Consider the following 71,603-nt stretch of genomic DNA (forward strand, 5'->3'; position numbering starts at 1 on the left):
GGGCAAGTAAAGGGTTGTCTCCAGTGCTTCACACAGAGTCTATGGGGTAGTCTACACAGGAGTATTTTCTCACCAAAAATAACCATGTCCTTAGGAAATTTGAGTCAATTAAGACAATTTCCCATAACCAAGAAGGAATTTCTGTGGATTTTTTTTGTTTGTTTGTTCGTTTTGTTTTTTTTGCCTACTTCATGGGTGGAATTACAACTTTAAACCTTGCAGTCACAGAAATGCAGGAGCTTGGAAAAGTACCTTGTAAATTGTGTTTCTCTCTGAGGTGAAACTTTCATTTAAAAGATAAGAACAAAACCTGGAAATTGTCTTTTCTGACCAGCCTTATTTACAGTTGGTTTTTTTTTTAATCTTCCTACTTTTTCAGGGTTGGCTTGCAAGCTAAAAATGTTGAGGATGCTTTGCTGAGTAACGCATACTAATGCAACTATTGATTTATTTAACCTTGTTTGAAAGACTCAGTGCCATTCATTGTGTCTAGGAGACCCACCCATTAGCCACTCCTTGAAATTTTTCTTCTTTTTAAATACCCATGATCTTGATAACCTTCTCCTAGTTTTCTCCAGTCTCTACTTGCTAAATGTTTTGGATCAAATTCTGTTGATAAAACCAAGAACACTGAACTAGCTACAAACCAACTTTAACAGGTGAATTATCCTTCTAAATACCGTTCTGCACCTAGATGGTCTCTTTCAGCAGGCAGTTCAAAATACTTTATAAGAGTGTATTGAGTGATTGATAAATTAAGCCTAATAACACCCCTGGGAGGTAGTACAGTTAGATAAACAGAAACACAGAAAGGTTAATTGTCCAAGGTCACTTAGCAAGCGATTTGCAGAACCAGGGCAAGCACCTAAGGAGTCCTAACTACACTTCCTGCAATTTGCTCTCTGAAATATGTCAAGCCTGATTTGCAATTGTCTTCATCTTTGTGTAATTATTTACTGCAGTGCAAGACAAGTGTAAAATGGGAGTGAAATCAGTGCCAAATCAAAACAGCACAGGTATGAAAGGATGAACAAGGGAGAAGGCAATGCAGAATCCCTTTACTTCTTGTCCATCATGACCAGCTTGTCTCTGGTTCATTAACTCTCTTGTTTACCTAGCAACTTAAATGATAAATTTAATAGTGCTCTGTTGACAAAAAGGTTGGTTAGTTATCATTTTGCTGATGGATGACTGCAACGAATAAAATCATTAGATGTGTACTCTATGTGTACACTTTTTTCTTCTGCTTTCTCAGCAATGGCATGTAGGTAGAGTTAGAAATCCATTTTTTTAGTCACATCTGGTGGCTAAATTCTAGCTTTTACATTTCATAGAATCACATGGGTTGGGAGGGATCTTAAAGCCCATCCAGTTCCAACCCCCCTGCCATGGGCAGGGACACCTCCCACCAGACCAGGTTGCCCAAAGCCCCATCCAGCCTGGCCTTGAGCAGCTCCAGGGATGGGGCATCCACAGCTGCTCTAGGCAACCTATGCCAGGGCCTCACCACCCTCATCAATTTAACAGAATTCTCTTAAAAATAGAAATATATCACATATGTACGTGAATGTGAGCTCTCGTGTGTTGTTGTACATGCCTAACTGGGTAGTTGTATCATGCAGATTTGTGTTAAACCCAACTTAACTTGAACAAACTATAAAAAGAGTAAGGTAACATACATGTATTAAAATACTTCTCACTTAAATACAAAGTTAATGACTTACCAAAATGCTGTTCACAGCATTATCCTTCCCTTTTACCAGATAGCTAACACTTTAGAACATGCTTCATTTCTGTAGCAAATAAAAAATACTCTAGGGTACAGGAGGAGTTAAGAGGCAACGATGACACCCACTATATTTTGGGTTAATACTTTGTGGAATTGGACCAGAAACTATACACTGGAAAGATCTTCCAGCAGATAATATCTACCACATAATAAAATACTGGTGGTAGGGTGAGGGGAGGGTGATATTGATTTTTCTCTTTACTAACCATTAAAACTTTTAGAAGTATGTCATTTTAGGTAGTCCCATTAAAATGTAAATAAGTTATTTTGACAACAAATGCTTATGTTTCAAAGCACTTTGTTTGGATTACCCTGTAACAGTGCATTTCCCTGGTGTGAACTGTATAGCTCAATGCTCTTCCATTGCTTGGGTCAGTTTTCCTGAAGAGACTCATCTCCCCTATGACAAAACAGTCTATTTTCAATAGACTACAAAATTTGGAAAAACTGCTATTCAGAAAACATTGTTTATGGCCATTTTATCATTTCCCTATCTGAATTTATTTAAAAAAAAAAAAAAAAAAAAAAAAAAAAAAAAAAAAAAGGACAAACTATTCTTGGTAAGGCACCAAGCTAAGCGTTTTTACAAAGATATTTTGACTAAAATGTTTTTCATAGCACTGTCCCTCCGAAGAGCTCTCAGCAATTTAGCAGCACTGATGCACCAACTCCCATGGCACTGATGCACACGCTGCTGTTTGTGAGCAGGTATGGAAGCTGAGTCACAGAAAATGAAGTCTCTCACAGGAGGCCTTACAGGAGGCCAAAGCTGTCTCGGTGTTGGCTGTGCAACCAGCCGAGCAGGCATCTCCTCCGTGTTTAGGATGCCCAGTTCAAACTCCTCAACTGTGCCTTCAGTAACGTGGGTCCCATACATCTCCTTGTCATCTCTGTGACAAGGACTTTTTCTGCAGCCCCCACCAACAACTTAACAACCCTAATTTCTCTCAATAGGGGAAGCCTGGCTACACTTTTGAAAAGGTTCTTGACTGAGGATTAATGGTGCTTACTCAAAAGTCACCTTCAGCCACTGACCCAGCTCAGGACATCTGCTTGTCTGTGTCCCTGCATCTGGTGCCTCTTCCCAAGCTCTCGTGTTCTGCTCCACACACTTCTTTACATTCAGTTCACTCCCAGAGCATCTCCCTTGCCTCACTCCAGTTCCCTCACAAGTTGTCTGGAGAGGGGACGGCAGGGTAAAGACAGGGAGGAGGACAGCTGCAATTAAATGGACCCTGCGATACGTACATGCTACAGTGGGAAATGGTGTCATCCCTGCTTTCCCCACCTCCTTTTCTCTGCTCCCTCGCATCTATTTGCCTGCTTATGATCTTTATTTCCCTCACAGAGCTTAAACAACACTTTGCCAGGGCCAGAAGAGGGACCCTACCTGGCAGGCATGCATGGCACAGTGCCCTGCAGCCCTCAGAAGCTCTCTGCCACTGTGCCCTTTGGCAGCCTCTTCCCAGCCCCAGGCAGTGTCTGCTCATACCCTGATCTCCTGTGCAGGGGCTGCCCCTTTGCTCCTGTACATCAGGTGCCCTCTTTGCTTAGGAGCATGTGGGAAAATGCAAAATAAAGAGGAGGCGAGACCTTCAGCTTGTCCAAGACAGTATTGCTATGACAGAAGCTTACAAGCCTCAAATGTTATTTTAAATGTTTAACCTTTTAAACTGGCATCAGCACTGCACCACAATTAGGTTTTAATCTATCTCTGCATAAATCTGTGCATCTTTCTCCCAGGTGTTATATTTGCTATAGAAAATGTCTTATGATCCCCTGCTACTTACAGCATTACACAGCCGAAATACACTCCAGGACACAACCACCTAACACCATAAAACAGCAGCTTGCCATCAGCTGTGTGCGTACACAAGCTGAGGAGTACGCACGCCTCTTCTGAGGTGACACCGGTTTGCATAAGTCACCATTAGGCAACGATCACAGTGAATAATGAGCAGAGTTCACAGCACAGCACATTAGTCTCAGGGGAGGTGAGAGTGACCAGGCAGAAGGGTCAAGAAACCTTGGCTGGTGCTGGCAGCAAAAAGCCAGATGAGGAATACGATTAACTCAAAAAATTTGAGCGATAACACTATAGTTGGTTGTTGCAAGCAATGTACATACAGCGAGCCTCTGCTGGAAATGTGTTTGGAGCATGCAGGGGAAGGGGGAGACGGAGGGCCATGGCAGCATGAAAGCTCCCAAGGCTTTCCAAAGGCAGCTAGAAGTGTTGAGAATGAGAACAGCAGAAATAAACATGGAGCAAAACAATGGTTCTTCCTTCTTTATTGAAAATATAATAAAATAAAATACATTTAAAGCAAAGAACAAGGCAGGAATCCTCCTCAAGGCTTCCTAGCAGGGTGGCGGGAGCTCCTCTTCTCCTGCTCAGTTCAGCGAAGCCATGCGGGAAAGGGAGGTGATAATCCCCTGGCGACATTTCACTTAACACTTCTCTGGTAGGCAATAATTTCTGTGTGCCACAGGAACCAGCATAATGGAAGCAGGCTCCGTCTCCAAGAAGTGTGTTAATGTATTTGCAGCACATGACGGCCATTATTATGAGCTTAACCCAAGTTTTGATGAAAGCACCATAAAGCTCTTACACAGCCTTTGCTACATTAGACGCTTTTACTTTGGAGCTGGTGTTGTTTGGCAAGCTAAATGCTGCAAGACTCCAAATAAGAGGAAGCCCAAGCCTGACCCAGGCACTAAATGTGCAGAAGGGCTTACACACGCTGCAGGTGACCACATCCTCCCTCACCTTCGTGCCAGGTGGGAACGTCAGCTGTGTCTTGAGTAAATACACAAATGTAAGCACATGAACACAAACCCTGAAGTTATAAATGCTCACACTGGGGCCTCCCTAAATGAGGGAAGTATAAAGGGTTTCAGTTGTTAATTCACAACAGTGGGCTTGGAGCAGAAAAGTTGGGGAATAATGCCCCATCACCTCCTTCTTTGAGCATGTTCTTCCTTCTCCAGTCATCCCTGGGTATTTTATGTGCTCATTCACCTTACAGGCATAGGCTTGGTTGTGCTTCTCTATAGAGTTTACACTAAGTTTTCTTGCAAGCTGTTTTCTCTTCACATAATAGTGTTTACTGCAGCCCAACATGCTAACATATTCTTACACACATTTTTGAGGGCTGCTGTGGACTAAGATGTGCATCGTACAAAGACAGAAAAGCAGAAAGAGTGGGAAAATGGAGTTAACTGAAGTAAAAAAGAGTTAAAAACTGGAGCTAAAAGAGCTGCAATATCTATAAGAAACTGTATCTGTAAATGCTGGCCTTTGCTATTTTTAGCTATCATTACAGAAACAACAGCAATGATGGATACCACCTTTGTACCTCAACTCCTTCCTGGCAGCTACATCCCTTGTCCTCGTGGCTTTACCACAACAGATTGACCCAGGCAGACTACCCAGTAAGGTGGCTGCAGAGCTGCGGCTCATTTGGCTACGTGTTGCTGTACCGAAGCTAATTGGCCCCACTGAGACTCAGGCTTCATCTTGACACCATCTTGGCCAGCACAGGGCCGCAGGTCCTGGAACCAGGCACCTGCACGTAGGGGTGCTGCGTGCCCTGGGTCTGCTCCTGATGCAGTGTGCCACCCCAGTTCCCCCAGTACAGTGGCCAGGTGGGGAAAGTGGGGGCATGATTTACTCTGCTACCCACTTCTTCCCCGCTGCTCCTTACCTGCAAGCACAGAAGGCATCGACCAGCTCAGCAATGTTCTACCCTATAGCTGCTCCTCACCATGTGACTAACAATATACACCCCAACTACAGTAGCTGTGCTAGCTCAAGTTTGGGTCTAAGCAGAGGCTTACACACGGTCTGTCACTGCATATGAGGATTTAAGATACTTCATGATGGGCTGTGCTTTGAGGCACCTTGCGTGGAGCCTGTCTCTCCATACACGGCTGCTCACCACGGCTGCTCAAGCTTGCTTCAAGGCTCATAGGCCTTTTCTGAAGCAAACGTGAAAGTGACTGCACAGTGTGTATGCACATGGAGATCAGCCGGGACGGTGGCCATAGGATCCTACTTGGCCTACAAAGGGGAAAAAGAAAGTAATACCAGTAAGATGAGGAGAAGAAACTGAGGGAGACAATTTGGTCAGGACCACACAGAAGCCGTGGGTCAGATGGAGGAATTAAGGCTGTCCTGAGTCCTTGCTTAGCTCGTCCCTAAAAAGCCCTAGCTTCCTGCTATGTACAGCACTTTGGTTATTACTAAAAATATGAAATCATGCTGTGCGTCATCTTTAATACAAATAGTTATTTTTGCTCTTAATAGTCTCTTAACAGGACATGGTTCAGATATAGTTCCCAGAGCATTGGAATGGGTTTCCTAAGCTTTTCGGTTGCACTTCACGAGGTCGTTTTGCCTGCTGAGGGATTCCTGAAGCCTGTTGCTTTTCTGTACTGAAACAACGATGCAGTTCAGGACTTTGCCACAAAATCCTCTCCCCAGCACCTGAAGCCTACGGGTCTGCTCGTGGTCTGCCTTCTCCAGCCATCCCTGGTTTCGAGTGAGCACATCTCTGCAGTTGTCTCTAATAGGCACACACTGTCTCTATGGCAATGAGAGACGGGAAGCGCCTGAGAAAGATGCTGCAGGAAACAGTGTGTCTGGCACCAGGAGGAGACAGCAGAATGTGCAGAAGCCTGGAGGGAAATGTTCCCTGCAGGCTTAAGAAAGTGGTGTGGCCATAGGATGACATAAGTGACCCAGAGGAGAGTAAGCAATATGTTTCTGTTTTCTTCAAGTCAAGCTTTTCTTCCAACTAATGTTTTCATTACCTTTTATTCATAATGGATTATTTTTTAACTATGCAGTACTATAAAAAGTGTTTATTACATTATCACTCAGTTTTATCTTCATCAGTCTCCAGTAAAGTAGGAAATGCATCCTTTCAAGCTCTCTAGTGCAGAATTGCACAGTGTGTTATGTACTTTGTTGTAGTGCAGGAACGGGTGTTATGAAATAACAAGTACTGCATAAGAGTACTTTCAGGTGCTCTCTGTATTTGTGTCAGGCTTTTCCCACTCTAGAAGAACTGCAATTAGAAGTCATAGCATTAGCATAAAAACATATTTACCTAAAAACATACCTACTTTTCTGTTTTATGACAGATGATTCAGTACAGGAAAACAAAGAATGTAAAACCTTCCAATTCACTCTTCATTGTTTGTTTCCATTTTAATACCTCATTCAGACAAGAACAATGAAATGGCCTTGTCAGGCGCAGCCTCTGTTTATGACTACCTGTCAGTTCTCAGGTACTAGTACAATCCTGCCTCATACACGGGAACAAGTATGTTTAAAAATGTACATTTTAATTTGGGGAGATTTATTGTCTCTCTAGAGAAAGTGCAATAAAAGTCTCCAAGCTTATGCTTCTGCTATAGACTAAACTACTCATTGTGATCAAGACAATATGACAGGGATTATTAGACATATTCTTACAATTCATATTCACAAATTAATTTTAATCCTGGATGTACCTATCTGCTTTCAAAAAACTACCAAGAACACGAAGGCCACATTTATATTTAAATCCCTAAAAGGAAGCTATCTACAAAAGCCATTGTGGTTCACCTCTACAATTTCGGGGGGCAAAGCAACAGTTCACATTTTTACCTGCACCACATAAAGTGGGAAGTAATGCAGCATGTATTTGCAAGCTTATTCGCCTGTGCTGTATTCCCACTGCATGCTGTTTCACAGCCACCTATTCCCTACAAATGGGGAAGAGTAAGGGGGAAAGTGGAATGGATGAAATACTGTGAAGAGAAAGAAGTATATAATCGTGAAGTCAGTGGAGAAATCAATTTATAGGTAATATATTCAAGTTCCATATGTGTGTATAAACAAAAGATCAGGACTTAGATATAAATCTGCATATGGTACACGGAACTTTTTCTGGAACGACTCCCTGAGAACATATACTGCTGCCCTACTGCTGAGGTTTTCAAAACCCACATCTTTTTCCAAAAGGGAAAATGTCTGCACCTAACACATTCTAACTTTGTGTGGGTGTTTAACTGACTTGGTTACCAAAGAAACTAGTTCATTTTCTACACCAGTTAAAACTAATATTGCTATTAGAATAAATAATTTGAAGGAGAGGAGCTAAAAAAAAAAAAAAAAAAAAAAAAAAATTTAAAAAAAAAACACCATGACTGCACTGCAGATTTGTAACAACCAATTAATGGTCAGAGCGAGAAATGCCATAGCCTCTGTCACAAAATTTTCAGTCTCCCTACACCGACCAAACAAGCCTTTGCTCTTGATGCAAAAATCTCGAAACCAAGCCTCCACTGCTGCGTTCACGCACCACTGCACTGCCTACATGACGTGTTTTCTGCAGAAGTGAAGGAAAGTTGCAGACATCTTGTACTGTTGCCAAGACACTCTGACACTTGCTCAGAGACACTCGTCTGCTGCTGCTGCTGCTGCTGTTCAGAAATGCTTCCACTTCCTACACCTCGGTGCTGCACCAGAGCCATCCCCATGCTGCTTCAGCCTTCTGCCCTGCTTTCCCGTGGCTCGGGATTTGCCTTCCTGCTCTGCAACTGCACCCGCCTCTACACCTGCGAGGTGTGTGGGGGGAAATACATAAATAAATAAATCCAGCCCGGCCATTTCTCTCGGGCAAAAACACTTCGATACGCTGGCTGGGTAACACCCCCGCGCCTGAGGCAGCCGAACTCAGCACCTCCAGCCGCTTTTCCAACTCGGGAGCTGAAGTGGCCGACCCACACGGCTTTCCACCCCTTCTCCCACAGGGACACCCGAGACACCGTGCCGTCTGCCCCCCTCAGCGGGCACACAGGGGGGACCCCGGGCTGGGACGGGCCCGGCCGGGGTCGCCACCCAGCCCCTCGGCCGCGAAATGGCGGCGCGGCCCCTCCGCGGGGCCCGGCCCTGGCCCCTCATGGCCCCGGCCCCGGAGCGCTGCACAACACCGCCGCCCCGTGGCCGCCTCTGCCCGGCCGCCCCCGCGGGCCCGGGGCTGCCCCCGGCCTCCTTTCCTTCCTTCCTTCCTTCCTTCCTTCCCCGAGACCTTTGTGTTTTGTTTTATTTGGGGCTTGTCGCCTGTATCTCCCCGCCCTGCGTGGCTCTGGGTGGTGGTGTGAGCCACAGGGAGGGCTGCAGGGGGAGGGAGCAGAGGGAAACTGAGGCCGGAATGAAGGAGAAGGAGGAAGGGGAGGAAACGCGTGATTTGATAAGAGCTTTACGGCAAAATTGGGATGCAGTAACGTTTTGTGTGTCGGTGTCGGACTTCGACGGCTGGCAAGAGCCATGCGTAAGTGGGGATGCCACTCAGGAGTGGCTGCAGTCATGGTTCCTGCACCAGTGATTTTCTCTGCGGGTTTTTTTCCAGGAACTTCAGGTGAGGGAAATCCACAACATTGCCGGCAGTGTAAATGGCAGGCCCTGTTTTCTTTACAAGAATTAATCGACTTTTTTTTCCAGGTAATCCTCTGTGTTTACAGCCTTCGGCTGCTGATGCATTGACGGGCTGGTGGCATCCCCAATGACTGCTAAAAGCAGCAGAGCTTCAGCAGTGGTAAATGAGAAGAAATGATGAAGCTTTACCATGAGACAGTGAAGTTAAGCAATCTCCCTTGACCCCAAATTCCACCTTGCTGAAGGCTTCCCTTTCTAATTACCTTTTTCCTCACATCTGTAAGCTTGATTGTGCCAAACCCTGGCTACTCTTCACATCCTGCCCCCGTTCTTCCCCCCTCACGCTTCAGCCGGTTTCACCTTTGTCCAGGCCATTCTGAGCCTCCTGGACCTCTGACTACAGATCAGCGACCCAGGGATTAGCATTACTTATCTTCATTTTCTCTTTCACTTAGAGGCTCTCCCTGCCCTGACAAGATGACAGCTAACAAATTTCAAGAGCCAAGGCTGAGTTCACCCACTCTACTTCAGCTCTTCCCCAGTCAAGCACTTTCCTCCTGTATTTTCACCCAGACAAAATTGTGCTTCCCAGCTCTCAAGTGTCAGAGTCCCCAGGCAGTCAGACATCGCAGGAAAAGGCAAGGACAAAATCTAATTTGCGAGAGGATAGACAGCTACGTAACTCACGAATCCCTCCTCTTCTTTTTCTGATAGCTTCTGCTTTGCTCAGTCACAGCTTCCTTCCATCATCTACAGCAAATGACACGGGGTCTAGCCTCAAGGGAACAGACTCATTCCACATGCAACTCTTTCTGTGACTTCCATTGATCCTGGACACCTGATATGGAAGGGGTCAATCCTAAAAAGAAGCAAATGTGTAACCATGCAAGTACAATGTGTGTGCACACTAAGGCCAAATTAAGGTCGTATCGACATCTCCAATTAGGTGTTTCTGAACGCTTCAGTGCTTGACTCTGCAACCTGAATGTTTTTAAACATACATCTGTATATAAATACTGGAAGGGAGTGGTGTTAAAGCAGATGGCTTCCCATTCCCCATGTGAATTCCCATGTACAGTATTGTCTCAGAGGGACCATTGGCAGATCTGAACTCCTAATATATGGACTTTGCTAGCTAAGAGGGAAACTCCAAGGGAGGATGAAATACTCCCTTTGCTGTGATTGTTGCTACTCTTCTCTGGCAGCAGAGGAGACCCAGAAATGCAAGACGGGAGAAGGGGAAAGCCTGTTGGTGGTTACAGACACATCTCTCTGTTCATTTTCCTGTTAGCAATGTGCTCCCCAAGCCTGGGATTCACTCTCTTACTGATATATCCCACCTGCTGGTCCCAGTTCCCCTCTGCACCATTATTCCCCATCAGCTCCCTAAAATTTCTATATTTCCATGCACCCCTGTTCCTCTCCATTCCAGCCAGACTAATTCACCTTCCATATCATCGGAGGATGCATAAAAATATATGTGGGAAAACAATCTCCCTGAACTTAGCAGAATTGCCAGGGACCAGAGCAGCCCCTGGCTTCCAAAAAAAGCAATTGCAAAGCCCCAAACTGAGCATGCTAAATGCAGCATGGTTTTAGCAGCCATCTCCTAGGAACCATCTGCTAAGCATGTGCAAATAGTGACTTTTGAGATTATTATGATTTAGTGAATTTGGAAGAACTTTACAGGAACAGCAAGAGGAGGCTCTAAGTACTACGATGACACAAATATTACAGAATAATGAAATACTGTTTTTAGTATTAGGAATAACATTCATCTCCCATGAACCAAAATGCATGCTTGCAGCAGCCTTGAAAGAAAAATAATAATAATAATAATCTTAATAATTTCCTCAAAACTTACAGTAAATTCCATTGAAATATAAAGCAGTCTTTCCTCATATGATATTCCCATGCAGTCAAAATAAAGTGTGTGCTTTCAGGTGCAAAGCCAAACTCAATTAGTATTATACACAAACCAGAACATACCCTGAATTCTGATCAGAGGCAAGCTGATGATTCATACTGCCATGGTCTGCACGTTCGTATTTGCTAGGAAAGCCAGTGTACGGATTGATAAGGGTTTTTTGATCTAAAAATAGGCACATGTGCCATTTTAAACATATGCCTTAGAAAATTACATTTTGACACTGTGTTTTAATTGTGTCATCCAGTGCTGATGGGCACTTAACCGGGTAGACCACCAACTCCTTGATTAAAATGTGAAATAGCACGTTACATTCACAGTAATAATATAATTTCGTATTCATGGGTGGAAAGTGCTGTTTGGAATGCAGCTTTCATAGAAAGCACAACCAAAACCCCGGTAAAGATCAAATGTATGTCTTACAGTCGGAGAACTCCCTGCTTCTGTTTTTATCTCAGGAACATCAGGAACAATCAGAAAATCAAGCCACTCCTCTGAGAGCATGTAAGAGAAATAGGAAGCTGTTTCCTTTACTTTGCATACCCGCCTGCTTAAATGTCTAAGGCTTCTGCACTGAAAATGTGCTCCATAACAGTAAGTGCTCTCCGTCAAATGCTCCGTGCATTTCACCTGTTCACGAGATGTACACCTGTGACTTACTGCAATGGGTTTCTTTCAGTACTGTGCATTCCTTTTTTTGTCAAGGGAGCTCGTTATTGCTTAAAAAGAAAGCCAGACAGACTGTTGTCTTACCCTAACGCAGTGCCCAGAAATCTTCAGCTACTGCCCTGCATGCTGTCCACACGGCAACACAGAGTAAGCAAGTAATGACATTTTTAAGCACTGTTTAAGGGCTGTGATACATTTTTAGTGATCACATTTAATATAAGAGCTGTGTGAATGGCACTCCCCTGCTTTAAAACAATGAGGCTATTTTGTTTTGCTTGTTTGCTTTGCTCCTTAAAAACCCTAATTGCTTTTCCTCTATGTTCTCCTGGCTGTAGGCAGTCCCTGACTTCATTCACAAGCACTTAGAGCAGTGCAAGGGAACGACATCTTTGTGACAGACAGAAAGGACAGTAGCAGCTCAAGGCACATCAGAGAAACAGCACGGAGGCACATCCAAACTCTTATAACCATGTACCTGGTACAATTGCCTGGCATACGTTGAGAAAGAAGAGCTGGGGCAGGGCTGTGACAGCGGTCATAAGAGATCCATGTTTTCATGGGAAGCTGGAAATGGGCTGAGGACAGAGTAATTAAAACTCACTTCTTTATTTTCATTGTATTACTTGGCTCATTTTAGCACTTAATAACAATTGATAAAGCATAACAAAGGGAACATTAAGAATGATTTTATGAATAAGGCTTCTCTGGTCTGAATGAATACAACTCAACATTGCTGTATCACGTTGTATTTCCTAGATGCTCTTAAATCACTAATTACGCTCACTCCACTCCCTGTGAGAGGCAGCTTTTCTCATCCTGATTTGAAAGAAACCAAGGCATGGGGAGATTGACAGTGAGAAGTGGTAGAACCTGATTCCTGGAGCTTTCAGTCCTTGGTCCATACTTCCACCAACAGTCGCTGCTGCTCCTGTAAATGATGCAAAAACTCTGTGATAGTCTAAAATCTAGTCAACCTGATACCAGTTCATACACACACTCTGAAAGGCTGGGGAAAAATATAAGAGATGTTTTTAAATGTCCTTTACTGAAGGTCTCTTACTTTAGAGCCAGCAACACTGTCAATATGACTCAATATGCAATCTAAATGCAGGTGGAAGAACGTGACAGAGCAGTATGAAGAAAATTCTGAGTCAGAGTGTGCTGTCCCAAAGCTGTACATCTGTAATTTATATTTAGATAATTCTCTTTACTAACAGCTTTAGAGACACAAAGCCTAGCCAAAGGCTATAAAGGGGATAGATGTCAGAATGCGAAGCAGTAAGGAGGAGGAGAAATTGGGTGACCAGCCCTGCCTTTACAGCTTGGCTGCTGTGCCAGGGACTACCAACAAGCCCATGTTTTCTGTTGCTGTAGGTGAGCTACAGAGCTGTCCTCCATCTTGGTAATAAGTGTTTCTGCATCCACAAATCACAGACCATTTTTCTTACATTATACTTCATCAAAGGTGTGTGAGACATCCAACCCACTCTTCAGCTATATCCCGGAGTCACAGAAAATAGTGCTGGCTGACAGACACATCACAAGCACACCTATTCCATTCTTCTACCCCAAGGTGGGATTAGCAATGCTTATGTTCCACCTTACAACTTTATCCAGCTTGCCTTTAAAATCCTGCAATGGAAAAGTCTACACCCTTCTTAGGTGACCCTAGTACTCTGCATTGCTATTAGAAAGACACTGCTGTTAAAAAGCTTGGCTAGCGTATGACTTAAATGTCCCTTGCTTTCACTTCAGCCAGTGTGTAAATATATATACATTTGTATTTAAATATACATAGTATAACAAGTAAACAAGCACCTACATATATGCCATATATATATGGTGTATATGCACGTTTGCATACATGTATATATACATGTGTGTACATGTATACATTTATTCCTGAATTTGAAATCAAATACTATCCTATTTCAATAGCTCCATGTGTTTTCTTTTGCTTTCACTTGCAACCTACTTGTTTTGCCCAGTTTTATGTGAAGACACATAAACAGAAAAGAAACATTCACACTACTCTAGGAGATACACTCTGCCAAAATTGCAGTGTCTCCAGACATATTTACTAAACTCCTAGCTAATGTTTTGTTTTACACTAAAACTTGTCTCTTAAAGCAGTGCTTTTACTGTTAAAGCAAAGAAGCCGTAATTTTACACACTTAACTGTGATGATTAAATTTTAAATTCCTACTTTCCTGGAAATTTTATTCATAAATGATACTTCTTCTTTTTTTCTTTTTTTTTTTTTTGTCAGTCCCTTGAATCCGGCATAATATAATTGGTTTTCTGGTATCATCAGGGTTATTCTAATATGAACTTTGTATTTCATATGCAGGATAGTACATAAACATCTATGCTCTTTCATTGGTTCACAGACTTTTATCCTAACTGATATCTTGTTTAAGTCTGTCCTGTACTTCCTTGGACAAATTTATACTCTTGACAAAATAGGTGCATTCCCTATTTTTAGGAAACTGCGTCATCCAGTTATCTGATACAACTGCGTTCAATTAACATCAACCAGGCTAGGACACTAGGCAGATTTATTGTGCTGTCTTGTCTGCTTCTTTTGTTTCTTAAAATGTAGTATGAAAGCTGTAAATTGACTCGTCTGCTTATATTAGCTGTTACATTGCAGTACATCAGGACCATTTAGACTGCATTTGAAAATAAGAACTTAATCCACCTCACTGCAATGAAGGACTTTTTTTCCAGGCCATTATTGTTTACAGAGAAGCAAAGACCGTTCCTTAAGGCCAAAGGCAATGCTGAGAGAGGCGTCAGCAGTCACTGTTTTAAAATAAACAGGTGAGAGGCCACGATTAACAATCTGGTCATTCACAAAAATCAGAGAGCCTGGCCGAAAATATAGCCAGAGAATGACAATCCAAAGGCTTCAGCTTAAGAAGTGAGTCTAGATCTAACAGAATATGGGAGAATCCTAACAAAAGCAGAGCTGTGTTTTTGTGCAGCCTGCGCCAACGTGCGAGGGAACAGAATCATCCTTCCCCTCTACTGAGTTTTTGTACAAGCAAAGAAAAAGCACAGGCTCCCTGTGACATTCCCGTTTGTGCTTTTCAGTCCGTTCATGCTAATGGTACAACCGGGAATCTCCAATTTTTGCGTCATCACTGCCAGCAGCAGGCTAATGGAGCATCTCAGAGACAGACCACAGAACTGCAGTTCCAGCCACACAGGGCACTTCCCTCTTTTATTGCTGTCTATAAAAGATAAGTCACACACGCTTTCTCTTAGCAGTCTTCATGAATCAGCAAAGAGCTGCCGAAGAGTGACCATCAGGGCACTCGGGAAAGAATCAGGTGCCAGCTGTCAAAGTATTTCTTGGTGATTTACATTCTTTTTATATGTCTCCGTGTCTAGTAGGAGGAACAGGCCAGCAAAGAGCATTTACCTATTTGCATTCTACAGGACAGGCTGCAAAAAGGAGATGTTGTCATGCAGCACCAGGAGGGTGGATCTCTTTCCTTTTAGCTGATGCAAAAAGATCTCCCAGTTCCTGTGACTTCTCTCCCAGGATCTGCATTAGCAAGCCCAGTTAGCACAGGTACGCCCTGTCACGGGTGGCAGAACATCAGGGCACTGGGGAGTGCAATGCAAAGGGCATGTACAGCCATAGCTGTACTTCATCTTCACCTTTTTCCCTTCCGTTTGGCGAACACTAGGGGCTCACGAACGCAAAAGGAAGAATTTCAGCAGGGCTGATTTTGGCAGTAGCCTGTTTCAGAAGGCAAGAGATCAGCCATCTTGAATCCTGGCAATGAAATCCGTGGGTGCAGGGGGCAAAATGCGTGGCCACCCCTTGGTTTTGTTGTTTGTACGTTGGGTTAACAAGGCAGCCATTGTCTGGATGGCCCCCTCGAACTTGTTCTGAGGGGGAACACGCATGCCAAAAATTCTGATGTGATCATTTTGTCTTTCTCTGGTTGCAGGGTTTAAAAATCACCTTGTCTCCCAGTCCAGGGCTCTCCCTTGCTGCCTCCTTGCAGCTGTAGGCAAGTCATGGTACAGGTTGATGTGATTAAATGTAAACTATTAATTGCACTAACACCAATTTATGATTTCCCATGGCTGCTTCTGTAATGCCCTGTTTGGTATAAGCAAATCACTATCTTTGCGGTAGAAGTGCATTTATCAGTGCAAAGATCGATTCTTTTGGATAATCCTCCTAATTGCAATGGGGCCCAGCTTGGAAACGAGGAGAGCTTCTGCTCCGCTCTTCTGTTCACTGCAAACTCAAGCTACCAGTTCTGAGGTTCTCTCACAAATCAGCACTGGGAGATTAACTTTATCATTAACCTTGTCTGTGCCCTCACCAACTTAATTGGCATTGGCCCAGGTCCCAGGCCTAAGGCCAAGCAATACAGAGCCGAGCACGGTTGGGTGATGCAATGACAACTACTGCTTTCCCCAGCCACATGTTACTTTGATCCCTCGGCACAAAGCAGACCGGCTTTGCACATCACCAGCCAGGCTTTCAGCAGGTACGAATGAACTTAACACAAAGAACTTCAGTGAAAAATGTTTTCATTCCTTAAGAATCTGGCCATAATTATTAAACTCTCCTTGGAAGTCTTTTTATAGTTCCTTTCCAAAAACAAAAAAAGTCTTTGCTACCCATCTCCTCACTGTGGGTAACCTCATTCTCTCCAAACTCCAGCTGGAACCTGCATCACAAGTTGCTCAGTGCTCTCTTGCAAAAATCATTCCCCGTTCACAGCACTAAAGCCCATGCAGACGCTCCTAAAATATCTTCTCTGGTTCCTCATGCCTAACTAAACAACGCAAAATCCTGATTTTCTGCATACCTCCCACAGCCATCCCAGATGCTCCTGCCACCTTTCCTTTCCCCTAGGCCCTCTTCACTCGTCTGAAGTCACTCACCAGAAACCCTCCCCCTCCCTCGCTTCTCAGCTTTTGCTTTTACAGGACCCCTTTTGGGGAGGTAGGAGGAAGGGGTTATTTTAAAGAAAGCCTTGCCAACTTCTTCCTCTTGTGTTCATTTTAAAAATTTGCTATTGTGACAAGATTGGAGCAGATGCTCGTTCCTGGCTGTTCAAAGCATCCTCCTGGTGCTTGCAAAGACCTAAAGCCCTGTGGCCTAGGCTGTGGGGAGCCTACCCAAGCCTTTCAGCCCCAGCAGTGAGAGCCTGGCCTCATGCTAAGCCAACGGGACCCGTCTGGCCTTCTCCTTTCCTGACAGCTCCCAGGCATGGGTCAAGGCTGTCTCTGCACAGGTCTGAGCGATAACAGGGCTTCACAGGGGACAGGTCTGCTCTTGAGAGCAGACTTGAACCCTGCACAGATGCCATCTCTCTGAGTCATGTCTTCACCATCTCCCTTTTACACTCTGTCCCCCAAAGTAGCTGCCCTGAGGCGTTCACTTTGAAAAGACGTAATCATATTGTCCTCCCCCTTATTATCCCTCTTCCCAGTATCTGCACCTCATCGTATGGCCATCTCTCCCCATCATTCTCGCCTTAATTCACTTTGGAAACACTCTGGAGCAATGAGACATCATTATCTGTTTTGCCAAGCGCCATTCAAGGCTGTAGCGGAGTAGCACACAAACATGATAGAAATCCTGCCCTCCCCTCCATTTCCTCCACGAGACACGCAGAGCTGGGTGTCACCCAGCAGGTGAATGCCGCTGCCCTGCAGGCTGCTGCCAGGAACTCCAGTTGCTGGGGATTTCCCCTCCGAGTGAGGGTGGCACTTTGCTCGGCCAGGCTTTGCTCGTCATGGAGTAGCACCTGAGGCCCCGCTGCTCCCCTCCTTGCAGCTCCCCCACCATAACGTGCTGAGAGCTGGGCCTAACGTCAGGTCCTCAGACCCGTTTCACTGAGGTACTCTGCAAGGCTCGCGAATCAGCCACTGGCTGGTTGCTGAAATAATTAATAGCCCCCTTCATTTTTAATAATGATAAAATAAAAATCGCTTAATGGAAAGAAAAAAAAATACCAGCACAAATGACACTGCCAGTAGCAATGACAAAAGCTCTTTGCTCGTTGCTGATGACAAAAGGCACCAGGCACATCCCGATGCTTCACCCTAACAGTAACACAAGCCAGCCTCTGCTCCATCTGCCTACAGCTCTGCAGGGAGACGAGAGACCTGGGCTCCGTGTCCTGGTCTGCTGCTGAACTTTGCAGAGACTTGAGACAAATCGTCTCCGCTGTCAGTGTCTCGGCTGCCGTTTCCATCTCTGACGCTTCCTTCTGATTTTATTCATACGAAATGTGTTCCTTAGGTTGATCTGGGCACGACAAACACCCGCATCCCCGGGCTCGGCGGGGAAGAGGAAGCCAGGCTGGCACTGCGGGCAGCCTCCCGACTGCGTGCTGGCCTTGGGCACGGCGAGCCAGCAGCATCGGGGGAAGCGGGGACACGGCTGGCCACAACTCGGCACTGCTCCACCGAGCGATCCGCGGTGAAACACGGGCAGAGTTTAGCACTCAGCCTGCGTGACCCAGCTGCGAGCGAGGAGCCGGGAACGATGTCAAGGAGGCGAAGCAGCGCCCGTGCCCAAACATCAGCTGGGGCCAGGCGCCCCCGAACCGCAAGGCTCTGTGCAGCCCACGCGGGGAGCCGCTGCCGCTCCGGGCAGCAACAGGTGAACGGGCTGCCGGGCTGAGAAACTTCCCGGCGCTTGTGAAACCCCCGCCTGGGCTCCGCACAAGCACAGGGACCGGCGGCAGCAGCCCTGCCCGACGCCCCCCGGCCTCTCTCACGGGCGTGTGCGGCGCCCCCCGCGGAGCCCTCCCGCACAGCCCGAGCCCGGTTCCCCCCGGGGCGATGTGCCGCTGCCGGTGCGGGCGGGGCCCCCGGAGCGCGGCCCCTCGGCGGAGGGCTGCGGGTGCCCGGCCCGCCTGCAGCGGCGGCGGTGGCGGCTTTGGCGGTGGCGGGGGGATTAGTCAGCAGTCTGCGGGCGGCCCCGCGCAAACTCCGCGGCGGGGGCGGGGAGCGGGGGAGCGGCAGAGCGGCGCCGGCCCCGGCCCCTTCGTCGCCGTCGCCTTCCCCCCGGAGGGCGGCGGCGGCGGCGGGGCGGGGCAGGGCGGGGCGGGGCGGGGCGGGGGCCCGCGGGCGCGCGCGCGCAGGAGGCAGGCGGGCGCGCCCCCGCGCCCCGCGCACGCCCCCGCGCCCCGCTCGCACGCACCCGCGGCGGCGGCGGCGGCGGCCCCCGGCCCCCCGCAGCCGCGGCCGGCGGGGAGGCGGCGCCCGGCGGGGCTGCCCCATGGTCTTGCGGGGGCCGTGGGGGAGCCGCGGGGGCCCCGGCGCGGCGCTCGCCCTCCTGCGCGCCCTCCGCACTAGGATGTTGCGGCAGGTCTTGCACAGGGGGCTGGGGACGTCCTTCTCCCGGCTCGGCCACTTCGTCGCCAGCCACCCGGTGTTCTTCGCCTCGGCGCCCGTGCTCATCTCCATCCTGCTGGGCGCCAGCTTCAGCCGCTACCAGGTGGAGGAGAGCGTGGAGCACCTCCTGGCCCCCACGCACAGCCTGGCCAAGATCGAGAGGAACCTGGTGGACAGCCTCTTCCCGGTGAACCGCTCCAAGCACCGGCTCTACTCCGACCTGCAGACGCCGGGGAGGTACGGCAGGGTGATCATCACCTCCTTCCGCAAGGCCAACATGCTGGACCAGCACCACACCGATCTCATCCTCAAGGTAACCGCGCCCCGGCCCCCGCCGTGCCCGCACCTCCCCGCCGCCCCCCGCAACAGTTGGGACGCCCGGCCCGGCTCCCAGCCCGGCGGAGCGGGGGCCGCCGCCTCTTGCCTGCTCCTGCCTCTCCTCGCCTCGCCCCGGCTGCTGCTGCCCACCAGCACCGCTGCCCCGCTCCAACTTGCCGAGCACTTGGGCGCCGGGGATGCTCTGGGGGTGCTGCATGCGGGCAGCCCCATCCCTTCCTTTCCCTTCGCTTCCTTTCCCTTCCCTTCTCTTCCCTTCCTATCCCTCCCCGTTCCCTTCTCAGCCCTTCCCAGCCCTTCCCAGCCCTCCTCATCCCCTTCCTATCCCTCCCCATCGCAGCGTGCCCCTGAGCAAAGCGCCCACAGCAGACACCCCACTGCCTCGCTCCCGGCCCCCCGTGGCGCTGCGGGTGGCTCGGGGAGGTGAGGAGCACCGCAGCCCCCCCAGTTCCCCCGGCAGTGTCCCCCCGTGGCACTTGGAGGGCTCCGGGCGTGCGAGTACCTGGCAGGACGGCTCTGCGCACCGTGTGCCATAACATGTCGGCAACCTGCGTGTGCCCGAGCTGGCACGCCAGCTTGCGCCGGAGTAGTTTTGGGAAGGGTTGGGAAGGAGAAGCGAGGAGGACGGATGCTAAAACCGGGTGTTAAGAGGGTCGGGTGCACGGAGGGAAAGGGCACCGAACACGCACAGGGAGCCAGAGGTGTGGCTGGCTCAGCCCGGCACGTTTTCCCTGTTGCTTTACGGAAACCCCAGAGGCTCGGCATGGCTTTCCCCCCCCCCCCTTTTTCCTTGAATGTCAGGCTGTCAGACCCTGCAAAAGCCAACGCTAATTCTTCTTAATAGCTTCAGGGAGTGCAGGGAGTGTCTCCTCTCAAATGACAAAAAAACAAAACAAAAAAAAAAAAAAGGTGCATATACCGGTTGTGAGAGACTTTGGGGAGATGTCACTCTACTAAACAAGGAAATAACTGTTAGAGTGGATTTATTTCTCATCTATTTCCACCGTAGCCACATGCAGGACTGTAGCACAGAGCCACTCGCTATTTTCCGCTTCTCTTTCCTTGCCGTTAACGTGTTACCCAGCGGTAATCAGCAGACAGATCTAACGAGCACAGGCTGGCTGAGCACAGGCACAGAAACGGTACCGGTGAACGAGAAAACTCCAGAGACAGACGGTTTTCATTCCTTCATTTTCCTGTACCGTGGACTGCATTCACATCCAGTGTATGCACATTTACTCAGTCACAGGACAATAATGATAATGGATTTTTTTTCGCTGTACTGCTTTCTCCAGAGATCTGTAGTTTTATCGATAGCGCAGCCACACACAAATAAACGTTGCCCTGAATCCCTCCACGAGCAAACTTCTGCATAAGATTTATCATATCGGCGGAAGAGCTATAACTTAGAAAGTTCTGTCAGTGTTTAACGCTGCTTCATTTTTAACAGACAGAATTTGCCAACAAGATGATTATTTTTCATTTAGTGAGATAATGAACAGCATTGCCATTTGACTGTTTACTCATACCGTTAATCTGACATTGTCAGGCGTATTTGATGCATTATTTCCAACTCTTTACTTATCTAATTAATTCCAGCTTGCCTTGTGCAGAACAGATTACGGCCTTTGTCCTGAATGTTTTTCTGTGTGCGGGCAGAGCCGGGCTGAGGCAGCTGCCCATCCAACCTCGTGGATGGCCCAATGGGGTCGAAACCCGGCGAAACAGGAGGGAGAGCCCCCAGCTCCCAGTATTGTTATGCTGGTGGTGATGCAGGGCTACATCATTCTGTGTCAGCAGGACTCACCGAGAGAAGGAGGAAGGGAAAAGGTGTCCATCAAGGTTTTCCTATGCGTATCCGGCTGCACGGAGGGCAGAGAGGAGCGAAGGCATCTGCAGCGTGCCCCCCAGCCCAAAGCCGGCCAGTGCTGCTCCTCGGATGGACCAGGGGTAATCCCACCTGCACGCCTCTGAATGCTGCCGTGGGGGTGCAGTCAGGGCAGAGAACCCCCCTGGCAGCATTTACCTACCTTTCCCCTTCAGGGGAAGGATGACCTCCCCAGGGAAGAGTTTTTGCTGTAGAAGAGGCCTCAGCTCCTCCCGTAGGGCTCTTGCTGCATCTCCACCGGCTCGCAGGTGGATGGGAGACCCAAGGTAGCCCCAGGCGGGCACCGGCTGCTCTTGCAGCACCCTCTCTAGGTTCCCTTGCTGGCCATATCCTACATCACCAGCCACGGAGAGGGGGGAATGAGCCTTCACTGTTACTGCTACCCTGGTCGCATGGTAGGGAAAGAGAAGGAGATTTTCTCTGGCTACGGCAGAGGAAGAAGTGAGCTTCCATTATTGTCCCCCTGGAAAAGGGTTATGCAGTTTTGGGGTCTGAGCAGTTGGAGCTTAGTGGCACTGTCAGAAGTTAATCGCTCTAGTATCCTAATTAATGAATTGGTTATTACAATAACTTCTGTGGTGGTTTCTCTAAAATACTCTGGTTGGCTCAGTGCAGTTCCTTATGGGCAGGCTGTCAGCCTGAGAAGCTGTCAGCTGCCACAGCTGTGCAGCACCCTGCTGGCTGGCCAGGTAGAGATTTAGGGAAGGGCCCAGATCCTGGGCAGGACTCCCCAAGTAAGAGCAGCCGTGGGGCACAGCATGCCTGTGCCAGCATGGCGTTGGCTGCCCACATGGCAGCAGCGCTTCTTGCTGGACACGCAAGCTGCTCCACGGAAGGTCTCTCCTGCTAATTAGCAGGGAGGCATGTGGCTGCCTGCTAGCACAGTTCTGGCTTGGAGGCGATGCTGCGTACCCGTTTTTGTTTGTATAAAAGTAAATCTCCATCCATAGTTCTCATAACTCCCTGTAAATAGGAACTATAAGCATAGAAACACTATGCTTATAGTGTTTCTGTGCCTGCCATCCGTTGTGTTTCCAACTGTCCTAGCCATCTGCAGAAGAGAGGAAGGGGAGAAACCTAAACATGACCTGGAATGGATGGTCCAACAGAAGCCTCTAGAGAGTCTCGGATATGGAGGAGATGCATCCTGGGGCTGGGATGTGCTGGAGGGCAGTGGTGGCTTCATGCTTGCTGCTCCACGTGCTCTACAGCTGAGCCCAGGGCTGTCCAAGTGCAGGACCTCTTTCTTCCCCAAGATTTCACTCTGCCAAGAGAAAGAGAGAGAGGAAGTATGAACACTCAGCTGAAGAAAGTGTGCTCTTACCCTTGTATTTCCAAGAAGTGCTTGGAGAAACAAAAATAATTTTGGATATTTGGTGTGGACCATTGCGCAAAAGTTCAAATGCTAGTGTAAATTCTGTACAGCTCATCTAAGCCTCGAATCCAGCCTAAAAATAGCGTAAGAGCAGCCCCCTGCCAGTTCATTGCGATATTTCCACTTGCAGCTAGAAACTTGGGAGGTTGAAGGCACACAGACTCACTGGAAACATGGACCTAGCCAGATGTTTTGAAGCCCTGAAAACATATCCTGAGTTAGCCAGGATTTGATACATTTTGAGCCTTTTAGTTCCTCTGTAATTAGAGCGATTTAACTGCATTGTACTGCAATAGACTTTTTTTTTTTTCTTAATGAAAGCTTTCTTTTTTTTGCAGAGTAGACTCTCTTATATTATTGTGTTTATAACATTAACACAGTGCTAATATTTTTTTTAGCAATAACTCTACTTATGATGCGGAGATGAAAAGGGAATGAAATGTGACATGCCTTACTAAAAGGGGTTTTATTCACAGTTTGCCTAGACAAAAATCTGTAGATGAAGGCTTATTTCTTTAAAAGAAACTGTCCTAACTACATGTTTTCAGACAGTGCTTATACATTGCCTCTCTCCTATGAACTGGCCATCAATGTATCTAGTTCACTGATTAAATGCCTGTTTGCACGTGCAAGCAAATACTAAAATATTCATGTATAAATACACATTTATTTAAGCAGTGCATAACTTCTGATTATTGCAAAGCAAGACGGTCAAACTTCAAATTTTTGCAGACCTCATACTTGTTTGGGTTTCTTTTCCTCTCTCTGCTCCCTAATTACTATGTCTGCCCATGTGTGTGCCTGCATGCTCTGTCCGCAGCCCTTCCAGATTTCCTCATTTATTTTCTACGTGTGAGGAAACTCGTGGAGGAACCAGCTATATTTATGTTCCTGTGTTTGTGGTCTTTCTAATTGCTTTGCTGTGGCAACATGGCACGCTGAAGCCATTGTTTTCGAAGCTGGTAGAAGTCAGTGCTGGCTGTAGCAGAGCTGAAGGCTGGGGCTGGTGCAGCTCTGACTGGCGTAAGGCACCCAGCCATGCATTTTAAAACTTCGGGTAGTTCAGAAGGCCTGGAGGCAGCCAGCCAGCTGTGGATCTAGCAATGTATGTAGTAGTCTTCACTTTCTCTGCATAGCTTCAGCACTAACAGTGCTTCTAGAGAAATTGTCAGCAAAACAAATAGTGCATTTTGCTAAAAAAAAAAAAAAAAAAAAAAAAAAAAGGATGAAGTCATGTCTTCAGAGCAAGGCTGTAAGACGAGGGGAAGAGTCCTAATACAAGAAAAACAAGGGTGTGAAAGCAGCAGAAGTGCAAGCCTGTTGTCATAGCAGCACAATGCTGCAGGGCTAAAACGTATCTTATGCGAAAACAGATGAGAATTAAGATACGCAGGTGAGAGCCGGGCACAGCCAGGGAAGAGGGATGGCCAGCGGCGTGCCGCGGAGAGGCGCGTGCGGCAGCCCCCAGACGCCTGGCTGTCGCTTCAGGCCCTGCCTCCCACAGCACAGCATGGGAGGGACAGGTTCCCTTGAGGGGTTATCTCTCCTCCAGAGGAGGGACCAGAGCTCAGGGGACACCATGCATCACGGCCACCAGGGTCCAGGCAGTGCTGCAGGGGTGCGGTCGGCTAGCGCAACCACGCTGAGGCTTCCCAAAAGCTGTGAGTTGAAAAAAAGCCCTGAAGTTGGGGAGTATCGGAGAACCCCCTCGCTCCTGCTGGGAGAGAAGACAAGGAGCTAAGTCACTGATGAACTTGATAGGCTGTGAACTTGTAGCTCTTGAGGTTTTCTGCAGTGAGGTAGGTGCCACCCATCACACAGCTGCCAGAGGAGCCCTTCATAAGAGCTCGCACCATGTCCCCGGTCCCCCCCGAGAGGCGCTGTGAGGACCAAAAGGTCTTCATGGAGAAGAGTAGCTCTGTGGAGAAGGACACTGGTGGATCTAATGTGACATCAGCAGCAAGAGTGAAGTCTTCCTCTCCATACCTATCATCAGAAATGGATCTCAGAGTCCTTGGCCGTGCTTCACGTACTGGACTTGTGCAGCCCACGCATCATGTCTCCTCTAGGAGCAGTCAGCCTGAAAAGTCACGCTCTGAACCAGTGTTCCTCTCGGTGAAACAAATCCAGATGGATTTGCCAGGGTGCTGGTCAAAATTAAAACCACATTGGTTAGGAAAGGTTCTTCACTTCAGATTAGAGAAGAAAAATCTCAGCTAGCAATTATCAGTAAGGTAGATGGAAAAGTAAATGCACACATAGCTGCCAGCATATATGTTTGAGCAGTAGTTGTTGTTCCTCAGTTGATGACTTGTGTTTTAAACAATTTTTACATTTTAATTACATGAAAATTATTTAGAGAAAATGCTATTCATCATGTTTTGGACAGCTGAAAAAATAGTTGTAAAAATACAGAGCTTCCATAACTAGTATTTTAGCATCTTTTCGGGAAATCTGGTTGTAGTACTGCTAGTAAAAGAGTCCGGCTGTAATATTTTCCAAGCTGTTAGGATCTGCTGGCTTCCTGACTTGTTAGTGCATGCAGCTGCCATCCTTCAGCCAGAACGGCTTGGGCAGGAGGCAGCTTCCCACCAGTACTGTCCTGAACCCAGGTACCTAGGCTGGCCTCAGGGCCTGGTCCTGCTCAGAGGCTCCCTTCTTGTCCTTCTCCACACCTTTTGGTTAAAATAAATTTCTATTGGTTTAATTCTGCCCATGTCTGTTGAGCCCACAGTGTTTTCTTTTGTGAATTAGGCTGGGAGATCTGTAAGTCTTTTTCTCTCCTATAACCCTTTTACTTTTTTCACTGAAGCAGGCTCTCAAAGTGAATAAAAAAGCACTCCACAAAGATAGAACATGACAAACATTACTGAGATCACAGAAAAAGTGGAGAAATTTACAGCAATCCAATAAAGGATTTTTCTTCTCTTCATTTTCTTTGGCACAAGTTACCTGTAAAAATTACCCAAAGAATAAACCAGCTTCACGTGAAAGTGAAGCCTGCATTCAAAATCATTGTCTTATGACTGAAAAACTAGAAAGCAATACAGAGCCTAAAGCAGTGTTGAGACTTGAAGCAGTGATACATAATGAGTTCACTCCTTGCTTTATTTTTGAGCCTTTCTGGGTTCTCCTCCATAACCGTGAGATCAGACTTTTCTTCATGTAATGAAAGCTGAGATTCTCAAAAAAAAAATCACACTGCTTCAGGGCTCAGAGAAACACCAGACTTAGTGAAAATGACAATAAAAAATAATAATAAGAGTGGCAACACTGACTAAAGGGAATCTCATCTTTAATTTGAACCATCAGACATCAACTGAAAGACTAAATTGAGTCAAATATTAGCAAAGGCAATGTAGTATGGTGTGGTGAAGATCTTACTGCCATGAGTGAAACACGTCTCTGTGTGCCAGCTCATTTGCGATAGGGGAAGACATACGTATGCCTAGCTAGTTTTATCTAGTTGGCCATTCATCGACTATATGTCAAGCAACAAAGTGTAGTCGGGTCCTTATGATGAGTAATGTCACCTATAAAACACCGCACATCACTGCTCCGCAGCAAAACCGAACACGTTTCCGCAGCCTGTATGGTAAGCACAAGCTAGCTGTGCACACCCTAAACATCAAAACCCATGGCTGACCCAGCTCCTGGGAGGTCGAGCTGTCTGTCTTTCCACAAATGAGAAATAGGAGCTTGGTAAAGCCGACGTGTCCCATACCTTCCCTGGCCAGGGGCTGTGTGGGACACCACTGGCCACTGCCATTCCCTCAGTTGTTGTCCTGCCAGGAGAGGAGTGGGACCCCGGCAGGCTCTGATCAGGGCAGCAGGTTGCATAACGTGGCCTTAGAGGATTTCTGGGATTGGAACGTTTTGCAAATGAATCAGCAGTTTCTGCCCCCTCCCTGCTGGGATGGGATCTGTTTGCCTCGCGGGAAGGCTGCAGGCTTCCTCATCACCTGATGGAGCCGACCAAACTCTGACAGCGGGTGCTCGCATTGGCGTTAAAGGACGGACTTCTGAACAAGACGGCGGAGCTAGAGGCATTCCTCTCCCCCTCCTGTGGCTCCCTGGATCCTCCTACACAGACTGAGGAGTAAAAGCAAGCTGTCTTTGTCAGACTGAGTGTCCGTCTCCCTGTACAGCTTCTCGCCTCCAGGCTCAGCTCTGCTGTCCCTGCTGCGGGACGTGCCAGGCCCCATGCTGGGTCAAGCCGTCCCGGGAGAGCGAAGTCGAGCCCAGCGGGCAGCTCTGTTCCTCGGCGCCTGCCCTCCTGCCCGTACGGCAGAGCCAGCAGGACCAGCAGCCAAAAACAGCTTGAGGAAACCTTTGCGGCCGCAGCACGCTGGGGCCGTGAAGCAAATGGTTTCTCCCAGTACAAATGGAAGGCCTTCACACCGGGCTTCCCGCACCCACAGGCAGCAGGAGAGGATTCGTCCCCGCGTGGAAGCCACCGTCACTGTCTGAAGTAAACAGATCAGCAAGCATGGGACTTAAAGAGCAGGGCTGAGGTGTTAAAGAGTGCAAACAGCTGAAGAGAAAACACTGTTCCAGAAATCTCTGCCATGCTGTGCGGCACACTGAAACGCCATTTTTGGAAGGGAAATGGGAATCACAAGGGATGGGCGCTGTTGAAACAAAAGTGGAGAGGCAGAGGTATAAGTTGTTGTTTCGTGACTGAGCCCTTTCAGCCAAAAACAGTGCCTGCCACTGTGAGCTTAGGCATGCCGTGCAGCTCTCATGCTGCAGTGCTCTGGCACTTGAGCCGTGAGCTGCCTCGTGGTTACTTGCACTGCTGGCTAACCCAAAAGGCTGCAAGCAAGGAGCAGGCGGTACGTGTCTCCATTCGAGAAAAACTATTCAGGCAGCTTTTGGTATTCTTTTAGTTCCCCTTCTCTACTCATAACATCAGTAAGGAGAAGAAAACCGTTGGGTGAATGAGAATCTGCTGGATTCATTTAGAATAGAGTCACCTGCTACTCAAAACCTACCATGCTGACGTTTTCACCCTCCGACAGCAGGCTGTGCCACATCCTGCTAGCAAACCCATGTTCCTGGGGCTTCCCAGGTTCCAGGCCGGGACACAGGAGAGCCAGGAGCCGTGGGGATGCAGTTTTGGCCGGGGGAAGGCAGCAGTGAGGCAATGGGGTGCAGGGACTGAGTGGGAGAGAGAGGCACGGGCATGCAGCAGGCTGTAGGGCCACCACGGCACCTCGGGACCCTGAGCTCGAAATTATCATTTCCAAGAAGTGATTAGTACTTTAGGGATGGCATTTAGCTTCTAGCCTTCTGCTGAAGATGAAGTAGCAGCTGTGACAGACAAGTTTTTTTTATAACCTAAATATTAACAGAAAGTGCTTCAGATGTAGAAAGAAGCGAATGCAGTGGCAAGGCAGAGCAGGTAAATAGCAACACGCACTGTTTGATGAAGCTCATGCAACAGTTTCCCTTCTTCTGCTTTGTGTCACCGGATGGATCCTTTCAGACGTTGTTGTATTGTTAATAAAACACAGGCAGTAAATTCCTTCTATTGCTCCTAGTTGTCCTCAGCTGTACTTTATATGACATCTGGTTTTACAACCGTTGTCAATGAAATACATACAGCAGCTGCTGTTGTAAAATAAAATAAAATAAAATAAAAAAGCTTAAAATCAGATATCTGTCTTTGATTCAGTAAGCTAGGGCATTTTCCCCAACCTGTAGCAACATACCTTTGTATTCATACCACAAAACAGTTCTTGCAGAGCTTGGCAGGAACAAACTGGAAAGATGGGAAGAATTCCCCATACAGGCTCAGTTCTCTGGCATGTTCTTGCAAACCTTTTAATGTTCTGTTTAAGAGGAAAGTTGTGCAAGAGCCTCTAATCTGTTGCACAGGAAGTTATTTGTTCTCCCAGCAAGATGGAGAATTTCCTTCTCACCATGGCAAGGTATTGTGTTCTCCCAGTGCTGGGAAAAGGTTTATTAGTTCATTTAATTTCTCAAACCTTCCTACTGTTAATACTGAACTGTTCTTCTGTAGAAAATGAAAACTGCTCAAATGTGGAAAAACACACCTCCAAGCTGCTAGAAAAACATGTTGAGAATATAGGAGGAAGTTTGCATTTTTTTGCATATATGACATCATATCATCCTGAGGAGTGGAGGCGGCTTAATTAAATTTATACCCATCACAGATTAGGCAATGTAATCACAAAATAACCAGATTCATAGTATCATCTAAATGGTGGTTCTTTTTTTTTCTGCAGATAGGTCTGAAATAGCACACAAGCGTCACCACGACTGTTTAACTTCAACAGATGCAGGATCTGAGCCATGAGTATTAGACATGTCATCCGTTGTCACCAGACGAGTATATGAGCTGTGCTGCTGTGGTGTGCACCATCTCCTGCTTTATAACCAGTGTTTCTCTTCAGAAGGAGCTAATTCCAGTAAATGTCACCTAATCCCAGCCTCTCTACTTGGTACAACAACCTCCTGTCCTCCCTGGGAAACAGCACATGCAAATACAAAAAAGGGAATCATGTCCCTGTAGCCCATCTGCTTTGTCTTGCTTGAAATATGAAGGCAGAAAACTGCTATTCCCCCTCTAAGGAAGAGCAGTCAGAGCCGTTCCTCCTGTGGTTCCTGCCGTCCAGGTGTGAGGATGGACTGGTCCTGTACCTCTGCTCCCAGTCCCCTCGGCCAGCCCAGGGGACACGTGGTGCTGAGTGTGGGCTGCCAGCCTCACGCAATGCTGGTGCTGGCACCAGGCAGCAGAAGCAGTGGCATGCAGGGGCACCTACGCTGGGTTTTTTGGGTGTCCCTGTGCCTGCTAAAGGGGAATAGAGGAGGACATACAGTTGCTGAGGGTCAGACTTGTGGTGGGTGATGTGGTCTTGGCCTGCAGAGCACCTGTACGGGAGGTCGTGGTGCTCTTTGCACAGCGAGCGTGGCACAGCAGGAGTTAAACAGTGGCAGTGGTGGATGAGGACTGTATGTTTCACAAGGAGATACCCCAAAATTAGTAGGTACTTTGCTAAAACATTGGCAAACTCAGTTCTCTACTTCTGAAAAATACTGCAACCCTGCCTGTTAGGGTTATTGCTTTACTGTCTTTTAGATGTCTTGTTTCTTCTGCATTAACTAAAATGGATTGAGAAGGGGTTGCAAGATTTTTCTGTACTTTTTTGAAAAGAGAGTGTAATTTTTCTGCCCTTCTGATGCTCAGAAATAACTGAGTGTGCTGTGGGTCAGAGCTCGTAGAAAATTTCATCAGGATACAAAGCAACTTAAAAAGGAGTCTGCACTAAAAGCTGCTACAGCAAACAATAAGCGGGGATAACCTGCAGGCCCTGAAAGGAGGGCCTCTGATCAACAGAGAGAGGAGAAAACTGGTGTCTCCTCCGTGACTCCTCGCTTTCCAGCGGGTGGGGGTTTGATGGGGGAAGGAGGGAGGCAAAAAGCAAGCAAATTAAGCAACACTGGCACCTATGCTCCAGCTGTGCCAACGGTCCTGGTCATCAGAGCAAGAGGAGAGGCAGCCTGGAGGGCACCAGCGCGACGGCGTCCCCTAACCTGGCCAGGCTGCCGCCACCCCTGTCATCTCACCTACCTGCAAGGGACGTGGGAGAATGGCCGGGCTGCTATCTTAATGCATGCTTCCTTTTTTTTTTTTTTTTTTTTTTTCGCGCTGAGCGTGCCATTAATACCGCAGGCACCAGAACTTTCACTGCCGTTGCCTAGATGGAATAGGAGAGGGACGGAGGCCGCGAGCCGCTGTTGTTCTGGCTGCTGCTGGGCGGGATGGACTGATGAATAACGTCTGTGATTTCTCTTTCCCTTGTAGTTGCACTCTGCTGTGACCAGGATCCAAGTGCAAAGACCTGGTTTCAATTACACGTTTGCCCATATATGTATCCTGAACAATGACAAGACATGCATAGTGGACGACATAGTGCATGTGCTGGAGGAATTAAAGGCTGCTCGTTCTTCTAATCGAACTAATTTTGCAATCACTTATCCGATTACTCACTTAAAGGATGGCAGGGAAGTGTATAACGGGCATCAGCTTGGTGGGGTTACTGTGCACAGCAAAGACCGGGTGAAGTCTGCAGAAGCCATTCAGCTCACCTACTACTTGCAGGCAATCAACTCCTTGAATGACATGGTGGCAGAAAAGTGGGAATCCATTTTTTGTGACACTGTTGAACTTTTCCAGAAATCCAACAGGAAAGTCAAAATGTACCCTTTCACTTCTTCTTCGCTGAAGGAGGATTTCCAGAAGACGAGCAGGGTGTCAGAACGCTACCTGATCACAAGCTTGGTCCTTGTGGTCACCTTGGCCATTCTCTGCTGCTCCATGCAGGATTGTGTCCGCAGCAAACCCTGGCTTGGCCTGCTGGGATTGCTGACCGTGACCCTTGCCACCCTGACTGCAGCTGGGATCATCAATCTCACTGGTGGGAAATACAATTCCACCTTCCTGGGGATCCCCTTCGTCATGTTAGGTAACTATCTCCTACTCTCTCTTTTGTGTGTTTGTGCCTCCCTGACGCCTTTCCCAGCCGGCGGAGAAGCATCACTGCATGACTCCCCGTGTCTGCTCCCTGTAACACTGCGCTGTGCCAGCTCATTTCCTAAGCAGCTTGTACCGTGCCTGGACGTTACGATTATTTCTGGGTTCCTGGTGGTGCGCGGTGCCCTGCTGTGTGATACGAGGCCCACGTGGTACTGAGCACCAAGTACCCGCGGGTGCCACACGTAGTGCAGGGGAGGAGCCCTGCTGCTGTGGTTCCTTGATCCTTGGTTTGGTGGCCAGCATTAGAAGGAGACCTCTGCACAGGTCAAGGCAAAGCAAAAGGGCCTTTGGAGAGCTGGCTCCTCTGCAGAGCAGGGCGGTGCTTTGCTCCCTGCTTGGCCGGCGCCTGCCCACAGGATGCGTGCGGCACTGGGTTCTGGGTTGTGTTGCTCATGGAAGTAGCTGAGTTGGGGCAGGGAGCACTTCCAGCCCCAGTGTGACAGCCTCATGCTGTGGCCCAACTGTGCTGTGGGATGTTTGTCCTGAGGGCGGCGAGGAGGAGGAGAGGAGTGCAGGCACCGGTGGAGGTGGTTCGGGGCGTCAGGGGGGAACCCCGGTGTCATAGCCAGATAGGCAGGAGGGCGTCGCGGGAGGCAGAGGGAGCTCTGGGGAGCTCCCAGCCTCTCTGTTTGTGTTTGGTTCATAAACAGCGTGAAAAGCTCTGCGCACTGTAGGTGTTTAATGCGCCCTCGTTCTCAGCGTTATTCATTTGTGGAGAATAATACATGCATTGATTCGATCACAGCTTTCCCAGCTGAAAATCAGTGCTCAGTAATACTTCAGATTTCAAGTGTAAGAGTGTCTCCACTGACTTAGTCACATTGTGTAGTGATACGACACGTTTTGGCACAGCTATTTTTATATCGAGCGCCAGGTTCCCATTCCGTGCCCGTACTATGTCTGTGGTATTGTTGCACTTTAATTAAAGACTATGCTTCAGTGCATCACACTACCAGCTAACGTGCAGAATATATTCAGTGACAAAGAGAGTTCAGCTACACTGCATCGGCTGCACCGTGTCACTCTTGTTTTCCGGTGACATCCATGAAAATTAAGCTGCCTCATAATCCAGAGAAGAAACAGCACAAGAAGTCCGAGTCAGAGGAAGGCTAGCATTCTGACCCAACTCTTTGTTTTCTTTTGTGGGTTTTTATGCTTATGCCTGTGTTAAAAAAAATCTCTTCCTCAAACTAAGTAGTTTATATAAGCACGCGGGGGAGATTTCCAGATGTGTTACAGAAGAGTAGTCACAGTAGAAAAACAGTCTAAAGTCCAGCTGCGGACAGGATAGTACCTGGGGAAAGTGACTCAGAAATATGAAATATTAGCTCTTTTTAGGGATCAAAGCATCTGCTTCCTGGGACAACCTTCCAGATTGTGAATTCACTAGTAATGGCTATGCTGAGACTTGAAATCCTTAAAGACTTATGGATAACTATGAAGAATTTCACACTTCTATTTTAGTGCTCCTTTAACTACTGAACTGTATAGCTCACTCTGCTTTTTTCCTTTTTTTTTTTTTTTTTCTGGTTGGTTTTGGTCATGCTTACTTGAAGTATTCCACTCTTAAATAAGTGATTTTCAGGTACGCAGCTCAGCTCTCACGGCGAGCAAGCCAGGACAGAGCAGCCATGTTCACGGGAGTCTCCCATATATAAGGGAACATCCCCAGCTGCATTGTCTCCCAGGGTGTGGGGGCATCTAGAGGTGAACAGAAGGCACTAAAGATGTTCAGGAGTTTTTTTAGGAGAGCTACTTTAAACCAGCAAATAGCTGGAACAGCAGGGCTTTTCTTTTTTTTATCTTGCAGTGCAACAGAAAGATTCATCATGCATTTCAAAACGTGTTTCATTCCTATACATCGCTTCGCTTGTAAAGGACAGTTTAGCTCAAGGTAGCTGAAGGCTGGAGACACAAACCACGTTCCCTTACAGCCAGCTGAAATGCTTCCACTTAATTTCAGTGACCATCAGATTAGATCATAGATTAACTGACCTTTAGAAAGCTAAAGGATTTCTGGCTAACAGGGTAGCCCAATAGCTATTACTCATAATCTCATGCCTAACAGCAAAAATTACACAGAAAAAAATGCTTACGCTGGACACATTTCAGGCAAGGCCCCTATGCGGGTATAAATCATTGATGAAGTTTCCCTGGTTTATAGCAGCTGAGGATTTTCAGCTCCTCGTCAGCACCACGAAGCAGGGGGGGGCTCTCCAGACATCGTCTGACCTCTGCCACAGGACAAAGATTACGTCTTCCCCTGCAGATCCTTCTCGCCCCGCACTTTGCCTCCTCCTTGGGCCGCTTCCCGCTGTGGTTCACTGTGCTACCACTACAGCATACATCACGTCTAACCCGAATTCCCCTTTTGCAGCTCAGCTGCCATTATTCATTCCCTGCATCTGGAAAGCAATTTATTTTCTTTGCGTATTTGGGACCACTTTCACTCGTGCAGTCCTCCTCCATTTCATCCCAGGTTTCCTGGCGGTGCTTGCTGGCCTTGCAGCAGTCTTCCTGCTCTCAGCTGCTCGGCATCCTCCACGGAGCGCAGTGCCTAAAACTGGGCGCGGGATTCGGGCTGAGGCTTCAAGCACCGAGTAGAGTAGGAGGATTATTTCACACATCTCGCATATGGCACTCCTGTTCATCTATCCCCATATGACATTCGCTTCTCTCGGCAGTACGAAATGGTTGACGACTGGTTTGTGGCATGTGGCAATTCACAGACCATTCGTGTCACATTCTACCCCGTTTGCACGACCGATTATTCCAATGCTTTGAAGTTTATCCTTGTCCTTGCTGAATCAACAGCACTTTTATGTCACACCATTTCTCCTGTTCATTAAGTTCCTCCTGATACCATCACCGCCTTTCCAAAATACATTAACTGAAGCCGGTCAGCAATGTTTTGCAATTGCCTATTTTTTCGTATTTTCAGGAATTATTTTCTCAATAGCTGGTAGTTTATCCGGTCACAAGCCTGTACTAATAATTTAGGCAATATACTCAGTTCATATACTCAGTTAGGCAATATACTCTGCAAAATACTCAGTTCAGCATGCTCTGTACTACTCAATTTTATCCATCTTGTACAGCCCTTCAGCACCAGCCATTTCCAAAAATAAGCAATCCGCAGTGAAGGGTGCCAGCCTCTGTACGTGTGGCCTCCTTAGCTTTTGCGCCACTGGGACAATTACAAGCAATTCAATTAGCACGGCTTACCAAGCTGCGCTCCCAAGCTCAGAGTAAGTGCAGACAGGAACATCTTTTGCCTACCCCACCTGTTAAATACGACATACTAGCTTAAACCTCTCGTGCTTTGGGTTTAATCACCTTCATGGCGAGTTTCTCCTAATTTCTTTTCCTCTTTAATTAAGGCGGGTTGCCGTAGCTCAGCCGATGAAAGGTAACTCATTAAGTGGCGGTGGCTCAGTCACTGGTGCCTGCCTGCATGTGCCCAGCAGGTGCCTCTGCAGGGGTGATGTTTGTGCTGCTGCAGGTTTCCTGCTCCACAGAGGCCAGCGGGCAGAGGGCACGCTGCCTGCCGCCTCCCTCTTCTCTGGGGAAATCTCCTGAAGTCCAGCGGGGAACCTCTCATCACAAGCTCTGGGTTTATACAGGTGCTTCTAGTGTGAGAGCGAAGCCCGTAGCCTGTGAAACTTGGCAGGCTCCTGCCGCTCATGTGGGCATATTTAGCATTAGCATATGCCTTGGCGGTTCCTTAAAGCTATCAGCATCTGCATTTAGCAGCATGTAAACGAGTCATTTAAGGGCAGAGGTACTCACACACCAAGTTAATGTCGAATTCTTTGCTTCAATAAGTCTATCCATTTTTGACCCTAAGAATTATATACCAAAAAAAATAATTTTTTCGTAATTCAGCTGAATTTAAAATAGCTGAGTTATCATGTCAGCTGAAAAGCAGAATCAAAAACCTGATTTCCTATTGCCTGCTCCACTGAAAACTACAGATGTTTGGTCTGGCACAGATGCTAATGTATTCATCATAAGTTTCCCTTATGCATTAAATGCTGTTTAACTGCCAATCCTTTAAAAATATCTGTTTCCTCAAAAAAAAAAAAAAAAAAGTGTAACAAAATAAGCCACTGAACAACCAGCGGTGCTGCCCGAACAAGGTTTTGGGGTGACTTTTTCACCTCCTGCAGGCGGGGCGCAGCATTCGACATAGGTGTTGAGCAGCAAATCCCAGCGCTGCCCTCTGTGCTTAGGAGAGAGCTCGCAATCTGTTCCCTGTCCCTTCAGACACTCCTGCAGCTCGCTGGGGGAGATGCGGCTCTTGCCGGCTGCCAAGTCGGTGGCAGGGACGGGCTCTGTAGAGTGACGGTGGCTGCGAGGTGCTGCCAGATACGGGCAGAGACGCGGGGCCAGCTCCATGCGCTTATATTTAGCCCGGGGTCCGAAAGCACACTGCTGGTTACGCTGGCACGGGAAGCGCATTTAGCAGCTAGGGGAGCAGCTTGAGCTTGCAGCTTGCTGTAAACTGAAAGAAGAGTAGCGAGCCTGGTGCGAAACCCGACAAAATAGGAACGGATGCTTACCGCGGCCCTCGTCCCACGCTGCCGCATCGCGGCACCCGCAGCAGCTCTTGCAGCATGGCAGCAGCACCCCGATATTCAGTGGGAGGGTGCCCAGGGGCAGGAGGAAGATGCCAGCAGTGCCTGATGCTTTGGGAGGTACCCGATAGTTCCCCGTGCTTGAGGATGGGAGCAACACGGAGCGCTAGGCAGGTGTGAGGGCTGCGGGGTTAGAATTGTGAAGGCTGCAAGCTGCTGAACCAAGCAGCCGGCAGCCAGCTTGGAGACCCCAAGGGGATGAGGGTGCTCAGGATAGCAGGGCTCAAGCTCCCCGTGCAGCTTGTAAAGTGCCAGCCCCACTCCTTCAGATTTTGGGAAGAATGTGCTAGTAGGGAGTTGAGATGTGTGCCAGATTGGAAGTTCTAAAAGCATTCATTATCTCCCCTATCAAGCACCCAAGTGTTTGCTATATTCAATAAAACCAAAGTGTCAACACCGGTTACATATAGAAGGTTACAAAGAGAAAGCAACAGCTCCTGCACAGGTCTCCCAGGTGCCCTTCAGTCCACACATAAAGGTAACAGACACATGGATGTTTGACTTTGTATAGCACTTTTCCACCCATTTTTCTGTTGTCAGCTAATAAAAATGTGAAGCGTACCGAGCCTCTCTTGTCTTTATTCCCCATGCTGAGCTCTCTCACTCCTGCCTTTCCTGTCCCTGCCTGCCAAGAAGAGACGTGTTCCTCAGCTAGTTCCTCACCCTGCACTGCCCTCCAAACCTTTCTCCTGCTGTGTGTCCCATTGCATTTTGGTGCAGCCCTCTGCAGTAAATCTCACCCATCTTCCTGTTGCAGGCGTAGCATTTCCTCCCTCATCCCTGCACAACACTCTGGAGGGTGTTTTGGTCCCTCCAAGCTTCATCTTTTTCTCCTCAGCCACAGCTGTGCCCTTTGCCCCGACCCTTTCCCTGATATTCTTCAATGGCATCCTTGGCTCTCAAACAGTTCCCCAGGAATGCCCTGGAAGTGTACTGTTGTGTTTTTGTTGGTTTTTTTTCGTCACTACATCTGCTCGGCTTTCCCAATTCAATCCTGCACAGCTCGATTTTACAACTAATCAATTTGTGTTTTCTTCCTTTTATTCCCCTTGTATAAATAAAACAACAAAATTATCTGGTTTTATCTACTCTGAGTAGATTCCCAGGCATGCAGCTTTCCTAGCTGTTCCTTTCTCCTCTCCTTTTGCTCTCCTCTCCTCGGTCCCCGCCTCACTCCTCTAAGCAGTCACGCGTCTCCTGCAGACCCTCAGACACCACCTGCCATTTCTGTCCCTGGAGGGGAAGAGCAGAAGTAGGCCACCAGGTCACCCCGCTCCTCAGCCTACCACAGTCCTCTCACCAAAGTCCCCACTTTCCACCCGAGGCGAGCTGATCAACCACCTCCTCCACCTGCCGGTCTCTCTCGCTCCAGTTCTCCTCCTGACGGATGTGTCGCCCCAAATCCACCGAGGAACCCAATCACCAAGAAGCCACTCAGGCACGGGAGGGAAATAGGCTTAAGATACACCTGGTGTTGGGGTGTCTAAAACACCGTCACACCAATACTTCCCCCTGCAGTGGAAGATCTGCACGTGAGGCCAGCCAAGTGTGAAGGTGGCACAGCCCCCTGCATCCATGTTCCCCCTTCATCACCTCAAACCTCAGTGACGTTCTCATACACGTACGTGCTCCTTGGCTTCAGGAGAGTATCAGTGACTCAGGAAAAGAGGCACTGTATTTAGAAGTCAGTCCAGAGAACAGTTTAATGCTGAAACCACGTTCTGTGCAAGCATGGAATGAGGTCGGGTGTTTCCTATGGATTGGTGGTGCTCCAACATGCATTTCTTTCATATGAGAAGTGTGTTACAGGGGATGCAGTGCATTTAATGAGCATTTATTTAGGCAGAAAGTAGCAGAAAGATGTTATACTTTTGCTGTCCATATTCTTTTAACTAGAGAGAAGTCCGTGTTTGTTTAATGAAAGGGCCTGTCAGTCAGAGAGACTGAATTTGCCTGGTTTTGACATCCTGAGACCTTCACTGCTTCAAGTAGTGAAGTCCCTCAAGAGCACCTTCCTCATACATGAAAATATATTTGAAGCTCCCCAGTTAAAAAAAAAAAAATAATAAACCTTTTACTACAAAAATTTGCAATGTGTTTTTCATACCAGGCTCGGCTGGTCCATGGAGACCTGGGGAAGGTCAGTAGAAGCTGATGTGATTTTTCATTGCAGGTCTTTGTTGTGAGAGAGGTGGTGCCCATTTAGTGTCTCTCATTAACAACACTCCCAGGCAGGCGATAGCCAAGAGGTAGATGTGGCAGGGGGCTGCCATTTTTGGGTGGTGAGACCTCTGCGTGCTGGAGCAGGACACTGGTGGAAATGGATTAAGTTAAATTAAATTGGAATAAGTTATATCTGGGTGCTTGGTGGAAGGCCCAGGCGAAGTTCTGAACTTGTAATTGTTTTTCTTTCTGCCCCACCCTTTTTTTTTCTTTTTATCAGTAAAAATAATACTTCATATGTGCTCTAAATGAAGTTTTGCAAGATTTTGAGCATTGCGTTTCACATGTGGTTGAACTGTATCTTATCAGTAAGAGCAATGGCAAACATTGCCTAAAGAGGAGAATTTCAGACTATGCCTGAGTTTTGGTTTCAGCTTTCTCACCAGAAAAGGGTAATTTGAATTGCAGTCAACTAATCCAAATTCCACTGGGCTAAGTTCCACTAGGAAAAATCTCCTAGAAGCAAATGATATTCTGGTTTGTGGGCTTAGAAATGTAAAACAGTTATAAAATCTGATTTTGCCCCCCATATACTGACTGTATCTTACTCTGCCTTCAGTGGCTGCTAGGTATGGCCTGTCACTTGGCTATTCTGTAACGCAGTAAGTGTAAACCTTTCATATGTTGCAGGTAGCTTTCATTTACCTTTAAGTAATTGTTTTGTGCTTTTTTTTTTTTTTAACACAGTGCATGTGAAATCTGTCAAAAACTCACTTCATGGGGAAAATCGGGTTGCAGTTTTGCCTGCTGATATGATGACTCTAAGCATGTCAGACGTGAGACAAGCCCAGTAACACGTAACACCTAACTCCACATCTGACAACCCCCTTGGCCAGCAAGGTTCAAGGTTTGTTCGTCTTGGTTGAAGCCCATCTCACTGGCTACATCTGTCTTTACTTTGCTACCCCAGTGCCAGATTTCCCCCTTCCAAGCGGCCGTCCCAGTACAGAGGGTGGTCCTGGCATCCCATGCATGCCCTGTGGCCCTGTGCCCTCCTCCCTGTGCCATCCTCCACCCAGCCAAACAAAGCACTTCGTAGACGAGCATGCCTCACAGATGTAAATATTCCAACAGCTAACATCAGATTTCACTGACACTCAGCTCCTTCCATTGCGCTGAGTGAAATATGACTTTTAACTTTTGCCATGTCTTTTACGAAAACGCAGGAAAGCAAGTCACACGTCTAAACAGACTTGACAGCCTGTTATTTAAACGCCAAAACAAGCCTTTACCCTTTCTTAAGTGGAATTAAATATTCACTTTATATCTAAAAGTAGATTTTGAACCATAACTTGCTTTGCTTATCTTTCTCAAAATAAAAAAGCCACTCAAGTTTTCTCTCAAATGTATTTCTGTTTCTAAAAAGTGCTTATCTGACATTCTTGCTACAACTGTAAAAACAAAAACTCAAATATAACACTCTTTCAATGCTAAAAAAGGATGATCCAAGAAAAAAAAAAAATCACTTTCCCAAAGTCTAAATCAGTATTTTTAACTCTATTGAAATCAATGGTATGATTCAAGATTAACCATGTACTTTCTGAATTACCCATATAATCATTATACTAAGAGATCATTGATTGGAGCTGGTGGGGTTTAAAAAAAATAATTTGAAAATGCAATATTAAGTGAGAAGATTGCTTTTTATAATGAATAGCTTTAAAATGCACACACTCCAAAAATAAAGAGTGGCTAATGATCTTACTGCCATTGCTGATTAGGGATCATGGCAAGAAGAGGACTATGAATACTGAGGCATAGTTCTAGTCATTAAAAATTCTTTTGCTCTTTGTTTATTTTCCCCTTAATAGGTAGAAAAATGATGGGAATAACTACATCTGTCTTGTGTGTAGGTGTGTTTCTTCAGAGTTAAGGGCTTCTATCTAGAATGATTTTACTTTCGATTGTATTATATAGAGCATGCTCTTAAAATTAGTGTGTGAATTGCACTGGTTTCTAAAACATGTGCCCAGCGTTGCTTGTTTGCTGCGATGAAAGATGATGGTGGGGAGTTTAGAAGTGGGACACGTCACGTACCCCAGGGATCACTGGTCCTGAGTATTTACAGCGAGACAGAGAGTGTGAGGGTGCTTTCTTTCCATCAGGATATCCTTTGTGCAAATGTGCACACAGTGAGAAAGCGTGATTCAGAAAGGGCGAAGCCTGACCAAAACAGGCTGTTTCACAAAAGAGCAGAGAGCTAATCCTGTGCTGCATTTCCAAGAGTTATGTTTAGAAGCAGAGAGAAGGTGGGATATTATGTCAGGCATTTGCTGCCAGCAAGCGGGGATCAGAATGAAGGTGGGGCCACAGATCTGTGTGGGTGTCACAAGCAAGCTAGCCCCTTTTACGCTGTGCTGGGAGGCACTGCACGAGACCCAAACGAGGCAGAAACCTTGTGCTGGGCTGCAAGACGCACACTGCTCTGCTGCCTACGCATCGAGCAAGCTGAGCGCAGGCTTAGCAGCCCAGAGTCTTTCTGCAGGATCTAAAACTAAAAATAACGCTGTGGTCTCCTAGCATAAAGTGCTGAGCACCAGCTGAAGATTTCATCTCTGCGTGCGGCAGCCTGTGCTGCATGGTGTGCGGGGACATCTCTGCATTGCTGTGCTCCCGTGGGCGCAGCCACCCACGGCTGTGAAACACAGCAGATACTTCCAGCTTAGTATTAAACATTTCTCTTTGTTCCCTGCCAAGTAGATACAGCACAAAGCAGAACGGATAGGCAATCTCTCAGGGGTCCAAGGCAGGTGTTTGTCTGCTGTGAATACACCAAGATGCTCACGTTTGTGGTCCCGGTAGTAAGCCAAGGACATGCTTGGGGCTTTCCGGCTGGGATGGCTGCTACTGCTGTAAGCGTGGCTGGGGAGATCAGCCCCAGAAATTGAGGGGGAATGGCTAATACGCAGATGTGAAGTGATCCCAGAAATCAGTCTGCTGGTATCACGCCTAAATGCCCAGCAGACTGATATATCTAATCTCAGAAAGTATGCTTCTCTTTTGAGGAAGATCCCAAATCAGATGTTAACATCTGCAGGTGTAGCACACCTTATTAATATAGGTGTAGAAAGCAGTAGTCGTTAAGAAAATAATTGCAAATAGAAGTGTCCTGAGACATACACTGTGTGCTGCCAGGGGACATGGTTATCACAGGACTCCCATATAGTGCGTTAGTATCCTATAGGATATTAATGGCCTATAGGATGTAACTCTACACTGAAGTGGGCCCCCAGAAACATGCAGGCAAGCGAAGGACAAGCAAGTGAGACATGCAGGGTGTTTTCTTTGCTTAGCAGGACTGCTAGGGACAGCCATGCCTGCGTGCTTCAGGATGCCCAGATGTGCAATGTGCCGTTCAGGGGGCACTAAGTTAGGCCTTGGTTGGAATAACTCCTGTTTGTTGCAGCAGCATGCTGACAATTCAGCTGGTCAGCTCAACCCATGGCACCAAATTGTGATAAACTTGGTGAGACCTGCAGTGTGAACTAGTCTTGCTTCTGATTCTGTTTGCATGCTGAAGGTCTGGATTTGGTGGTTATTTCAGTGGTATGAAGCCAGATGTTTGCTTCAGCTGGATGCAAATGCTCTCGGTCTGCCTGCAAATTCAGCGGCACTCAGAAGCTGCTGCGTGTTCCCAGGTAACATTGTGCCTGCCGGGAGAGGCTGCATGAGGCAGGTCACCCATCCACTCAGCAACTGGTTGGTTACAGCTCCTGTGACACAGGGAGTCCAGATTAGCAGTTTCACCTGGCTTTTTGTAAAATGGGAGCTGGTGAGCTTGCTGGTCTAGCTGGAAAAAAATAAGTCAGCAGAGGGAAATTGTCTCAGCCTCTTTGTTGACATTACTGTGGAAAGCAATCACATAGCTGAGTGATATGCATTGTTATTTTTAATACTGTAGGCTAGGAAAATTCATTGCACCTTCATTATATCATATGTTATTACAGATATCATTTTGGAAAGGGCAATTCCTGCAGTATGATGCTGATCTCCTGTCTTACTAATTTTGCACAAGTGCAGTTTCTGAGAGCTTGGCTATGCCCTCAGTAAGCCAGGATATGAATTTATAGCATCCTAGCTATTCCATGTTAATTCACCCAGCGTTTGTCTCCGTGGGTGATATTTCACTCCACTTTGAATGTGAATCAAGTTGTCCTTCACGGGTTTTCTTTCCACAAAGAAAGCTGGTGTAAAATAGCTCATGCTCTGTAAATTCACACACTTCCTCACTGCACACTAAATTCCTCTTGCAGACAAGTGCTTCCATTCACTGGGGTGATTTCAGACTTAAATCAACCTAAGTGAGACCTCATTCGTCCAGCTGAACCGATTGTGTTGCAAGGATGGAGCCATTGCAATATGTGCAAAAACCTTAAATCAAAATCCAGACTTAACCCCAGCAACAACCCTGCTTCTATGTCAGGCTTTGCTGATCCAGATCACGAGGACACAGCCATGCATCCTACCATGACTCCTTCCCATTTTCAGCCTGCCTTTCATGCCATCAGTGTCAGGAAAACAGATTTAAAATAAAAAAATAAAATAAATAAATTAAATAAATTTAAAAAAAAAAAGTTGAGGATGTTTCTAATCCTGATCATCCCTTTAGTTGGGACATTGCAGAAGCAGGCGATTTGATAGCAGTGACTTGGGGTGGTGAGGAGCAGCAGAGCCTAGGCAGGGGGAAGGAGCAGGCTGCAGCATCAGGAGGACAGTTTGCCTGCACCAGTGCTGTGTGAGTCTGAATTCGGCAGGTGGTGGGCACCATCCGTACTGGTGCAGCATTCAGCCCAATCAAGGCAGAGATCAATCAGTATTCGTGCTTTGTGTGCAAGTGCCTTAAAATGAGATGAATGAAATTAATTGCCCATGAAACGCCACCTTCTAAAGGAAGCGTGGAAGAATGCAACTTCAGAGCCTTTAAGGGAAATGTTGATGGGAAGGTTTTGCTCAGGTATCAAACACACACACACACACACACACACACACACAACCTTCCAAAGAGCAAGAACAACTGATGAGTCCCACAGTGTGCTGTTATTCTGTTGCTTTGTGGATGCTTAAAACTGCAAGAAAAGGAACCAAAACTTCATTCTCAGTCATTCTCCTTACTTTTTCTTACTGAAAAAGTCCATTTGAATACACAGCCTTCCTCTGCCTGTGATAAGATCAAATCCCCAAAACCTCACTTTTAGTGCAGAACTGAACATGTCCTTGAAACAGAAGGAAAGCTAGCAGCAGCCTGGGTTTCAGGGAAGCAATTAAGGCAAGCGAACAGAGCTGGGCTATGGCTGCAGTGGTGGGGAAGTGGCTTTGCTGCTCTGCCACAGGCTCTGGGATGCTATAAATCCCATCTCCCCTCAGTGCTTCGGTATTGCCATTCAGCAGGCAGCAACCGAGCCAGCCTCAAACCCCAGCTGCTGATGCCACTTGCTTGAACAACCACTTAGCAGGTGAAAGGATGCATCTCTTTTTTCGATATTTTAAAATGGTACTAAAAGGAATGGTCACAGTGCCTGCACATAAGTACTGTTTAAAATTAGATAAGCAATGATAATACTAAGCAACAGAATTTTTTGCCTTAGCTTTCGCAACTCCCTATAAGTTGTTTTGTTTTTTTTTTCTCTTATGCATGCTCTCCATTGATTTTGTAGAGCATGTGTAATTGCAAAACTTGATCCTGAAGGAGGCTAATGAAACTTTTTATAGCACTTTCAGGTTAGTCATAAAAGCACAGTATTTAAGCTAGGAATCATTTATTGTTTTTATTACTGTTATTGTTATTAGTTTCTAAAATTAAAGATAGCCTACCTCAGCATGTGCAATAATTAAGCTCCTCCAAAATAACAGATAGCAATAGCTATGCTCTGTGTTTTCTTTGAAAAAGCCAGAATTTCTGTCCTCGGTCATTCAAGACATGGGGGGGGGGGGGAGAAGAATTTGGTCCCCCTCTTCTTCAGTACCCTTCTCATATAGCCCTAACATTTTCATTTGCCCATTAGGAACCTCTTTAAATTTAAAAATAAATAATAATAAAAATAATAAAAATAATAAAAATAATAAAAATAATAAAAATAATAAAAATAATAAAAATAAAAGTCTTTCTTTGTACTCCTTGTTCTCAGTGCATAGTTGTACAGCCTGACTGTAGGGGACAATGAGTGAATCATAATAGCAAATGTCAACAACAAAAGATCTCCAATAGCCCATTAGCTGTTTGAGTTCATATTTGTTATTTACTGAGTGATGGTGAATAATGAACAAATTGCTGTAAATCATTACAGATTTGTGGCTTAAGTCGCTAGTAAAAAGGGAAAATCGGTTAAAGTAATTACATAATTTATTTGCAAGGAAAAAATTGCCTCCTTCTGGTTAATATTATATAGGTTAGACACAGCACTAGCAAGAGGAATAAAAGTAATTGGTGCAAATCAGTTGAGGACACGCAAAAAAATAGAAAAGGAAATGACAGGAGAGTGAAAGAAATTCTTGCAAAATGCCTCGATAGACCTATCTGCCCTAATCTCTGGGACTGAGATCTGTATAAGCACCAGCAAGTTAGACAACGCTGGAGATGGGCACCCCAAGCTGTGCTTGTAATCAGTAGCTAGAGGAGTAAATTAAGTTAGTTAAATCCCCTTCTAGCTAAACAAGGCTAATCTTCGGACTGCCGTGCCTAATTCATGTACAAGTTCAGGTTTCATTTTTTCCTCCTATCATACTGGATTGGGTCAGTAGTGCCGCTGATGCAAAAAGCATGCAAGTTTGCTTGTCATGCAGGCATGCCTTCCTAAAGGTAAATTACAGTTCTGTAGCTGTTATACACATGGGCAGGCAAGTCAGAGATTGTACAATCGAAGGAAAATACCAATTCCCAGCACACAGACCGCGTAGGGAGCAACAAAAGGGACCGATCCTAAAATAGAACGGTATCTCACTGTTTTTCCGTTGGCTTTGTGGAGCACACGCGGGGACGCCTCTTTGTGCCTTTGCTTGAAACGTTCTCCAAATCAGATTCCATTTTAGGTTAGTCCCGAAGAAGATGTAAGATGAAGTGGTGTCCCAGAGTGTTCTTTGTTTCGTCCTTAAAGAAAACATGTTTAATCAGGGGTCAGTCTTATCAGACATTATGCAAAATCTTATGACTTAAAAAGTCCTGCTCAGCATCTGATTTAATTAGCTCTAATATTTTTTTCATTGCAAAGTCAAAGGCTTTCCAAATTAATGCAGCTATCTGAATATTTTTGGGCAGGAGCCTGTTAATGCTGAAATGTTGTTTTGCAAAAACATGTTATAACTAAAGCTCATGATGGAAGTAATTTGTAATATTCAATGACCTCATTTTATACTGTTTTGCTCACGAGAAGCTAATGCATATGATGCCATGTGAAACCCTCAGACAAGCCTGTCTGCAGGACTTATGGGAGCCATAAATGGATTAAACCTCTCACTCCCTGCTTTGGCAAGTGATCAGTTACATTTAAATAAAGGTCAGCCTGTCTTTACAAAGAACACACTGGAAGCAAGCTTAATAGCTTTCCCTTCTGAGCCTAGAACATAACTATTTGAAGTATAATTAACAACGGGGTGCCAGTCACTGATTGTGCTTTTTGTTTCATTTTATGTCTGGGGAGATCCAGTATTCCCCATTAGTTTTAAGAGGGGTCACAGTGCTAGTTATCAAATTGACAGTCTTGACCTGGCCCTGTAAAACATTGTTTGGGACAGTTCAGATGAATGCCAAATGCCATACCAAGACCAGAACCATGACACTGCTACAAATTGGACACTTGTGTTCTGTGCCATGACTCCAAACGACAGTGCAGATATGACATCTGCCAGGCATGAGAGCACAGACTTGCTTATTCTAAATACTAGGTGACCATGATAAGGAAGAACATCAGCTGTCCTATTATCCCATCTTATGAGCTCTATATTTTGGATTCCCTATAAAATACCCAATTCCTGTTCTTTTCAGCATTAACAGAGTGACCATGCCTGCCGTCTATTAAAATGTAGGTAGGATATTCCTTGCAAGAGGGGTAGAATGAATTGGAAACAAAAGGCACTGACCACAAAAGGGTCACTTTGTCAAGTGAATTAAACATTTAGCCCATGTGAGGAACTTAAGAGTAAACAAGGCATGTTCTTGAGAATGCTTCATTTATTTGGGGGGTTCCTGACTGGTATTTGTAGCCCTTGTGGCAGAAGTGATAATCATCAATCGTGAAGAGAACATAGCTGATAGAGCAATTTTGGTAGTCTGCAGACAGCCTGAAATCCTAATGGAGATCTGTGAATTACCTTGCCCTGGCTGACTGGAGCACCAACTTCAGCAGTCCAGTGACTGCACTTCAGTCATCGTCAAGTAATTCCACTCTGATCATTTCATCTAATGTTATCAGGGAGTGGGTAAGAGCAAAACACCGTGGACTGGCTTTTGAGAATTTCTGAAGATAATGCAAGAGCAGACAGGAGAGGTAAGGAGGGGAGGACAGGAGAAACAGCAAAAGAATGAGGAGGAAGAGAAATTAGAAGGCAGAGAAGAGGATGGGATTAGATAGAAAGGATCTATTAAGTAAAGATGAACATGATGTGAAGTATCATGAGAAAAATATCAAAGCCTTACATTCTGGTTGTGATACAAAGACTGTATTTTTCCTTTCACCTCAGTGTAGAAGTTCAACCTACTTTCATCTCATCCACTCTCATCTGATATCTTGCCTGATGACTGTATTCCCAGATCAGGTCCACTAAGAGTGAGCAGAGGTCTGTATCCCCAGAATGCGTCTCTGTTAGTGATCATAAAATAGAAACCAGAAGAGGAGGATGGCCAAGCAGAGATTAAAATCATGCACTTTTCCCAGTTTACCTGCACTTTTGGGTTACACACAGGATTTCAGGTCTGTTGGTCATTATTTCCTTTCATGAATGTTATGTTCATCTTAAGAGTTAATTAAATTACAAAATATGGGAACCACCAGGAGAAATAGAGCTGCATTTGGTTTTATGTACCCTTAGATGTGCTAAAGTAAGAAAATCAATGCCTTAAGCAATTTCATACTATTCTGTGTCTCAGTTCTACCATTCTGTGTCTCTAAAATCTATTTGTGCTTTTTTGTTTGTTTCATTTCTAGGATTTCTTTTTCCTGAAAAAAAAAAAATTGCATAGGAAGTGCAGAAGTCAGTGACTGATTTACTTGACAGTGTTCAGCTTACATGAAGGTTTCATTTTTTGCAGTCTTTCTACAAAGCAGCCAACTAAAACTCTGCTTCCAACATAGGCACTTCAAGGTCATATTTCTTTGTTTCCACCACAGGTCAGATCCCATCACCAGGAAAAACTAATTTCAAAGCATCTTCCATCACAGGCACTCCAAGATATTGAAATGAAACACCCAGCCAAAGAAAATACTTTTTCTTTAACCCATCAACCCCGCGTCAGTGAAGCAGAACTCTCCTCCAGCTCTGGCAATAAGGTTTGCTAGTCAGGTAGCAAATGCGCTTCGGTGGCTTAGACCTCCGTAATATTTTCTCTCTCCTGCAGGACATTTACTTCAAGAACAGTTAAAAGACAGATACGTCTCCTTTGAGCCTTTTAGCATGTCCACGTTACGTTATTCCACGTGTTGATTTGAGTACTTTAAACACTTGCTTTGTTCTCTATTGTAGGTCATGGGTTATATGGGACATTTGAAATGTTGTCCTCCTGGAGAAAAACTAGAGAAGACCAACATGTTAAAGAGAGGACTGCAGCCGTATTTGCAGACTCCATGCTCTCGTTTTCTCTCACCACTGCCATGTACCTGGTCACTTTTGGAATAGGTGCCAGTCCCTTCACTAACATTGAAGCAGCCAGGATTTTCTGCTGCAATTCCTGTATTGCAATTTTCTTCAACTACCTCTATGTACTCTCCTTTTATGGTTCCAGCCTGGTGTTTACTGGCTACATAGAAAACAACTACCAGCATAGTATCTTCTGTAGAAAGGTACCAAAGCCAGAGGTATTGCAAGAGAAGCCTGCATGGTATAGGTTTCTTCTGACAGCCAGATTCAGCGAGGACACGACAGATTCAGAGGAAACGAACACCTATGAGAGTCATCTTTTGGTGTGGTTCCTTAAACGTTATTATTGTGACTGGATAACAAACACTTATGTCAAGCCTTTTGTAGTTCTCTTTTACCTTGTTTATATTTCCTTTGCCTTAATGGGCTACCTGCAGGTCAGTGAAGGGTCAGACCTGAGCAACATCGTAGCGACCGCCACACGGACCATTGAGTATACTACTGCCCAGCAGAAGTATTTCAGTAACTACAGCCCGGTGATTGGGTTCTACATCTACGAGTCAATAGAGTACTGGAACACCAGTGTCCAGGAGGACGTGCTGGAGTATACCAAGGGCTTTGTGAGGATATCTTGGTTTGAGAGCTACTTAAATTACCTTAGGAAACTCAACATATCTACCGGATTGCCCAAGAAAAATTTCACTGATATGTTGAGGAACTCCTTCTTGAAGGCCCCTCAGTTTGCCCATTTTTCAGAGGATATCATCTTTTCCAAGAAATACAACAATGAAGTCGATGTTGTGGCCTCCAGGATGTTCTTGGTGGCCAAGACAATGGAAACCAAGAGGGAAGAACTTTATGACCTCCTGGAGACCCTGAGGAAGCTCTCTCTCACCTCCAAGGTGAAATTCATCGTTTTCAATCCATCATTTGTGTACATGGATCGTTATGCCTCTTCAGTGGGAGCCCCCTTACAAAACTCCTGCATTAGTGCTTTATTTCTGCTCTTCTTCTCTGCATTCCTGGTGGCAGACTCTCTGATCAATGTCTGGCTCACTCTAACTGTTGCCTCAGTTGAGTTTGGAGTTATAGGTTTTATGACCTTGTGGAAAGTGGAACTAGATTGTATTTCTGTGTTGTGCTTAATTTACGGAATTAATTACACAATTGACAACTGTGCTCCACTGTTATCAACCTTTGTCCTGGGCAAAGAATTCACAAGAACTAAATGGGTGAAAAATGCCCTGGAAGTGCATGGGGTAGCTATTTTGCAGAGCTACCTCTGCTATATTGTTGGTCTGATTCCTCTTGCAGCTGTGCCTTCAAATCTGACCCGTACACTGTTCAGGTGCTTGTTTTTAATAGCATTAGTCACCTTCTTTCACTGCTTTGCCATTTTACCTGTGATATTGACTTTCCTGCCACCGTCCAAGAAGAAGAGGAAAGAGAAGAAGAATCCTGAAAACCGTGAGGAAATAGAGTGTGTTGAAATGGTGGATATGGATAGCACCCGAGTGGTTGACCAAATTACAACAGTCTAACTTGTTTGTTTGTTGCTTTTTTACACTAGGTCTTACTTAGAAAAAAAAAAAAAAAAAAGAAAAAAAAAAAGAAAGAAACCAGTGCTGACTCAGTATCTGGGGAGAGAAAGGGGTTTGGAGGTTTCTCCTCCCCTCTCTAAACTAAATCCAGGAATATCGAAAACAATGGGAGAATTTCAAAAAAAAAAAAAAAAAAAAAGAGCGGGGGGATTGTACCTTGATCAGCTCCTATAACAGATATTATTAGAGAATTTGCATACCCATGCAATGAGGGGTTGAGTTTTAGAACATGATGTAAGACCTAATGAGAGAGGTTGGGTTCCTAAGCAGTCTTCTGCATTGCCTGTACTGCAGATACTGCAATTATTGTTGCTAAACCCCATCAGATTGAAAGGTCAACTGTCAAGGCTGAAGTAGCACTAAGTGTTCGCTGGATGTAAAGGCTTTACAAACTTTCTGCACAGCAATAACTCAAGTCAGTGAGTCAGCTCTTATAGGTCTTAGCCATCACATTTAATTTTTCTTTCCTCCCCTAATCTAAACATTTATGCAAGACTGTATAACAGATAGCAAACTGTACTGGAAAAAAAAAAAGCAGTACACAGCAACCAAACAATTTCCAAACCCTTTTGTGTTATAAATCTTCTTTTTTTCCTAAAAATATCCTTATTTTAAAATGTAAATCATCCCATGTAACATTTTTAATCATGATTTTATAGCTGTTTCTGTTTCTTATAAAAACAAAAAAAAAAAAAAGAAAAAAAAAAGAAAAAAAAAAAGAAAAAAATCCCAGTGACTCTGTCACTCTAGAAAACATATAATTATATTTTATAAATGTCTCGCTACTAGGTAAACACATAACCTGCTTTACCAACTGTAATTTTTTTAGCACTCTACTAACACATGCGAGTGGATCTAGCAGCGGACAGAAGACGGTGTACTGAATATTTCAGCACCAAAATCCATGACACAGACCTCACGTATTAATATATCATCAAGAAAGTGAATGTTAGGGCTCTTTTAGTGAGAGCCTATTTCAGGCCATTCACTGGTAATGCATACTAAGAGGATTAGTGGGTAGTTTTACGTAATGTATAACTTAATCCTTCGATCTTCCTAGAGTACTGGTAAAGCAATAGACCTTACAGCTATGGGCTCTTCCAAGAGATGCATACCAAGAGAGTTGTACATAACAAACTGAAGGCTGGGACTGCAGTTTAGCAGTAGCAAGTTTAACAATGTCCCCAAAGAGCCCGTAACAAAGGGGCCTATTGGAAACATCACATCTGAGGAAAGAAAGAAAGAAAGAAAGAAAGAAAGAAAGAAAGAAAGAAAGAAAGAAAGAAAGAAAGAAAGAAAGAAAGAAAGAAAGAAAGAAAGAAAGAAAGAAAGAAAGAAAGAAAGAAAGAAAGAAAGAAAGAAAGAAAGAAAGAAAGAAAGAAAGAAAGAAAGAAAGAAAGAAAGAAAGAAAGAAAGAGGTTATAAAGATTACATTACCAAGTCTTTTTGGAGCTGTGAGTTCTAAATCAGTAATTCTGTCAGCATCTGTGATGTGGAGTAATGCAGATAAAGAAGCATCTCTTCCTTCCTCCACCCCTCCACCCTTCAGAACTACAAGTTTATTACTGTAAGGGTTTATTATGGGGTTGGACCCCTGTGGGGTTATGCAAGCCAGTCCTGTAGGTTTTGCTGGGAGTGCTCCAGCTATAAATGGACTGCGAATACCCGGCTGCAGGAATCTGGCCTGTATGTTGGGTGATCTCATGAATGTATGGACCCAAGAGTGCAGTAAAAGTTTTCAGCAGCTGGCACAGTGCTTGCTTCAGCCGTGGTATCTAGAGGTGGGATGGGTATTGCAGGGGCTTGGGCTGCTGAGAGCACTGTGTCTCAGAGGATGCCTGTGTTACACAGACCTATTATCTCATCTGTGGCCGCAGCCCCGGGGTATGCTTCATTGTGTAAAAATTCTCTAAAGCATCAAGTCCCGGCAACCCCCAGCTGCTAATGCCGCCTTGTAAATATGAATTTTCAAGCAAAGAGATACTTCTAGAGCTTCCTTCCTGGAAGAAAAGATAACCAGATATTTTGCCTTCCCTGAGCAAAATGTTACTGACTAGCAAAACAAGTTGGCAGAGCAGCTGGCAACGTTTGCTTTCCCCTGGATAACTCTCTTCTCTGACCAGAAGGGAAGGAAGCAGAGTTCAGGAATGCACAGGCTCTTTGCTTGAACAAACACCATTTGCTGTAGTAGCAACAGTAACAACAACTTCAGCCTTGGCAGAAGTCAGGCAGACACCTTGAAGACAGCCAAATGAATGTGAGGTGAGGGGAAAGACCTGTTTCCTCTCTTTTCTTTAGACTCAGGCATGGGGCTATGTTTTCCAGACAGAAATCATTCCTCCAATGTACTTTCAGTGTAGATTTTCTGTGACGGCCATTATGTCATTTAAATAACAATCTCCCTATATCCTGGCTGCTCAAGTGGCAGCTGCAGTGACTTTTAAAATTCAGAGGGCATTAACAAATCAGTTGAGAGCTACAGAGAAATTGCAAACCATTTTTGACAGCAGCAATCTTCTGGCTTGTGGGACACCTGGAAACAGATGTGTGAAAGAGGTGGTTTGTACATGGCAGAGAGGAATAAATACATAGCAAGCACTGATTTGACACCTCTGCTGTCCCTGATGCTATCACTTGCAAATGCAGGATGCAAGGATGGCTACCGTAAACCTCCCACATCTAATTGAAATGCATAGATAGGAGTGTCTTTAAAGAGATGTCCAAAGACAAGCTTCTAGTTTCATAGGTCTCTCATTAAGTCTCAGCATGTGAAGCCTTCAGAGGTCTTCAGGGAAGGTGAGAAAAACAGTGATAAAATCACTCTTCTGTCTCCAAAACCAATGCAAAAAGAACACGGAGGCCCTGCTATGGCAAAGCACAAAAGTACAAGTTTAGGTATCCACAGAAGATAGGGTGAGAAGTCATGAAGCCCACATCTTTGCCCCAAGGAAGAGACAATGATATTGAAGTCGTTTCTGAGTGATATTTGTAACAGTCCATTCTTAAAGGTCTTTTAAAGGCAGATTCTTCACCCACCAGGTTCCTCCCGTGCCATCTTACCCCAAAAATAACTCATTCTGGCTGTCCGCAACCAGGAAGGAGAAGAGGAGCCATGTCCCTTTCCACACAGAGAAGGCTAGGCCAGGCCAGACTTGGCAAGGGACAGCTTCTGAAGCCTCCCCACCCCTCAGAAACCCAAAGCAGAGCCAAAACCAGCTTCCCTACGTGTCTCACCGTGTTTCACCTCAAGTTGCCACTCTGTTCCCAACTTGCAGGCTTGGTGACGTAAAGCCATGAAAATGCTTAGGGTGTCCTCAGCCAAGGTCCAAGAGATTCCTGCCTGAATCCTGATGTGTCTGAGAGAGACACCACATGATCCTTCTCTCCAGGTAGCTTGAATACCTCAGCATGAACCAGAAACAGCACCTTCTCAAGGCTTCTCAGACTATGCTAACCCACTTTGGCCTTCCTTCCCTTTGACTTTTTCCTCTGGAGCAATTGTCTTCACCAAAGTCAGTTGGTACTTGCTGCATCCGCTGATTAACAGGTGCAGATATTGTGCTCTGTTCTCAGCCCAAAGCACTCCAAAATGCCAACTCTGTGTAAGATTTTACCCTCACTGGTGAACCTCTATTTTGGAAGACTACCTAGGCTTAAGCAGTTTTTGTCACACTCTTGTCTTTCTAGCCCAGGTTTCACTGTGGTTTTGTTTGCAATATAGACAACCCAGCTTTTGTATAAATTTAGTGAGTAACAAACTATTATACACTGTCAGGCACTGACTAAAATTGAACAGCAAAAATTTTAATTATGGATAACAAGAATATATAGGACGGTGGCTCACTGAGAGCATATATCTTCTACAAACATTGACATTTCCATACAGTAAGGTATGGCGTATAGTATATTTTTACTACAGGGTAAGCATGGGAAAAAATAACCAATATGAGTGCATATGACCAGCCCATTTTTCTTACAACATAATTCCTAATGTTGGCGTAGCACAAGTCCATTTTCAATTTACAAGTGCTCTAATTGGAGGGAACAAAAATGAAGAGAGAAAAGTTGGTATAGTTGGAATAACTTAAGCATAAAAATTAATTGATGAAGCCAGAATTTTCTGCCCAAAGCTTTATGTGAAAATGTTCTATCTAGATTAAAATTAGAGCTGTGAAGGCTGAGAAAAGCCTGTGTAGCAAAGAAAGGTTTTCCAAAGACAAGAAAACACATTTAGCATGGAAAACTGCATGAACCTGAAGGGAAAACAACACCAAAGTGGCTTGAGGTTGCATTGAGCCATGTGAGGATTTGCATCTGCTCTCAGAAGCTTTCTGAGCCAGTGCTGAAGTCAGGTAACATGTGTACTGTAAATTGAAAGGTGTACTTTTAAAGGCTTTTCTCGCGGCTAACTGTCCTCTGGTGAGCCACCAAATCCCACCGCAGCCAACACCTTGCTTATTTTTATTAAAAGAGGAAACAAAACAGAGTGGCTGCACACCTGGGTAAAATTCAGAAGAGTCAGACGTGACTTCTCTTTTAAACAGGGAGAACATCAGAAAGAGCTCTTTAGCATGTGGTTTTTGTGGGAGAAATAATGGTTGTTGCAGAAGTTAGCAAATGGGTGCTTTTCATGTTTCTCAGCTTTGGAAATAGAGCAGTCCTGGAGATTTGGGAAAAGGGAGAAGGGTGTAGGAGCTGGCCTTTTGTTTGTTCTGTGCCCTGAGCTACTGCATTTACCCTTGCATGGATGGGAGCTGAAGGCAGGATGGGAAAACAAGAAGGAAACAGGATGCACGTTGGGCACACCACAGCCAGGGGCAAGGGCACCTCCCAGGGCACCATCTAGGGCACCAGGTCTGTGCCTCAGCCTGACCCCACAGCTCATGCAGGGTGCAAGCAGCCCCGAGCATGCACAAGGGCCTGTGCACACACAGCAAGCTCCTGGTGTGCCTGATGTTACAGCACTGCCTCACTGCTTTCTGAATCAGAGCTCACAAGTCCATGGGAAGCCTCTTTCTGGAAAAACCCTGAACAGAAACTGTTACCAAGAGCCCTTTCCTCCCTTGCATTTGTGGATATTAAAACTCCATATAAATATAATTAATATTTTATCCATATAAAGCAAATTGTAAGATTTGGGGCACATACGTAGGGGCAAAGTGTTTCTTCCTGCAGCTCTGATGAGACGGCAGCATAGGCAGGCAGCATCCTCCACCTGCAGCAGGGCACCACACCTCTGTCATAGGGATACCCTCACGAACCCCAGGGCAGGCACAGGGGGAACCTTACTCCCTCTCCCCCCATCCCCAATCTCATTAGCGAAGGGGGAGATTTAGCTCCAAATTTTGTCAGAAATGGGCACCCAGGGAGCCCTTGTGAAACCCATCCTCTGCCAGGATAGTGCAAGGGAAAACTCGTCTGTTTGTGTTTTTTTGTTGTTGTTTTTATTTTGGAGAAAGGCATGGCAAAGGCATGGTCCCATGAGCGGATTTGAAGATGTATTCCTGCTCAATGTGCACAGGTTGGGGCGGAGGGATGTGGTCTCTGCAGAGGTGCCACCGCTCGCCCCGTGGCAGTCAGGATCCAGCTCCTTGCCCAGAGGAGGGCACCTGAGCATCACCTGCGGCTGCCTGGGGCAGCTGCTTCTCCAGCATCGGTTGGTCTGGTGTAGCTGCTGTTCTGCAAGTCATCACCTTTCTCAGTCTGGGGGAAAAAAAGTCAGTATAAATAATTCTAGGTTATTTAAGCTCCAAGTCTTAATCTGTGCATCACATAAATGGCTTGCAAGATGTCAGGGGTTTTTGTTTGGGCTTTTTTTAACCTATTTTTACTATTTTTGTATTAATTTAGGAAAAAAAAATTGTATAATGAATCTCAATGTATAGCATAAGCCTAAAATAAAACGGCTGTCTCTCTCTTTGCTTCCTGTGCTCCCACACTGCTGCAGAAGTCCCGTGCTGTCACCTGGCCAGCAAACAGATTTACCTGTCCTCACCCAAGCAGCCAGGCAGTGTGTCCTCTCCAGCTGCCACCAGAGAGGGACAGCGGAGCAGTTTGTGGCACCTGCTCTCTGCTCACACAAGAAATAGACTTACCCAGAGCTGGTAGGTGGATGCGAAGCACTACTCTTGAGCAGATCTGTTACTATTAAAAATGCTCTCCCCGACACCTCAGCATCCACAAAGTTGGGAGATCCCATCACCACCACACCTCTCACGCTGTGGTCGCAACCCTGCAATCTCCCCATCCCTGCAGCCCATCAGCCTTCCCCCACTGGGCAGACCACTCAGTTACACCTTTTCCCTGTGTTTTTGGGAAGGTGAGCAGCATCCCTATAGACCCACCCAGACAAAACTGCTGTGATGTTGGTGCAGACTGCTTCTCCAAGCGACAAGGGTGACAGGCACAGCTGCTCTGTTGCAGCTGTTTGGAGGTAAAAAGGAGGTAAAAATCAGTTTCCTCTCAAGAGCAAAGGAGTCAGATCCGAGAGTCACTGCAAACAGCAGCAGGACTGAGAGCAGGGGGTGGGGTTTGGCTGAAGCCGCATTGCCAGGGCTTTTGGCCACTTCAGTTTGATGGGGAGTTTAAGGCTGCTGTTCAAGGGTGGCTTCTGTCACCTGCTCCTGACCTAGTCCCTGCCAGCCTCACGTCACCTTAAATTCATGATCCATAAGCACTGATGGCAGAAATTCTGGCTAAAAGAGAAAATCAAATTATATTCATTTTCCAATCGATAATCTAATGCAAGAGAGGCTATATGTAAATGCCACACAGGACCTCCAAGAGCAGCACTCCCGACCAAGGCTAGTGTGCCTTTTTTGTCTACGTTAGCAAGAGCTGTTCATGTAATTCTCCATAGACATATCTTACAAAAATCAAACATGCAATGGGTACATTTTATTCTGAAAATTCACCTGTATGTATACCTTCAGGACACAAGCATGCAAAGTCTGATCTTTAGGTCATCAGGAATGCAGCTAAGCCCAGCAAATGCTCACAAGTCTCGAAGTTACATGTGCAATTCTTACACTGCTACATGTCAGTCAGAATACTGTAATTCCAAATTGGCACATTTCATTATTTGTACAACTACTTTACAGACATAAACCGGGCAGGGTTAGGGACTGAAAACATTAGAGTGTGCTCATATTTACATTCATCTTGTTATAGATATAGGAAATGTAAGAATCATGTTAAAGGCCTTGACAGCTGGATAGCCAGAGCATGCAGAATATTCTATTCTGATTCTTCTGCCACATTCAATCCCCTGAAATCTACCCCATGAGCAGGCATAGTTCTGAGCAAGACTGACACTTGTGTTCCTAGAAATTACCAAATTGCACAGGTGAAGTTTGCTGGAAACAAAATTTTAAATGTATGCAAACAAACCGATGCCAGAAAATACAATGTGCAAAAAAAAATATGCCTTCGCATACTGATTGTATCTCATAATTAGCAATCTGTTCACTGATGCTACAAGAAAAAATGGTTTTATATTTGTCAGCTATATTTAGAAAACTATATGCCCACTAAAATACATATAGTGCAGACAACCCCATACCAATTATGGATTTTATATATGCCCAGTTAAAGATGGCTCCATTAAAAGAGAGAAGGAAAAACCAACCCAGAAATGTAGTTGAAAGCTGTCAGTAAAAATGTTTTAACTGTCCTGGAATTAGTAATGTAAGGGGGTGGAGCAACAGAGAAGCTACTGAAGAGTTTAGGAACAAAGCAGCTAGCTGCACAAATGCAGAAGTGTTGAGAAAGGAAAATCCTTGGGTGTTATTGTACCAGGTGGATGGGAGAGCTGGTATAAAAAAATCTGGGTTGCAAAAGGAAGGAACGTCTAATGAGAATAAGGAGAGAGCAAAATGTGTGAGCATATATAGGATTCGCACTTCTAACATATGCTAAGGCTGCCTAACAAAAGACAGGGTTTGTCCACATGCACAAAAATGTAATTTCACAGCTGCCTAATTACATTAATTTAAATATAGATTCACTACCTCACTGCTTTGGAATAAAAGGTGGATAACATTCATAGTTGAGTCTGGAGCCCAGAGCTGGAGACTTAAGCATGATATATACAAAATATCATACAGAGAAAGAGATCAGTCAGATGCACTCTGGCTCATAACTTACTGCAAAATAACAAATGGCCTCTCCATCTCTTTGAACAAAATTCTTACAGAAAAGCAGCTGATTTTTAATGTTTCTGAAACAGGCATAACTTCCTGATAAAATACTCATCTGTTAGAGGGATTCTTTTTTCTTTTGAAGATGTGATCAATTTTCTCTCTGGACAAAAGGAGCCCTGAGGCACATTACCTGCAGTGGGAAGTGGGAGATACCAGCTCTCTTAAGGTGATTCCTGAGTCAAGAACATCTGCAATCGAATTTTTCTCTTTTCTTTCCTCTCAGCATGCAATTGCAAGCTGTTCCGGACTTGCCTATTCGCAGTCATGTATAAATCACTACACCACATCCCTGGCAGCAGGGGAGGTGGGCTTCTGCAGAGTCTCTCCCGGTGTTGGCTCCAGAGGCTGTGGTCACGGTATGATTTCAGGATATTCCTGTTTATTAGCCCCTCTGACGGGAGCCATTTCTGCCCATGGTTCAGATCTGACTGGAAGGGTCACTACAGCAGCTATGGCAGAAAAGCCAAATACGTTTTGCTGCACTGACATAGCTCTGATAAACAGGAGGGATATGACATATATTATTAGGTCTAGAAAGGAGAAACATTCAAAGCCCAATGTCAGAACACCGTATTATATTTAATGTCCCCATCTGTGTGGATGTTATACAACAGATTTATAATATGGATGTTGCAGAAATGGGAAGAGTAAAGAGAGAGGCAGAGAGAGAAACTACCATTCAAACGACTCATTTGGCACTCTCCAAATCTCTCCATCAAAGGAATGGTTATTGCCTCAGAGTCAGGAGTGACACCAAGCCTGAAGAATCTAATTTACAAGGAAAGGTTAAAAGAATTGGACTTAGGAAGGGGAAATCTGGAGTTGAGGTACGTGACTTCAGAATTACGGAAAGGCTTGCTAACATCTGTGAGTTCCTTTTCTTCTCCCAGTGTGTGTTTCAAAAGGCAAGTTCTCAGAATACAAAATATCTGAAGTGAGAAGTGAGTAATAAATGTATGGAGAATGTTTCAAAGGTAGAACTGACAACTACATATTACAAATTGGATAGACAAGGGAGACAAAAAGTTGACTTAGATCAGAAATGCCTAAATTTACTGTAGAGAACTCTGTAAAAACCTACACAGAAAAACTCCCAGATGTACTCATAGGCCTGAAGAACTCTTCAGGTGGTCTGTTCCAGCATCAGGATAAAAACAAGGTAAGAGTTTTAAATTGTTGACACTTACAACCAATAGAGCTTTAAACTCTGGAGCCTGGGTAAGGGAGAAATGGAAAAAATGTTGGGAAAAAGACTTTAATAGCAAACTTTTGGTGTACAGCAGCATCTCTCTAAGGACTTCACAGGAGCTGTATCTAATAATACTTGGTTAAAGCATGGCCCATCATGCTTCAGATGACTTTTTTCCTCTTCCTCTAGCAGCCAAAGGCTGAGTTTCACTTTGTCTGTCCACTTTCCAAGGCAGACAGTCCCACTGACACTGCCTGAGTGCCCAAGGACCTGGGGCATAGAGCCAAGCCTGGACCAGCACAGCTTTAATAAGGAACAGCCCATGCCTGAACCACTGCCGGGCAAAGCCTTATTACTCCTTCAGCAGAGAGACCTGCATTCATATTTCTAATGTTCTTTAAAAGCTTATAAGACAAATTGGCCTCTGTGGTGCTCTGTAGATGCGCTAAGACGTAGACGTGCTATGGATGCCATCCAGGCATACTTATGCTTGCACTTCTCCTGTGCTTGGTAACCCTCAGCCTTTGGCTTTTTGCCATGCAGCCCATCTGAGGTTCACATTGCAGGTTTTATAGAGATAACTGCTCGGTGAAAGAGATTTTGTTTAGATCAAACCCATCTTCATATATATGGGCTGTTTTATTCGCCCCTGAAGGTTTTTCGCACCTGCCATCTCTGTCCTCTGTTAGCATGTTTTTAAATGAAGGTGGAGACAGCAGGAAAAATAGGATTGTAGAGCAAGTAAAAGTCTGATTGTTTTTGCTAAGTGGCAGCTGATTTTGTATGGCTCAATTGCCAGTGATTTTGTGAGGGTTGATTTCCACTACCAAATTTTCAAAAAGTGCTTAATATTCTGCTCCTAAGCCAGGAAGACTCTGGATTTTCAGTATACTGATATGGCGGAGTACAACAACTGGCTTCAAAACATGTCCAGTAGAAAAAAAAATAAATAAATCAGAAAGGGGAAGAGAGGAAGACAGAATTGCAGTTTCTGAGATTTTCAGCATAAAATATTGGCATTTCTTTAATAAAAGGCTCACATTTTTGCTTTTGTTCTGATGGGAAAATCCTACTGGGTGACAAATTTGAAGTATATAAAGTCATTTGCAAAAATTCTGTCTGAATTAGGCAATGTTTTTGATGAGCCTGCAGGAGTTGCAGTGAATGAGAGGCTGCTGTGCAGGAGGGGAGTGGTAGAAGGTGAGCTGAGAAAAGATCTGTCTTGTCTGACTTGCTCAGCCTTGTCATGGACCCAGCCAACAGCAGCGTGCCCAGCACCAGAGCAGGAGGGTGTCTGTGTTTTGATACAATCATTTATGGAACAGTGAAGTGGTAAATAGTTCCCTGGTAAGGAGGGCACCCACCAAGCTTATTTCAAAATGCTGCTGAAGGGAAGGAAGGTCTCAAGGTCCAACTCCACCAGCAGGGCAAAGTGGGGCAGATGAGCTGCAGGCAAACAGTGCTGATCAGGAAGGCAATAGCAAATGCAAACAATAGCAAACAGAAAGCATGAGGAAACAGATTTGAATGTAGAATCTGCTAAATATTACCAAAAAGTCTCTGATCCAGAAAAAAAAAAAAAGTCAGAGAATGATCACTGAAGCCCAAACCCTCTTACAGATCTTAACTCATTGTTATGCCTTGCTCAGCAGTTCCCCGGTGCTCACACAACCATTCTGTTTCAATTCTCTAGACTTAGTTCCCATTAATATACATTAAATCAGCCAACAAATAAATACAAGCACACATTCAGAGATCTCAAGTAGTGAATTACCTGGTCATCCTTTACAGCTACACTTATTACTAAAACATATGGGAAATATATAGATTTCACAAAACAATGGGAAAATATGTACAAAATTTGAGTCTACCTGAAAACAGTTTGCATCAAATTGGCCAAACAGAAGTTAAAAATTATTTCCAGATAAAACTTTTATAAGCTTTAAATGTGACAGTAAAGTATCTCCATTCAAGCCTTCTGAAGAGAATTAGGGAGAACAAATGTGAATTGCAATTTAAAGAAGCAAGCAAGCAAATTGTGACCAGAGTATGTCTATAAAACCTTGGCAGTTGACCTTCACTGGGTGAGGATGGTAAGTGGTTTGGAGAACCAGCACTTCATCAAGTGGTTGAGTATATTTTTACCCCTATCAAAATACGAACCAGCTCTTCAGGTAATAGCTGATCAAGCAAGGTTTGTCCATTTACCTGCTCTCAGTGAGCATGAAAAACATCATGTTCCTAAATTAACCCGTGATTTCTGCTGACTTTGATTACTTCAGATATATTTCTGTTAACCACTAAGGGAAAGAAAATCCAAAATAAAAATGCTCCAAAGCTTTAATACTTTTTCTTTTCTCAAGAACCTACCCCACCCCTCCCATTAGCTTCTTCTTTTGCTATGTCAGACCTCTCTGATGATATTCCCCAGTTTCAGCCAACTGGCTCAAGCGCTCCCCTACCACACTCTTGCAATTGTAAGCACTCAGGGGTTCCACTAAAAGGGTGGCTGGATGCAGCTTCAGGACTAATTGTATCCTGTGCGTTATAGAATTATGCACCAACAGCTAAAAGGACACAATGACAAGGTGAACTATTGTGACACACACTGTGTAATGTCATACAATCAAATGCAATGTTTAGTAAACATGAACCTCTTTGTCATTTTGTATTTATTTCTACAGGTTTAAAATAAAAAATTAAAAAAAAAAATAAAGCACACATTTAAAAATATCCCTTTTTCCATTGCATCTCTGCAGCATTATGCAACTCCCTGGAGAGGCCGATGGGCAGGCAATGGCTGGGCCAATGCATGAGGGATTGGGCAATGACCAGCCAGGAGTGTGCAGCGACTATTGGACCAAGTTACACCTGCAGTGAGACAGCTGGGGGCTTCCAGAGGGAGTGGGAGGGAAAACAGGGGCTAGCTGGGAAGTGCCTAGCTGGGAAAACCAAATTTCTGCAGAGACAGGGACAGTAACTAGGTCGCTGCTCAGAAGCAGCATGTTCATGGCCCATTGTGCTGGTAATGAAACACCAGAGAGTTTCTGATGCCTGGGCTCCCTCCTTGGCCACAAAGCTCACAGGGAAAGCAAGGGAAAAAGCCCAGCATCACTAACAGAGTGAAATGGAGAAGTCACACAAATGGCAGATGAGCCAGGGGTTTCTGGGAGCTGCCTGGCTTCCAGAACCAGACCCCATGTGGCATGGCCCCTTCCAGAGCTGGAGCAGTGTTCCTCTCCTGGTCAAAAGCCCCTGTGCTAACTCTTCCACACACAGCTAGAGGACAGGCAATTCTCCAGCATGCCCAAAAAAACAGGCAGGTGACCTGCCACTCTGCAGCAAGCCAAGCTCCTGCCAGTTTGCCCAAGGATCCATGGCTTGAGCTACAAAGCCTCTGTGGGATGTGAAGGTACTGCCTCGCAGGCCTGGGGCAGGATTGTCCCCCTCTCCTCTGGGAGTGACAGCACACATTTCCAGAGAGTTCTGTGCTTCTTTAGTAGAAGGTTTTCCTGGCACTTTGCCCTCCTGCTCTGCCATCCTCCCTCCCTCTCCCATTCTCATTTATGCTCGTTCTCATTTATCTCACATGCACATCAGATATTCCAAGGCAAAAAGGTGATCTCAGTCCATTCCCTTCTGACTTAAGCCAATGCAACTTCCATTGGCAAAGGAAAGCGATCCGTGATTCTGGCAGAATGAACATCTTCCTTTCCTCACTAAGCCTCAGAAACAAAGAAAGGTGATCTAAAGACTGGTGTCCAAAATACTTCAGAGGGAGCAAGGGGCAAGCAAGCTATTAATTTTTACAAACAATGTGCTGTTAGTCTAGTAAAAGTACAACAAGTACTAGAAGTACATCATTTGTAGAGAGGCCACATCATTTTTTTCAGTGGTTACTGAATCACAATGTCTTTTTGTGGTAGAATTTTTGATCTGTGTTTTGAATACAAAGCAATTACAGTGTCAGAAGGCATTATCTGGGGAAAAAAAAAAAAAGAAAAAAAAAAAGCATAAAATGTAATTTTGTTCACATCCCAGAATTATCATTGCACAGGAACAATTTATTGTGTGAAATTTGAACCTCGTCTCTGAACTTTCTTGCTGTGCATTTGCACTGTATGTGTGTGTACACAGACATGTTGTGCACTCAATGGTATACTTAGCAGTCACATGAAAGGGAGATCCCACATGGGCAGTCCAAGCCCAACTACATTCAGTATTTTCACTGCTACTAGCATGGATAGTGGAAGGGAGAGGGCTTGTCTGTGCTACATTACTAAAGTGCTAAGTTAGGGAAGACTACAGGATTTCAAAGGTTGAGCATAGAAGTTAAAAAGCATTTGATACATTGGAAAAAAAAAAAGTTATGATATCAACAACAAAAAATTCAAAAATGACAAATCCATAGGCACAGAGAAATGAGTGACACAAACTCAATATGTGGAAAAAATTGTCTAAACATCAGTTCTGCAGAAGAGGATCTGAGGCTGCATTCAAGTACTGCTTCACTGAGTAAAAACTAGGTACAAAACCGCCAAACCTAATCTTTACCGCATTTATTGAAAGAATAACACATGGAAGACAATTTTTGTTTCTGTTCTCCTTGGAGTCAGTGAGTCTTCAGCTGCACACTGTGGGCACAACTCTTAGAAAGAGTACAGAGGTGAATGAGAATATGGAGTCAGGAAAATATACTTTCTGTGGAAAAATCTAGTTCGCCTTGCAGAGATGAATTTGAGGAGAACCACAGTAACAATCTGCTCTATGAATAGGATGTACAGGAAGGACAGGTGTCAAACGTTTCCCATGTCCCCTGAAGGTGGAACAAGACAAAATCAGCTTAATTTGCAGCAAACTTCATTTAATTTCCATATCCTGATTCCAAGAATAGGCATGCACTGGGAATATGCTGCCTAGGCTGGCTGTGGAACCATCTTTAGCAGGGTTTCAAGAACAGGTTACACAAAAAAATGGCTTGAGAATCCTGGATACTGATTCAGTCCCTTTTCTACAAGCATAAATACATAATCCAGTATTTTCAAACCAGAGTACGATAAAAACAATTCAGGTTGCCCCAGGCTATGTCCCTTTAAATTGGCTCAGCTTGGGTATTCAGAAACAGAGGCACCTAGAATGGCTTGTCATATTACTTAATGTAAAAGCTAGATTCTTGGCCTGTAGAGGCTGAGATGTGCTTAAAAAAATGGGAGATTTATGTATCTGTATCTAATACTTTTAAGTATGGCAATTTAAAAATTTGTAGCAATTCAGCCACAAGTAAGTGGAGAAAATGTGACGTCTTCTACTGTTTTCTGATGCACTTTAATATGTAGCTATGAAATCCAGGCTCTTTGGCTCACAGAAAAACTCTGCTGTAAAACACTCTGTAAAATAGTCCCGGAAGTACAGAAAAACAGCAGAAGAAAGAGGCAAATTCATTAACCGGAAAGACAATTATTGGAAGTTAAGGAGAAAAGAAATACCACTCTAAAGACATTCCCCATTTCTTTCCTGCAAATCAATCTTTGGCTGTTTAATGAGTTCCTTTCGGCTTACGCAAATAATTCATAATGAATAATTTATCTGACTTTTTTTTCTTCTGTTTGTTGGACATGTAAAGGCAAATTGGTTTCTTCTCACATACCCATTACTCAAAATTATGTTAGTACATCTTTCTGTGAGCGTGTTTCCACCGCAGTGACTTTGCTCTACTGTTGCGTGTTGATACCACCAGCCTGAGGCAAGTACCCCACCTTCTGTTTTCCACACAGAGATTCCTTCAGGCTGCATTAGGTCCTGCTTTCAATCAGCCTCTGCAGAATCTCTCTCTTTCTAACCTCCAAACCTGAACATCTGAACGGGATGCAGGTGTCTGTATTAAGATGGACAGCGGGAATCGCTGCAGGCACCAACCTAGGGACCTTCCCGGGCTCCTGCTTTCTGAATTAGCTGGCTGAAGGGAAGCAATATTTACCAGGGAAACAGAAGCAGCACTCTTCCAGGTGTTCTCTCTCTCCTATTTAGTCCCTCTGTATCTTCCATATTTTTGGCTGGCCTGATATAATTCACCATTATGTTTATGCTTACACTTGTTTTGCACCTGAGTGGTAGGGAAAGGATTATGACTTTAGTCTCAAGTCTCATCATAATAGTCCCTTCCTGAAGGAAACTGTCACCGTACCGAGAGTCACCCTGATTTGGGGTCAGAGAGGGTGGTAGGGTACAGTACATGGACAAACAGAGGGAGCTCTCCTGCTACTAGGAACAAAGAATAAACGCTTGTGTGGAGGACTTTCAGTTCAACTCTGTCATGAAATTTGGGGATGCCAGACTGATCAGCTACCACAGCAGGCATTGTTTGTGTCATGTAATTCACCAAGGATGCCAGAAAATGGCAGAGAATTAGAAAGGTCCCTCAGCAGGCAAAGTTTGGAAGAGAAAGGAAAGCTTAAACAGGACTACACTTTTTTTCCAGATGCGCTTTTCCAAATCTTTTGATGATTGCATTACATGGAAGCGGTTCTATTACAGTGGTTTGAAGTGGAGAAAATTAAGGGCTACATTAACTGCACGCTGAAATATTTGACTTGATAGCAAGACATTTTGCTGTATTAGATATAATGTATCCCGCTCCATCAAATATCTTCTCTAACCACGTCATCTTTAACCTTTTCAGTGGAGAAAGTCATATGCGTAGTGTGTCTTCACAGAATCAACTTCCTTATAAGCACCCCTCAGACTTTCTCACCGCTTCAAGCTCCTAGAAAAAGACATTCAAAGTTACCAAGAACAATTTTATTCACAAATGAAAAGGCTTGTCTTCTTTACTGCAAATGATAGGCCATCTAAAACTGCTGACTATTTGTTGCTGACCTGTTAAAGTGGGAGAGCTTGCATGGTGGAGATAAAAAGGGGGGAGGAAGGAGAGAGTGGAGCAAATGAAAGAATAGAAAGCATGCAAGGAGAGAAGTGAGATTAAAAGGACAAAGGAAAAAGAGAAGTAAATAAATAAATGGGTTGGGAGAAAAAAAAAGGTCACAAAAGGAGGGAAAAATATACTTTTGTGACACCCTCAGTAGAAAAGAAAAAACAGTGAAGAAAGAAAAAAAAAAAAAAAAAGATATTAGGAAAATGTAATGATGATACCACATCTTAAAATACCTCTGAGAAAATAGTGAGTGATGTCAAAACTCCAGTAATTGAATTTTTCACCTTGAAAAGCCAATGATGGTTTTGCTTCAATGCTTAGCCACACAAAATCAAACTCCAGGTCTCTGACTGAAAGTATTTCTTACTGAAGTCAACAAGAATCAATAGGAACAGCAGCATTAAAATCTATGTTGTTTTCATCACAGAAAATGTAAACACAATACTCTTTCCATATCTGTACTTCTGTCTCTTTGTAGCCTCTGACACTCTCCTAATATATGTCTATCCCAAAACCACTGTTGTTAGCCTTCCTCTATTGATGGCATCTAGCTGAAGAGAAGACAGAAAGGGAGAGTGCACGTATCATCTGTTCTTAATAAATAATCATTAAAAGACACGTCAATAGCACCGCTGCTTTCTCCAGCACTTAGTCTATTTGCCTCGAGCCAGCTCCTCTGTACTTTCTCCCTATTCTTGCATAATTGAATACTACATCTTACCTCTTTTTTCTGTGCAAGGACTACTCTTATCTGAAAAGTATTGCAAACTCATTCAAATTTCATGAATTCATACTGGGCCTAATGCAAACTAGCCGGGAAGTGGTACAGGAAAAACAAATAAATGAGTAAACTGACACCTCCTCGCTGCCTGTCAATACTTCTTCTTTTGTTCTTTCTTTTAACAGCTCCCCGGGCCTGGCTTGCCTCCCCCCTTTTCTCTTTCTGCAACACAAACTGAAAAATTTATGAGTAGCCAAAACTTACTCAATCATTTCAGTCTCTTCAGACTTACAATTCACCGCATACAGCACGTGTTCAAGTTACTGAATCATCACACCGAGACGTTCGTTGGACCACTGAAGTTCCCAGTCCTTCTGCCTGATGGGCCTGATACGACAACCTGCAAACAAGGGCTGGATGAGGTAGCAATAGTGTCACACACAAATTGGAGAGATGCTTCACTGGTGGCACCAGACCAAAGATTTCCTGGCAGTTTAGACAAAAACTGAACGTCACTGTCGTAGGAGCAAACAAGCGAGCAGCTCTCCCCTCAGATGGCAGTGAAACTGAGGTTTTGGTGAGGGGGGGCTTCCTCCCAGGTGTATGATTTCTATCAAATCAGCTCAGGCTCCCCATGCTGAGCAAGGGATGGGCAGGGGCACCACAGGCACTTCTACAGGTGGGCAGCCCAAGTGCCTCGCCTGTGTGGTGGCACACGAGATCGGCTCATCACACCCCATGCATCAGCATGAGTAGGATACTCCGATATTTGAAAGCACATGTTAAAATGCAATAGGCCTGGGTCTTCAAGCCTATTTTGTCAGTGCAAAAGCCTAATGACTTTTCATTTTAACATAGTCCAGATACTGGAGCCATGAAAATCCACAGGGAACCATCAGGCTTGTAGGCTTCTCTATATGTCTCATTGGGGATGGGAAGACAGATAATATACAATCATGTTAATTAGCCAGAGAGAGTGACTTACAGTCTCCTGTACTGTGTGCTTTGAATTCTGACCACAGTTAAGCAAGGGGACAAACTCAGATATATTCCTGAGTTGCCTATACAATAAAGCATACCTATATCTAGGCCCTAACACAGGAGTAGGATTTGTCTCCCTTTACAAAATCATGGTCTCCAAACACAAAATACTGAAAGAAAGAGAACTTAATATTTCTCTTTAGAAGTCTTTTAGCAAAAGAATGTGCCACGATGATGTACAGTGGGAAGGGAAAGAAGACAAATTTGATAGAATAAAAATAGTGAATAAGGATTATTTTTAAGGACACCGTCCCACAATATTTTATGTTAGATGCAAAATCATATATTTGATTTGCAGCATATGAGCCTTTCCAGAAATTCTGCATGAGTTGTAAAATGCTGGGCAGTAAAGCAGTGCCATCCATCAATAAGCAGAATGAGCAGGTTTCTTATTTAGAAAGGTACACAGTTCACCAAAGCTACAAGGTCAGGTGAAATGAATAAGAAAATTCTATGGATTTTTCAGTCACTGGGGCTGGGAGAAAAGCCTTTCTGATTTTTTCTCCTTTACATGTCCACATGTGCCTGTGCAGCTTGCTGGTATTCCTGCTCTCACCACGGAAAGCAGAACGTGTTAATCATGAGAAACCACGGTGGGCCTGGAGTTGTAGGGTGGCACTCCAGATAAGAGACCTCTAAAATACACTAGTGCCAGATTTACCTGGGCTGAAAATTAGGTACTATTCATCGTGTTGCATCTGAAAAGAGTGAAGTTAGTTGTATGACAGTGAACTCTTGGAAGAATCGCTGCTTGTCTACTCTCAATTTCTTTCCATTTCTGCCCTACTGACTCCTTGTAATGTTGACCTCTGTCTTGAGCATGTTCCTCCTGTATCATTTGCCAGACCTGCATGGTTCCTACCTGCCTTTCTCATGCAAGCTCCCCTCAGTGAAATTACCGAGGTCAACAAGGTGAGCCAGATTTCCCCATTACTTCATGAGGAATTAATCTGCTGGGGCTTCATTCTCTGAAACATACAGCTTCTGCTTCTGGCCTTCTCCACATGGTCACACCCCTAGCTGTGGTGATAACCTGTTTTTCTGATGCTTTCTCCTCGTGCACACCTGCCAGACAGCAGTGTGTGTCAGCTCTGAGGATGAGCACTAGGGAATAATGTCTGCTTGTCGTCATGCTGGATCAGGAGCACACCGGCTGCGTTCCTGAGTATTCATTCTTTGTCTGGAGTTCCTCAGATATTTTGGTGCCAGCCATACATCACAACGTTAAGAGCTGAGGTGACAATTCAAAATATGAAAATCATTGCAGAGTAAATGAAGCAAATGATCGTTTTTGACAAATACACATGAGTGTTGCACTCAGAAACCTGGCTTGAATGTCTCTAAATAATTAAATTTATCTACCTCAGTAACTACATTTGAATTGCAAATCAAATCTCAGACTCAGCCCTGCTGCATATGTGCGTACTTCCCAGTACCCCAAGCTCTCCACGATGTGCCAGCACCTCTGGTAGGTGCATTTCAGCACCATGGGTGAGGATGCAGGGCACTGCTCTGCAGGAGCAACTTAGCACCACTACACAGCATTTCATCAGCCTCCTTCCTTGCCTGCAACTCGGCAGCACCCCATACCTCAGCTGCAGCCAGCAGTGCCAAACACAATGCTCCCAAGGTAAGGCTGCCTCTGCAAAGGTAGCTCGCCCCCCTCATGTGCATGCTGCGTTACCCTCTGCATGCCTGGCCATGTGCTGTCATCTCCTCCTCAATCTTGTCCCTGCTGTCTGCTCAGAGAGCTGACGGGACATGCCTGGGCACTGATATTCCTCCTGCCAGAGTAGCGAGAGGGTAGCCAGCACTGTTGGGGTCATCTTGTAGTGCTTCCGTCTTTGTTCAGTGCTTCACCAGTTACCTGCCTTATCACATGCCGTTCAAATTCTGCTGTACAACAGAATTACCTACTTCACTTTGTGATCCTTGACATATGATCATTTTCCCCAAAATAATGACTTTGTTCTCCCAAATGTCCTGTGAGATGAGACTTCTTTACAACCATTTTACAAATAGAGGGTTGAGACATGAATATATTACTGTCAGCAAGACCAGCTCATTTGAAACATTTAGAGTAGGACTTTTTTAGGGTACATGGCGTTTTATCATGCCATATTTCTCTGGAGCAAAGCAGAGCTCTCCTGGTCTCCATTGGAAACTCCATGTGTTTTTCATTTCATTTCAAGTTAGACCAATGGCCTCAGATAAGAAAACCAGAAATTGAAGAGCACACAGGCATCACCTGTGAAAAATGTCAGCAAAGTGATGTGATTTAAACCCCTGTGGGATTCAAACAGTGTCAGGGAAAAAAAAAAAAAAAATCAAGTTCTCCAGCATAGTATTTAACAGCCTATCCCAGGAGTCTGACCTTGCTGCATCTTATTCATTGTACACTTTCCCAGTTCCTGCAGCAAGAAATACAAGTCCTGGAGGCAACAGACACTTTTTTCCCATAGCCTTGACACATACCCCTGGCCCAAGTACCAGTCATCTTCTGAACCATTTGCAAGTTTGCCTTCTGCTGTCTGCTTTCCTTCTGCTCCATCCTTTACCCTAGACCTCTGCATGCAGAATGAAGCAAGCAGAAACTGCAGTCTCACAGGGAGAGCAGGACACAGACCCTGACACCAGCTCAGCTCTTCACCCAGCTTTCCAGTCTGACTCCAAAGCTCTTCCTGTGCTAAAATGTTTGGAGCATTTGCACCCAAACAAGGCAGTCATCTCTTTCTTACCAACAGCCATGTTGTTTTAGAGAAATACATATATATATGCCTGTACAGAATTTGACTTAAAGTTTAAATATAAACACATTTCAGTAGTTATAAAACAGAAAAACATTTATATGAATATTGCTCTGTCCTGGAGAATGGATGGATTACCAGGCTACATTACTTTAGCAAAGCTTTTACAAACAGACAGAGCATGCATGTGGGCTGTGGATAACCAGATGACCTCAGCTGGCAGTAGCTGGGTGAATGCAGTGTTTGGTGTCATGTCCTCAGGCAGGCCCTGAGACTGCGGGGTTACTTTCCTTCTCTGTATCCAAAAGCTTTTCACCAGCACCTCCTATCTACCCTTTCCCCTTGCAGGTAGTGCCATCTTCAAAATCTTCCCCTCTTCCCACACCACTGAATTACACTGCCCTCGCCCCACCTGGATCAGACCGTGGTGCCCATCTGCACTGCACAGGGACTTAAGGACTGCATCCATCAGCACAACCAACACCTGCTCTGCAAACCTCATACCTGCTATCCACACCTAAAAGCCACTAAAGGATGAAAGGCAAACACTTTTTATTAAGAACCTGCTAGCCCAACTACAGATTTAAGTGTATTTAAAAGTATAAGGTGACTGTAGGATACCTGGTACCTTCTGCCGTAGGTACTGATATCACAGGTGCTACAGATATCACAGATAGCATTGGGGAGAGGAGGAGGATCGAGTGGGTGTGCTCCATGTATTTTTAGAAGAATTTTAGTCAAATCTGTCAAACAAAGAAAAGATTTGACACCAATTCCAAGAGACTTCACTGCTGCAGCTAGGTACAAAATGCTGGGTAGCCACGCTGCCTGGTCACGGTCCCAGCCCACCAGGCTGACCAGGTTGCAGTATCACCCTCCACACAGGCAGACCCAGCTTTCTGCAGCAAGTCCACATCACTGTTTACCCCAAGCCTGAGGTCTGAGAGCGGAAGCAAGCCTGGCAAGGTTCCTGAGGTTACCCCTCAGCTGCAACAGCCAAACCGATGGGTGGAGATGGCTGCGGCAGCACCCACCAGCACTGGAAGTGGCTATCAAGATGGACCACGTGAACCTGCAGCTTCAGGCAATGTCCAGCAGCATAAGGAAAGCTTTGAGAAGGGCTGGCAGCAGTTCCAGCAGCGGCATGTTACCCACCAGGGTCACCCATGC

At 45.3% G+C, this 71,603-nt stretch overlaps 1 protein-coding gene and 1 long non-coding RNA gene across 3 annotated transcripts; both read left to right on the plus strand.

Moving 5' to 3' along the window:
• The first annotated feature begins 11,291 nt into the window (after positions 1-11,291).
• On the plus strand, positions 11,292-12,286 carry LOC139999366 (uncharacterized). Its single transcript, XR_011804760.1, has 3 exons — positions 11,292-11,736; positions 11,848-11,958; positions 12,147-12,286. It is a non-coding gene; the product is annotated as an uncharacterized lncRNA (long non-coding RNA).
• Positions 12,287-18,964: 6,678 nt separating this feature from the next.
• PTCHD1 (patched domain containing 1) lies at positions 18,965-55,523 on the plus strand. Of its 2 annotated transcripts, XM_038168586.2 has the most exons (4): positions 19,366-19,507; positions 29,045-29,227; positions 30,625-31,285; positions 47,889-55,523. In XM_038168586.2, exons 2-4 carry the CDS (start codon positions 29,153-29,155, stop codon positions 49,541-49,543), a joined length of 2,391 nt encoding a protein of 796 aa, XP_038024514.1. In that variant the 5' UTR covers positions 19,366-19,507; positions 29,045-29,152; the 3' UTR covers positions 49,544-55,523. The 2 variants fall into 2 exon arrangements, with proteins under 2 accessions (XP_027304865.1, XP_038024514.1); XM_027449064.3 differs by lacking the exon at positions 29,045-29,227 and having other exon boundaries at positions 18,965-19,507.
• Positions 55,524-71,603: the final 16,080 nt, after the last annotated feature.

This window comes from Anas platyrhynchos, chromosome 1, assembly GCF_047663525.1.
Source record: "Anas platyrhynchos isolate ZD024472 breed Pekin duck chromosome 1, IASCAAS_PekinDuck_T2T, whole genome shotgun sequence".
Classification (NCBI taxonomy): Eukaryota; Metazoa; Chordata; class Aves; order Anseriformes; family Anatidae; genus Anas; species Anas platyrhynchos.

Bases quoted from the DNA above. Each gene is read 5' to 3' on its own strand.
- PTCHD1 (XM_027449064.3), top strand. From the start codon at position 19,079: ATGGTCTTGCGGGGGCCGTGGGGGAGCCGCGGGGGCCCCGGCGCGGCG. The intron at 19,508-30,624 runs GTAACCGCGCCC...TTTCCCTTGTAG, and splicing joins ACACCGATCTCATCCTCAAG to TTGCACTCTGCTGTGACCAG. The intron at 31,286-47,888 runs GTAACTATCTCC...TCTCTATTGTAG, and splicing joins GATCCCCTTCGTCATGTTAG to GTCATGGGTTATATGGGACA.